The following is a 72,089-nucleotide window of genomic DNA, read 5'->3' on the forward strand; positions in this document are numbered from 1 at the left end:
TTTATGCTCGCACATCCACTCGGCACGCCGGGAGGCACCCTCGAGACACTCGCTTGTCCTCGTAACAGACTGATTAGTAAGTACCTCATTTTGAGGACATGCCGTTAACATGGTCTCGTTGTTTTTTAACCCCCTAACTGGCTTCTCAATTCAATTCAATTTTTCAATTCAAAGACAGCTTTATTCGATTTTTGAAGATAAAAATCATAAAAGCACATATAAATAAAAATTTTAAAACATATTCCATACATTTAATACATTATGCATGTGGTTAAAATTTATATAATTGATAAGAGCCTACTGTGAGGTGTTTCCAGAGAATGGTATATATAAAAATAGTTGATAAAAAGTGTACAGTCCATCGACGCTCTACATTTTTCTACGTACTTCAGAAACTTGGCTACTGCTGCCACGGTGACTTCATCTTGTAACATGGATAGGTCTGCATTGCCTAAGGCCCCACATTTTTAGCAGCGGAACCAGATGTCTCTTTCTTCCCCATTCATAATATTTACAAAATAAAATGCAATGGATATTTGATTGGTTTGAAATGTCGTCACACGGGCAGTTAATCAATTTGGCAGACCAGTCATTTACAGTAGGAAATGTTATCAGTCTGAAGAAACAGTCAGTCCTCATCCTTGTTAATAATAATCTCGTATAGGCGGAGTGTAGTGGTGATAGGTATGATTGTATGCCAACTTCGCACAACAAGAGGCGATGGTGGGAAATACTTAGCTTATTTCCCTCTAGATAAGTTCGCCTATCTTCCAGCAAACCTAGGCAACATTCTTTAAGCGCCTTTTTCGTAATTAAAGAACAAGAAGTAGGATTTTCAAACAGTTCTGAATGGCCTATAGAATTTAGGAATTTACTAACATAAGAGAGCCACAGTATGTTTCTTGTGGCAGCTAGATCCATACAGTCTCTAATAACATCCTTGCTAAAATCTGTTTCACTGGAGGTCCATATCTTGTGCCAGAGCATTATTGGACTTATCTTAATTACGTCAGTGATATGGACCCGGGCAAGTTCATTGTGGCAGATGGTAGTTGAGATAGATCTAGGCACTGCTAATAAGTATCTCAAAAAAGCGTTCTCACTAATTTGGATCTCTCGACAATCTGCCTGGCTTCTCATTTTTCTACAGATATTTCCTTTTCTTATACCAGCTGAAGATTTAACGCAAAACCTTTACCGTATGTTGTATTCTTTTAAAATGCCTTGGCACTTACATCCACATCAATATAAGGCAGGTAGATGGGGAAAGGTAAGGATTCAAAACAGGAAAGGAACCTGCCCAGAGGTTTTGAGTGGTTGGCCTATAATAGGTCCGAAGGATTATATATCACTCTGAACCCTACGCGGATATCTCATAAATGCATCACAACATATATTTTATCAAAAAGGTTTATTATAAATTATTGTAGTTCATTTTTTTCATTTTAATTTAGTATTTCTTAGATACAGACAAACATGTTCAACAATAACAAATATATATATACAATAAAACGTTGAGTAGGACAGTTCATACTATCTTGAACAAGTATCGCTTCTGACACCAGCACCTATGCCAAACTGGATTACAATCCCACAAATGAATTCAAAGCGTTACTGTTAAACATTGTACAGAAAGCACTCGATGAAGGTTACATCACGGACAGAGTCAAAAGATACTTGATACAGGAGAACCCTAGGTCACCATCATTATACATGCTACCAAAAATTCATAAAAACCTACTGTGGACTGGGGGTTGGTGCGGACCGGAATAACAGGCGTGGAGGCCGTATATACTTGGCTATGGTAGCTCTTTTTATTGCTCTGAGTGACAAACGGTTTTAAGTACAGAGTGCAAGGTGTGAAGCTGTAGCCTGTTCCAAGGTGTCCGTCGGCCGATGGATCTTCCGGATGTCTTCAGGTCTTCCAGGGAGGCGTCGGAGTAACCTCGGAGGGAAACAGAGAAGCAGGGGTTTAGTCCTTTCCAGCTCGGACTTCTGAAGTACCAATACCAGCACCAGGGTCGTGAGGGGACAGAGTTGACCGTGAGGATGGGAATGGACGGGAAGGTTTAGACAGAAGGGAAGAGATGTGGGAAGGGGTAGAAGAGGCGTGCTCTCGTGAGGGGCCGGGTTGTAAGGACTATGGTACAAGTTATAGGTGCAGTGACTCTACTAAATCTATATACAGTGCAAGGGTGATCTATCAGTGCGTTCTACTGCTATACAAGTATTTACAATTATTTACAAGGGGACACGGAGACGGTAACAAGGTACTCAGGTGCCCCGCCGTAACTCTCCAGCAAGTTACGACCGCTCTCCAGCCACCTCCAGAGGACTCCACCACTCCTCGGTCCAGACGTCCTCCACCTCTTCGATCTACTCGCCCCGTCTACTCTCCTTCACTGGTTCACTACGCGCTGTCTCCTGCCACGAGTCGGCTATCTGGAACGCTCTCCTCTTTTCGTCGCCGGCTTTTCTACTTCTCGGCCCGTGGTAGGGGGCGGGACTTCCGGGTTCCCGGCAGGCTGCTTCCGGTTCGGCACTTCCGGGTTCTTGGAGCTCTGGATTCTCCGCCTCCGGGTAGGGTCTTTGTCCAGTCACCTGGTCGGGTTCCTGTAGGGGGAAAAAGAGAGAAGGATTCCTGGTCGTCAGAGACGCAGGAGGGTTAGTGGTCATGGTATCCCCACTCGGGTGCCGCCCGGTTGAGGTGAGTGGCATTCCTCTCCCACACCTACAAAAGCCTCCATTCAGACCTATCGTCTCCACGAAAGGTAGCATTCATGAACCCATTGGTAAATTCATCGATAAACATTTACAACTTCTAGTTGTCAACATTCAATCATACATCCGAGACACCACTGATTTCATGATCAAAATCAATGCCAATCAAACAAATCCAGAAGAACTATGGCTCTGTACAGTTGACGTGAAATCGCTGTACACTTCAATTCCCCATAATTTAGGCATAGAAGCCATTGAGCATGCTTTACTTGATTCCAACATAGCACCCAAACTACAAATCCTGTTGATGGAACTACTCATGTTCACACTCTATCAGAGTTATTTCAAATGGAATGAAAACATGGGCAATTGTGCAGCTCCAGTTTATGCCAACCTGTTTATGCACCACTTTCAACAACAACATATTCTGAACACCATTTAGGAACCACCTCTCCTTCAGGAAGCAACTCAAGACCTGGGTGTTCGAGCAGTAGTGGACCCCCCACCCCCCCCCAAAAGCGCCTTGAGACCCTGGGTGAGTAGCGCGCTATACAAATTTCTTGATTGATTGATTGATTGAACAAACTTACGTGGCTAGAACATGGAAAGATTTTTCTTCGGTACATAGACGACATTTTTATACTGTGGTCAGGAACAGCTAACACACTCATGCAATTTTTACAACAACTCAACGACATTGATCACTGCATACAATTTACATGGGAATACAATCAGCGTTCTATCAACTTCCTGGATGTCAGAGTTTTGTTAGAGCATAGAAAATGTTCTACCACCTTATACCGCAAAGAGACAGACCGTAACAGCATTTTAGACTATACGAGTTTCCACAGACCAGGCCTTAAGAATAACTTACCATTTTCTCAACTCTTGAGAGTGAAACGGATTGTTTCAGAACCCTCAGAATGTTCCAAACAAATCAATGACATGTGTACCAGATTTAAAGACTGCGGATATTCTACTGATATTTTGGAAACTGCCAAGAATAGGTGTGATGCCTCCAACAGACAGGATCTGCTGTAAATGAAACGGAAACAAGACATGAACCGCATGGTAGTGGTTTCTAAATATTCAACCACCAGCAATAGATATCGCAACATCATCTTAAAACACTGGCCACTGCTTAGCAGGGAAACTGATTTTAGAGGTCTCTTTGAAAATAAACCCATTTTCTCATATACCAGAGGACCAAATCTTAAGGATCTTCTGACGCGATCCGCTGGAGACTCACAAACAACCAGATATAAAGGCTTGGTACCATGCCATAATTGCAGCAATTGTCATAACTCTATACCAGGCAACAGCATCCATCACCCCATGAAAGGCACTCCTATCAAAATGAGAGTTAATGCCACTTATAACACCTCGAACGTCATATACTTACTCAAATGCCCCAGTGACTTATGTTATGTCGGCCACACAGAATGTAAAATACGCACCCGCATCTCGGAGGACAAAAGTGACATCTGAACCAAGAATGCTAAATCTACTGTGGCAACACATTTCATGGAGAAAAGACTTAATGTTTCGCAACTTCAATTTCTAGCACTTGAAACAATATTACAGGTTGAAGGTATCAACAACAAGAACAGACTCCTTCAGAGAGAGAACTATTGGATACGTTACCTATGCACGATGCAGCCTAACGGGCTCAGCGTCAGAATGGAGTTTTTGTGCTATTTGTAATGGATCACCCTTCTGTATATCTTGAATATGGTCTACTCATATTTTTTCTGTATCATTAATATTTGCTGTTTTATATGTTTTCCATTTTCGGTATTTTTATGTGTAATTCAACATTGCTATTTCAGTCACACAGTGTTACCTGCCTTTTTTAGGGTTTTTTGCCGCATTGCATTGTTTTTTGACCCACCATACATATTCATTTAAACTGGGCACATTTGCACCGAATATTTTGTGTCTCTTGACCTATTTAAAATATGCGCACTCCTCTCCAAGATGGCGGTTCACTTTTCCCGATATAGTCCTCTTTTTATGTTCACTCTCACCCAGAGGCGTGTCAATCCCTGAGCGCCCGATCTAACTTTATTAGTCTGCGGTTTTGCACTCGCCAATTCTATGTCAGGAAGCGGAGGCGAGGATTTTGCTAGTCCTTTCTCCATTTTATTGGACAGCAAGTTAAAAGTAAGAAAAAACATTAAAACCATGGACTACCCAAACCAACATGGCAGCGGTAGTCCTGGTAACACATCAACCAATCAGAGTCCATCAATAAGCATATAGGGAATCCCAGCCGTTAGTCCTTCCTCTTTCTCCATTGCTGCCTCGGCAAGATAAGTCACGTTTTACTTCAGCTTGATCTTTGTCGTGGCAGTTTTGAATTTGAGTGTAGACAGCTTTGTTTTGATGTATTTTGACTTGCCTTTGACTTGCCTTTGACTTCGCCTTTGTTGTAGGCTGTGTTATTGTGTATTTGACGCATTAGGCTTTTAGCCCGAGCGTTTCTCCTACGCGCGTGCGCGGTCCTGGTGTCGGCTTCTGACGCCGACCGGCTGTTCTCCTCAGCGCTCTTCGCGCTTGAGTGGAAACGCGCTGAGGCTTTGCGCTTCGATTATTTTTGCCTCTTCCCTCACACTGACGCTGTGTTTTGACGGCAAGAATTATTTCTCTGACTGGTTTTGAATATTGCCATTTATTTTCAGTCAGTAAATTTGTATTTCAGGCTTTGTATAAGTGTTAGCCTGTGTGGTACCTGTGTGAGGGGCTTCCCCTTATATATAGTTGGGGTGTTTGTTTATGGGTACCAGTTTTTCTGCTAAAATGCAGTCCAGTCCTTCTAATGTTGAGGTGGTGACTCCTAATGATCAGCCACAACTGCCCCTTTCGCGCCCTCCTGCAGAGGTGGACAGGCTTCTCTCTTCTGCGATAGCACAGGCTCTGGCACCTCTGCAGGACAGTGTAAATAAGCTGTCAGCCCATGTTTTCAAGACTGATTCGGGTGTTTTTGGGGACAGCGGGGCAGGGCCCAGTGGTATTCCTTGTGTTCCATCATGTACGGCCAGGAAGCGTGATGCGGGGCACCTGGAGGGCTTCAACAAATTGTCTGAAGTCTTTCGTAAGAGTGCGCGCACGCTAAGAAGCGCACCCTACCGGGGGGATGACTCACCCGGAGAGACTGGTGGTTTTGCCACCCAGGACCTTGACCCGGAGGAAGGGTTTCCCAATGAGGGAGATGATGAAGAGGACGATTATGTAGATGAGGATGAGGATGCTTCCTCAAAGGATTTTTCAGATGTGAGCAGGTCTTGGCGCCCAAAGCCTAGTGCGCCTAGTTATTCGGAGGGTGATCTTGTGCCTCCTAATATGTTTGACCCATCTACTATTTTTAGACCCAGGTCATCAGAGTGGTTTCCTGAGCAGTCTACTGCTGATTATGTCGCTGCTAAGCTGCGACAACCTTTACCTCAGGATATACGTTTACGCCTGCGTTCTGAGTGCCCACGCCCTTCTCTTCCCTTTAGGGTGGCATGCACCCCTGAAATTGATCCAAAGTTGTGCACCTTTTTTGCCAAGTATATCAAGGACCCTAAGAAGGGTATAGGTAGGTCTTGGAAAGCCTGTCAGGATAAACTTTTGGATATCGTTGGTCCTCTGACGAAAATAATTGAATTGGCCCAACGTTCTAAAGAGTCAGGCATGCCTCTTTCGGTAGATGACATTGCTGGTTGGTCGCAAAGGGCTAAGTGCCTTCTTGGCAATGCCAATTGTGCGCTTTCAGCGGAGCGTCGACGATCCTTGTTACTAAAAATTGACCCAAAACTGGGAGAGTTGTTGTCATCAGAGGCGGGCCCGATTGCGCAGGGTGCTTTGTTTGGGGACCCCTTTGTGAAGGAGTTTGGGTAGTTCGTTGCTACTTTTTCTGCCCTAGACAAAGCTCAGGCTTCTATGAAGAAGTTTTTTCCCAAAAAGGTTTTTGGCGGGGCCGGCAGAGGCAGGGGTCACTCTTCCGGCCGTCAATTCCAGCAAGGCCCCAATAGAGGTCAATCCAGAAGAAACAACAGCAGGAATGATGGGCGTCAGGGTACCTTTTACCCTTCCAGAGGAGGCAGAGGCCAAGGCAGGGGACGTGGTGGCAACCAGTCCAACTCCAGAGGATTTAATGGTAAGATTTTGCATCATTTCTCTGGTTTGAATGGGGGGAAGGTTAGCGTTGTTTCCCCAGGCCTGGTCGTCGATAACATCAGATTCCTGGGTTCTGGAGACCGTTCAGGGGTTTCACATCGAGTTTTACGGTTCCCCCGTTCAACTCTCTCGTCCTCGCCCTCTAGTTTTTTCAGTCACAGAACAAGAGCTTATAGACTAGGAGGTTCGGGCTATGTTACAAAAAGGCGCCATCATTCCCTCTGTGCTCCACCCAAACGGTTTCCTCAGCAACATCTTCCTAGTGGAAAAGAAGGGCAAGGGGTTCAGACCGGTGATCAACCTCCGCTCCTTCAACGAATGGCTGATTTACAGACATTTCAAGATGGAGGGCATCCATCTTTTGAGAGACCTTCTGTTGCAAAACGATTGGTTGGTTCGCTTGGATCTGAAGGATGCTTATCTTTCGGTTCCAATCTATCCTCCTCATTGTCAGTTCCTCCAGTTTCTGTGGAAGGATCAGATTTATGAATTTCGTTCGCTCCCCTTTGGTCTTTCCTCAGCACCTTGGTGCTTTACCAAGCTCCTGCGCCCGGTGGTAGAACATCTCCGTACCCTGGGGATTCGTCTAATAATTTACAAGGACCTCCTTCTTCACCATCTTCAGGTTACAATTTCCCTTCTTCAGTCACTGGGCTTCATCATCAATGCCCAGAAGTCGGATTTAAATCCTCGTCAGGAAATGACTTTCCTTGGATTTCTGATCATAACTACGGATGCAACGCTTCATCTTCCTTCTCAAAAGATTTCCAAGATCAAGAAGGAGATTCGCAAAGTTCTCCGTCGGGATCGAATTTCCCTCCGTCAACTGGCCAGGATTGTGGGCTTACTGTCTTCATCGATCCAGGTCATTTTTCCAGGCCCTCTTCATTACAGGGCTCTTCAGAGAGTAAAAGCGTTTCACCTTCGCAAGGGTCTCACTTACTCCGAGCTGATTTCCTTAAATTTGGAAGCCCGGTCAGAACTTCTTTGGTGGTTGGATCACATGGATGCGTGGAATGGGAAGGCGATTTTCGGTTCCCGTCCGGATCTTGTGATCGAGTCAGATGCCAGTCGCCAGGGTTGGGGTGCCTGGTGCGGCTCCCTCTCGGTGGGCGGCAGGTGGACGGAGGAAGAACTTCACCTCCACATCAATTGCTTGGAGCTCCTCGCGGGTTCTTTCGCAATCTGCTCTTTCACCACGACCAAGGTCTCGTGTTGTGTTCTTCTCCGGGTGGACAACATGACTGCGGTCAGGTATATCAATCGTTTGGGCGGCACTCATTCCAAGGTCCTAGCGGATCTTGCGAAGGACTTCTGGAATTATTGCCTTCTTCGTCTGATTTCAGTAACGGCGGAGTATCTCCCAGGCAATCTGAACATAGTGGCGGATTGGCAGTCCAGGAATTTTCGGGATGCCAGCGATTGGAGGCTGGATCCTTCGGTATTCAAGAGAATTTCGGACCTTTGGGGTCTTCCAGTGATGGACTTATTTGCGTCCAGGTGGAACGCCCACTTTCTCCGCTTCTACAGCTGGAAACCGGACCCGGGTGCGGAAGCAGTGGATGCCTTCCTACAGGACTGGTCCCAGTTTCCAGCTTATGCGTTTCCTCCTTTCCTTTTCATTCAGAGGGTAGCGGCTCAGGTCCGCAGACAGAGAGCATCTCTGATCCTGATCACACCAATCTGGAAAGCTCAATGCTGGTTTCCTTCTCTTCTAGAGCTGTCCTGGGACAAACCTCTTCGGTTACCGTCGTTCGATCACATTCTGATGGATCCTTTGGGTCACCCGCATCCTCTGGTTCTCCAGGGCCATCTACATCTCATGGCCTGGAGGATTTCAGGGGACGTTGGTCTTGTGACTCACTTTTGAAAGACGCTGAGCTCCTCATTAGAGGAGCCTGGGCCCCTAACACCACTAAACGTTATAGATCAGCATGGAACAGATGGGTTTGTTGGTGTGTGGCAAAACACCTGGATCCCATGGGCTCCTCTGTCACTGACGTGATTAACTTCCTCGCTGATCTTTTCAAAAAGAAATTGGCATACAGCACCATTAACTCTTTCAGGTCGGCAATTTCTGCTGGTCATGCTCTTGTTGATGGCTCTCCGGTGGGTGAGTATCCTTGGGTTTGTAAACTCCTCAAGGGCATTCGCCTTTCGCGTCCCCCAGAACCCTGTTATTCTGGGTTATGGGATGTTAATGTGGTTTTGAATTTTCTTAAGTCCTGACAGGATAATCAGTACCGTTCGCGCAAGGAACTTTCTGCCAAATTGGCGATTCTTCTCTGCCTGATTTCTTGTAAGCGTGCTTCGGATGTTCATGCTCTGGATATCTCGGCCAGGGTTTTTACCCTGGAAGGGGTTACGTTTACTGTTTCAAGAAGAACTAAATGTAATACCAGGTCAGTAACTTACCCAGCTTTCCCAGATTCACCAAAGCTCTGTGTTGTTCGTTGCCTCAAAACTAATGAGGATGTTACTCTTGAGTTCCGCCCTCCGGGCGAGAGACAACTGCTTATTGCGGTTAAAAAAACTTTCAAAGCGGTTTCCTCTCCCACCATTGCCAGATGGGTCAGGTGGATTATGTCCGAAGCTGGAATTAATATCACTGACTTTGGGGCTCATTCCACTAGAGGTGCAATGGCTTCCAAGGCTGTACAGGTTGGGGGACGCCTGGAAGATATCATGAATGCAGCGGATTGGTCTTCGGATTCAACTTTTAAAAAGTTCTACTTTAAACCAATCCATGAGGCTGCATCGTTGGTGGTGAGTAAGCTTTGAACGAGCAAAATCATCGCCTCCGCTTCCTGACATAGAATGAGAAATTTCCTAGTTATCACAAAGGAAAGTTTCAATTCTATTAAGGACGCGGAGGCGAGGATTTTTCCACCCAGGCTTTATCGAGCCTTCCCTCCCAAGACTGGATTCTGATGATTTTACTTCGTCTAAGGGAAGTACCTTTTTATCCTATGTCTTCATGTACACATTGATTTACTGTGTAATTATGTTTTCTTCTTTCTGCAATTTGTTTATTTACTCCATTGCAATGTTCTTGACTTCGTTCTACATTGTTCTGGACAAGATATTATTATTGTTTCTCTTCCCTAGGCTCCGATCAGAAAGCGGACTAGTGGATGGATGACTTCTTTCCTGCGGCAGCACCCAAGAAAGAGGAAGGACTAACGGCTGGGATTCCCTATATGCTTATTGATGGACTCTGATTGGTTGATGTGTTACCAGGACTACCGCTGCCATGTTGGTTTGGGTAGTCCATGGTTTTAATCTTTTTTCTTACTTTTAACTTGCTGTCCAATAAAATGGAGAAAGGACTAGCAAAATCCTCGCCTCCGCGTCCTTAATAGAATTGAAACTTTCCTTTGTGATAACTAGGAAATTTCTCATTATGCTCGCACATCCACTCGGCACGCGGGATGCACCCTCGAGACAATCGCTTGTCCACGTAACAGACTTATTAGTAAGTACCTCATTTTGAGGACACGCCGTTAACACGGTCTTGTTGTTTTTTAACCCCCTAACCTGCTTCTCGTTTTTCTACAGATGCTTCCTTTTCTTTTACCAGCCGAAGATTTAATGCAACACCTTTACCGTATGTTGTATTCTTTTAAAATGCCTTGACACTTATCCCACACGCGGTCACACACAAGCTCCCACGTTAATTTTTTTAACTTTGAGTCGTCAGCACCTTCCTGCATTTTATGCACAGTCATCACTATTGTTTCACCTCGCATTTACTAATAGCGTCTAACACGCCACGTTTTCCGGCTTTAGCATGTTCTCACCGTGATTTTCTCGATTTATGTCGCACTTTTAGCCACGATGCACACATTTATGGATGCCTGTCACCAGCAACCTACCATAGCATGCAATTTGATATTTTTTCTCAACATCGGTGTCACCTTTGAGGTCTCAAAGGGTCTTCTATATCACATCACCCTCCACTCCAGAGTTCATGCACGGTTATGATGATTACGGATTACTTTGTTAATGTGTTGCTTTGAGACCAAACAAGGTACTCCTTACTAAGACCCAGTATCATTCTTATTTTTTGCTCACAAAAAGGGTACAACTAATATTTTTTAATTCACCTTCACTTGCACTCATTCACATACACCAAGTCCAATTCACAAACAACCTGCTCCGCTGTAAATCAGGCGTCGAAGCACACTGGAGGGACATTCGGTTCCTCCAGTGGGAACCCCGTGATGAAGCATGTCACCACTAGGGTGAGTGAGGGTTCTTTTTAACAATTCATTTTTTTATTTGTGGTGTATGTGTTTTCACGTTTTTCCTTTTGTCTGGTTCCAATATTGTTTTATCACTAGGAGGTGGAAGAATTTCTTGTCCTATGGGTTGTCTGACTCTATTTATATGTCTAAGGCTCCAATAAGTCACTCCTTAGTTGTTTTTTGTGGGGTTTTTTTGTGTGTACCCCTTACTAAGACCCAGTATCATTCTTATTTTTTGCTCACAGAATGTCCCCCTGATGAAGGGCAGAAGTCATGCCCGAAATGCATTGGGACTAATTAAGAAAGGATGTATATATTACTTTGAAGCATCAAAATATATTTTGACCACTATGTACTTTATAACAGCCATGACTGCTTGAATAGAAGGGACTCTTACATTGACGGTTGATCATTAAAACAATCGACAAACAGACTTTGTTGTATGAAAACTTTTATTTTTTCACAACATCATTAAACCATTTTCTTGGTACTTCACGCTGTGTGCAGGGATTCAACTACTGCCAGGTGTTCACATATCCCCCATAGAGCACCCATTGGCTCCTGCCAGGTTCTCAAATATCACCTGCAGAGCACCATTGGCCCCAGGCAGGTGAACCCTTAGATTCTGCACATAACCCCCGCAGAGCACCCATTGGCTCCTGCCAGGTGCAACTCCCACCCCCATTTACTTCTGCACAGATGCCCGCGCAGAGACCCCATTGGCCCCTGGCAGGTGCCCCCCTATTCACTTTTGCACATTTACCCCTGCGGAGCACCCATTGTCTCCTGTCAGGTGTCCCAACCTTCGCTTCTGCACATATGCCCCCGCAGAGCACCCATTGGCTCATGCCAGGTGTCCCCACCTTTGCTTCTGCACATATGCCCCCGCAGAGCACCCATTGGCTCCTGCCAGATACTCACATATCCTCCGCAGAGCACCCATTGGCTCCTTCCAGGTGCAACTCCCCTCCCCCCATTCACCTCTGTACATATGCCTTTGACACGGTTGATCATGCAATATTGATCAACTGTGTCAACAATGCCGGCATCCAGGGCGTACCTCTCGACTGGGTTAGATCCTTCTTGGACAAGCGATCCCAGGCCGTACACTTGTCTACCTTCTCTGCTTTCTACTCTTCCCTCTCCTGCGGAGTCCCTCAGGTCTCTGCCCTATCCCCTTTGTTATTTAATTTGTACATGCAGCCCCTAATAGTCTCCCTCCACAAATCCTCTGCCACAATCTTTAACTATGCGGACGATTTGCAGTTAATATTCCCCATTGATACTTCCCTATCCTCCCGTACCAGCTTCCAAACCACCATGCTACACATATCGGAATGGATGTATCGCAGCCAGCTCAAATTAAATCCCACCAAGACTGAGCTTGCGCTGGTGGGCGGGTCTGCCAACCCATGGAATGACAGCTTCTGGCCCCCATCACTAGGGCTTCCTTCTGGCCCCCTGTCAGTTCTGTGAAGAGTCTTGGCATAGTCATCTCTGATGATCTATCCATGAGGCCTCAGATTAGTGCTGTGACATCATCCTGCTTCTTCCATCTGTGCAGGATACGTAAAATCAGCAGATTCCTCACCAGAGACGCACTTATCCTTGTTACCATGGCTCTTGTTATGTTTAGAATTGACTTTGCCAACACTCTATACGTAGGAATTCCCGCTTACCATCTCCAAAGGCTGCAGCTGGTGCAAAATCCGGCAGATCGCCTAGTATTCCATCAGCCCAAACATCAGCACGTCTCCCCGCTGTTGCATTGGCTCCCGGTGGCTAAACGTTGCACCTTCAAACTTGGCTGTACGATATTCAAAGCACTCTCCGACCTAGCGCCTGCCTTCATCTTCTCTAGTTTGAAGCGATACATACCCACGAGAGACCTACGCTCCATCTCACACAAACTTTTACTTACCCCGAAAATCAAACGTAAAAAACATAGTGGTCTCTGTTTTTCTTTTCTGGCCCCCAAATTCTGGAATTCCCTCCCGCCCTCTTTCCGACACTGTCCTACCTACGATTGCTTCCGTAGGACGCTGAAGACATTCCTCTTCCAGTCAGCATTCCAGTAACTCCTGCCCTTGCCCTCCGCATTAGTTATGAGCTCCATGAAACCGTCCGGTGACCGAGCGCGGTATAAATAATTTTAACATAACATAACATAACATGCCCCCGTAGAGCACCATTGGCCCCTGGCAGGTGCCACCCTTCGCTTCTGCACATAAACCCCCATGGAGCACCCATTGGCTCCTGCTAGGTGCTCACATATCCCCCATGGAGCATCCATTGGCTCCTGCCGTACTCACATATCCCCCATAGGGCACCTATTGGCTCCTGCCATGCTCACATATCCCCCATAGAGCACCCATTGTCTCCTGCCCGGTGCTCACATATCCCCCATAGAGCACCCATTGGCTCCTGCCATGCTCACATATCCCCCATAGAGCACCCATTGGCTCCTGCTAGGTGCTCACATATCCCCCATAGAGCACCCATTGGCTCCTGCCATGCTCACATATCCCCCATAGAGCACCCATTGTCTCCTGCCCGGTGCTCACATATCCCCCATAGAGCACCCATTGGCTCCTGCCAGGTGCTCACATATCCCCCATAGAGCACCCATTGGCTCCTGCCATGCTCACATATCCCCTATAGAGCACCCATTGGCTCCTGCTAGGTGCTCACATATCCCCCATAGAGCACCCATTGGCTCCTGCCAGGTGCTCAAATATCACCTGCATAGCACCATTGGCCCCCGGCAGGTGCCCCCTCGCTTCTGCACATAAGCCCCCGCAGAGCACCCTTTTGCTCCTGCCAGATACTCCCATATCCTCCACAGAGCACCCATTGGCTCCTTCCAGGTGCTCATATATCCCCCATAGAGCACCCATTGGCTCCTTCCAGGTGCAACTCCCCTCCCCCCATTCACTTCTGCACATATACCCCCATAGAGCACCATTGGCCCCCGGCAGGTCCCACCCTTCACTTCTGCACATAAACCCCCATTGAATCCTGCCTGGTGCTCACATGTCCCCCAAAGAGCATCCATTGGCTCCTGCCAGGTGCTCACGTATCCCCCTTAGAGCACCCATTGGCTCCTGCCAAGTGCTCACATATCCCCCTTAGAGCATCCATTGGCTCCTGCCATACTCACATATCCCCCATAGAGCACCCATTGGCTCCAGCCAGGTGCTCACATATCCCCCATAGAGCACCCATTGGCTCCTACCAGGTGCTCACATATCCCCCATAGGGCACCTATTGGCTCCTGACAGTTGCTCACATATCCCCATAGAGCACCCATTGGCTCCTGCCAGGTGCTCACATATCCCCCATAGAGCACCCATTGCCTCCCGCCAGGTGCTCACATATCCCCCCTAGAGCACCCATTGGCTCCTGCCAGGTGCTCGCATATCCCCATAGAGCACCCATTGGCTCCTGCCAGGTGCAACTCCCCTCCCCCCATTCACTTCTGCACATATAGCCCGGTAGAGCACCATTGGCCCCTGACAGGTACCACCCGTCGCTTCTGCACATAAACCCCCATAGAGCACCCATTGGCTCCTGCCAAGTGCTCACATGTCCCCCAAAGAGCACCCATTGGCTCCTGCCAAGTGCTCACATATCCCCCTTAGAGCATCCATTGGCTCCTGCCATACTCACATATCCCCCATAGAGCACCCATTGGCTCCAGCCAGGTGCTCACATATCCCCCATAGAGCACCCATTGGCTCCTACCAGGTGCTCACATATCCCCCATAGGGCACCTATTGGCTCCTGACAGTTGCTCACATATCCCCATAGAGCACCCATTGGCTCCTGCCAGGTGCTCTCATATCCCCCATAGAGCACCCATTGCCTCCCGCCAGGTGCACATATCCCCCCTAGAGCACCCATTGGCTCCTGCCAGGTGCTCGCATATCCCCATAGAGCACCCATTGGCTCCTGCCAGGTGCAACTCCCCTCCCCCCATTCACTTCTGCACATATAGCCCGGTAGAGCACCATTGGCCCCTGACAGGTACCACCCGTCGCTTCTGCACATAAACCCCCATAGAGCACCCATTGGCTCCTGCCAAGTGCTCACATGTCCCCCAAAGAGCACCCATTGGCTTCTGCCAGGTGCTCACATATCCCCCTTAGAGCACCCATTGGCTCCTGCCAGGTGCTCACATATCCCCCATAGAGCATCCATTGGCTCCTGCCCTACTCACATATCCCCCATAGAGTACCCATTGACTCCTGCCAGGTGCTCACATATCCCCATAGAGCACCTATTGGCTCCTGACAGGTGCTCACATATCCCCATAGAGCACCCATTGTCTCCCACCAGGTGCTCACATATCCCCCCTAGAGCACCCATTGGCTCCTGCCAGGTGCTCACATATCCCCATAGAGCACCCATTGTCTCCCGCCAGGTGCTCACATATCCCCCCTAGAGCACCCATTGGCTCCTGCCAGTTGCTCACATATCCCCATAGAGCATCCATTGGCTCCTGCAGGTGCTCACATATCCCCCATAGAGCACCCATTGTCTCCCGCCAGGTGCTCACATATCCCCATAGAGCACCCATTGGCTCCTTCCAGGTGCTCACATATCCCCCATAGAGCACCCATTGGCTCCTGCCAGGTGCTCAAATATCACCTGCAGAGCACCATTGGCCCCCGGCAGGTGCCCCCCTCGCTTTTACACATAAGCCCTTGCAGAACACCCATTGGCTCCTGCCAGATACTCATATATCCTTTGCAGAGCACCCATTGGCTCCTTCCAGGTGCTAACATATCCCCCATACAGCACCCATTGGCTCCTTCCAGGTGCAACGCCCCTCCCCCCATTCACTTCTGCACATATAGCCCCGTAGAGCACCATTGGCCCCTGGCAGGTACCACCCTTCGCTTCTGCACATAAACCCCCATAGAGCACCCATTGGCTCCTGCTAGGTGCTCACATATCCCCATTGGCTCCTGCCAGGTGCTCACATATCCCCCATAGAGCACCCATTGGCTCCTGCCAGATACTCACATATCCTCCGCAGAGCACCCATTGGCTCATTCCAGATGCTCACATATCCCCCATAGAGCACCCATTGGCTTCTTCCAGGTGCAACTCCCCTCCCCCCATTCACCTCTGCACATATGCCCCCGTAGAGCACCATTGGCCACTGGCAGGTGCCACCCTTTGCTTCTGCACATAAACCCGCATAGAGCACACACTGGCTCCTGCTAAGCGCTCACATATCCCCCATAGAGAAACCATTGGCTCCTGCCAGGTTCTCACATATCCCCCATAGAGCACCCATTGGCTCCTGCCAGGTTCTCACATATCCCCCATAGAGCACCCATTGGCTCCTGCTGTGCTCGCATATTCCCCATAGAGCACCCATTTGCTCCTGCCAGGTGCTCATATATCTCCCATAGAGCACCCATTGGCTCCTGCCAGGTGCTCACATATCCCCCATAGAGCGCCCATTGGCTCATGCCAGGTGCTCACATATCCACTATAGAACACCCATTGGCTCCTGCCAGGTGCTCCGTTATTCGCCATAGAGCACCCATCGGCTCCTGCCAGGTGCTCACATATCCCCCATAGAGCACGCATTGGCTCCCGCCAGGTGCTCACATATCCCCCAAAGAGCACCCATTGGCTCCTGCCAGGTGCTAACATATCCCCCATGGAGCACCCATTGGCTCCTGCCAGGAGCTCACATATCCCCCATAGAGCACCCATTGTCTCCCGCCAGGTGCTCACATATCCCCCCTAGAGCACCCATTGGCTCCTGCCAGGTGCTTACATATCCCCTTAGAGCACCCATTGTCTCCCGCCAGGTGCTCACATATCCCTCCTAGAGCACCCATTGGCTCCTGCCAGTTGCTCACATATCCCCATAGAGCACCCATTGTCTCTCGCCAGGTGCTCACATATCCCCCTAGAGCACCCATTGTCTCCCGCCAGGTGCTCACATATCCCCCCTAGAGCACCCATTGGCTCCTGCCAGTTGCTCACATATCCCGATAGAGCACCCATTGGCTCCTGCCAGGTGCTCACATATCCCCCATAGAGCACCCATTGTCTCCCGCCAGGTGCTCACATATCCCCATAGAGCACCCATTGGCTCCTTCCAGGTGCTCACATATCCCCCATAGTGCACCCATTGGCTCCTGCCAGGTGCTCAAATATCACCTGCAGAGCACCATTGGCCCCCGGCAGGTGCCCCCCTCGCTTTTACACATAAGCCCTTGCAGAGCACCCATTGGCTCCTGCCAGATACTCATATATCCCCCATAGAGCACCCATTGTCTCCCGCCAGGTGCTAACATATCCCCCATAGAGCACCCATTGGCTCCTGCCAGGTTCTCACATATCCCCCATAGAGCACCCATTGGCTCCTGCTGTGCTCGCATATTCCCCATAGAGCACCCATTTGCTCCTGCCGGGTGCTCATATATCCCCCATAGAGCACCCATTGGCTCCTGCCAGGTGCTCACATATCCCCCATAGAGCGCCCATTGGCTCATGCCAGGTGCTCACATATCCACTATAGAGCACCCATCGGCTCCTGCCAGGTGCTCACATATCCCCCATAGAGCACGCATTGGCTCCCGCCAGGTGCTCACATATCCCCCATAGAGCACCCATTGGCTCCTGCCAGGTGCTAACATATCCCCCTTAGAGCACCCATTGGCTCCTGCCAGGTGCTAACATATCCCCCATAGAGCACCCATTGGCTCCTGCCAGTTGCTCACATATCCCCATAGAGCACCCATTGGCTCCTGCCAGGTGCTCACATATCCCCCATAGAGCACCCATTGTCTCCCGCCAGTGGCTCACATATCCCCCCTAGAGCACCCATTGGCTCCTGCCAGGTGCTCACATATCCCCCATAGAGCACCCATTGGCTCCTTCCAGGTGCTCACGTATCCCCAATAGAGAACCCATTGGCTCCTGCCAGGTGCTTACATATCCCCCATAGAGCACCCATTTGCTCCTGCTGTGCTCACATATCCCCCATAGAGCACCCATTGGCTCCTGCCAGGTCCTCACATATCCCCCATAGAGCACCCATTGGCTCCTGCCAGATACTCACATATCCCCCATAGAGCACCCATTGGCTCCTGCCAGATACTCACATATCCTCCGCAGAGCACCCATTGGCTCCTTCCAGATGCTCACATATCCCCCATAGAGCACCCATTGGATTCTTCCAGGTGCAACTCCCCTCCCCCCATTCACCTCTGCACATATGCCCCCGTAGAGCACCATTGGACACTGGCAGGTGCCACCCTTTGCTTCTGCACATAAACCCGCATAGAGCACACACTGGCTCATGCCAAGCGCTCACATATCCCCCATAGAGAAACCATTGGCTCCTGCCAGGTTCTCACATATCCCCCATAGAGCACCCATTGGCTCCTGCCAGGTTCTCAAATATCCCCCATAGAGCACCCATTGGCTCCTGCTGTGCTCGCATATTCCCCATAGAGCACCCATTTGCTCCTTCCAGGTGCTCATATATCTCCCATAGAGCACCCATTGGCTCCTGCCAGGTGCTCACATATCCCCCATAGAGCGCCCATTGGCTCATGCCAGGTGCTCACATATCCACTATAGAACACCCATTGGCTCCTGCCAGGTGCTCCGTTATCCGCCATAGAGCACCCATCGGCTCCTGCCAGGTGCTCACATATCCCCCATAGAGCACGCATTGGCTCCCGCCAGGTGCTCACATATCCTCCATAGAGCACCCATTGGCTCCTGCCAGGTGCTAACATATCCCCCATGGAGCACCCATTGGCTCCTGCCAGGTGCTCACATATCCCCCATAGAGCACCCATTGTCTCCCGCCAGGTGCTCACATATCCCCCCTAGAGCACCCATTGGCTCCTGCCAGGTGCTTACATATCCCCATAGAGCACCCATTGTCTCCCGCCAGGTGCTCACATATCCCCCCTAGAGCACCCATTGGCTCCTGCCAGTTGCTCACATATCCCCATAGAGCACCCATTGTCTCCCGCCAGGTGCTCACATATCCCCCCTAGAGCACCCATTGTCTCCCGCCAGGTGCTCAGATATCCCCCCTAGAGCACCCATTGGCTCCTGCCAGTTGCTCACATATCCCCATTGAGCACCCATTGGCTCCTGCCAGGTGCTCACATATCCCCCATAGAGCACCCATTGTCTCCCGCCAGGTGCTCACATATCCCCATAGAGCACCCATTGGCTCCTTCCAGGTGCTCACATATCCCCCATAGTGCACCCATTGGCTCCTGCCAGGTGCTCAAATATCACCTGCAGAGCACCATTGGCCCCCGGCAGGTGCCCCCCTCTCTTTTACACATAAGCCCTTGCAGAGCACCCATTGGCCTCTGCCAGATACTCATATATTCCCCATAGAGCACCCATTGTCTCCCGCCAGGTGCTAACATATCCCCCATAGAGCACCCATTGGCTCCTGCCAGGTTCTCACATATCCCCCATAGAGCACCCATTGGCTCCTGCTGTACTCGCATATTCCCCATAGAGCACCCATTTGCTCCTGCCGGGTGCTCATATATCCCCCATAGAGCACCCATTGGCTCCTGCCAGGTGCTCACATATCCACTATAGAGCACCCATCGGCTCCTGCCAGGTGCTCAAATATCACCTGCAGAGCACCATTGGCCCCCGGCAGGTGCCCCCCTCGCTTTTACACATAAGCCCTTGCAGAGCACCCATTGGCTACTGCCAGATACTGATATATCCTCCGCAGAGCACCTATTGGCTCCTTCCAGGTGCTAACATATCCCCCTTAGTGCACCCATTGGCTCCTGCCAGGTACTCAAATATCACCTGCATAGCACCTTTGGCCCCCGGCAGGTGCCCCCCTCGCTTCTGCACATAAGCCCCCGCAGAACACCCATTGGCTCCTGCCAGATACTCACATATCCTACGCAGAGCACCCATTGGCTCCTTCCAGGTGCTCATATATTCCCCATAGAGCACCCATTGGCTCCTTCCAGGTGCAACTCCCCTCTCTCATTCACTTCTGCACATATACCCCCGTAGAGCACCATTGGCCCCTGGCAGGTGCCACCCTTCGCTTCTGCACATAAACCCCCATAGAGCACCCAATGGCTCCTGCCAGGTGCTCACATATCCCCCATAGAGCACCCATTTGCTCCTGCTGTGCTCACATATCCCCCATAGAGCACCCATTGGCTCCTGCCAGGTTCTCACATATCCCCCATAGAGCACCCATTGGCTCCTGCCAGGTGCTAACATATCCCCCCTAGAGCACCCATTTGCTCCTGCTGTGCTCACATATCCCCCATAGAGCACCCATTGTCTCCCGCCAGGTGCTCACATATCCCCCCTACAGCACCCATTGGCTCCTGCCAGGTGCTCACATATCCCCATAGAGCACCCATTGTCTCCCGCCAGGTGCTCACATATCCCCCCTAGAGCACCCATTGGCTCCTGCCAGGTGCTCACATATCCCCCATAGAGCACCCATTGTCTCCCGCCAGTTGCTCACATATCCCCCCTAGAGCACCCATTGGCTCCTGCCAGGTGCTCACATATCCCCCATAGAGCACCCATTGGCTCCTTCCAGGTGCTCACATATCCCCCATAGAGCACCCATTGGCTCCTACCAGGTGCTCGCATATCCCCCATAGAGCACCCATTTGCTCCTGCTGTGCTCACATATCCCCCATGGAGCACCCATTGGCTCCTGCCAGGTTCTCACATATCCCCCATAGAGCACCCATTGGCTCCTGCCAGGTGCTAACATATCCCCCCTAGAGCACCCATTTGCTCCTGCTGTGCTCACATATCCCCCATAGAGCACCCATTGTCTCCCGCCAGGTGCTCACATATCCCCCCTAGAGCACCCATTGGCTCCTGCCAGGTGCTCACATATCCCCGTAGAGCACCCATTGTCTCCCGCCAGGTGCTCACATATCCCCCCTAGAGCACCCATTGGCTCCTGCCAGGTGCTCACATATCCCCCATAAAGCACCCATTGTCTCCCGCCAGGTGCTAACATATCCCCCCTAGAGCACCCATTGGCTCCTGCCAGGTGCTAACATATCCCCCCTAGAGCACCCATTGGCTCCCGCCAGGTGCTAACTTATCCCCCCTAGAGCACCTATTGGCTCCCGCCAGGTGCTCACATATCCCCATAGAGCACCCATTGGCTCCTTCCAGGTGCTCACATATCCCCCATAGAGCACCCATTGGCTCCTGCCAGGTGCTCAAATATCACCTGCAGAGCACCATTGGCCCCCGGCAGGTGCCCCCCTCGCTTTTACACATAAGCCCTTGCAGAGCACCCATTGGCTCCTGCCAGTTTCTCATATATCCTCCGCAGAGCACCCATTGGCTCCTTCCAGGTGCTAACATATCCCCCATAGTGCACCCATTGGCTCCTGCCAGGTACTCAAATATCACCTGCATAGCACCTTTGGCCCCCGGCAGGTGCCCCCCTCGCTTCTGCACATAAGCCCCCACAGAACACCCATTGGCTCCTGCCAGATACTCACATATCCTACGCAGAGCACCCATTGGCTCCTTCCAGGTGCAACTCCCCTCTCTCATTCACTTCTGCACATATACCCCCGTAGAGCACCATTGGCCCCTGGCAGGTGCCACCCTTCGCTTCTGCACATAAACCCCCATGGAGCACCCAATGGCTCCTGCCAGGTGCTCACATATCCCCCATAGAGCACCCATTTGCTCCTGCCAAATGCTCACATATCCCCCATAGAGCATCCATTGGCTCCTGCCGTACTCACATATCCCCCTTAGAGCATCCATTGGCTCCTGCCGTAGTCACATATCCGCCTTAGATCATCCATTGGCTCCTGCCATACTCACATATCCCCCATAGAGCACCCATTGGCTCCTGCAAGGTTCTCACATATTCCCCATAGAGCACCCATTGGCTCCTGCCAGGTCCTGAAAAATCATCTGCAGAGCACCATTGGCCCCCGGCAGGTGCCCCTTCGCTTCTGCCCATAAGCCCCCTCAGAGCACCCATTGGCTCCTGCCAGATACTCACATATCCTCTGCAGAGCACCCGTTGGCTCCTTCAAGGTGCTCACATATCCCCCATAGAGCACCTATTGGCTCCTGCCAGGTGCTCAAATATCACCTGCAGAGCACCATTGGCCCCCGGCAGGTGCCCCCCTCGCTTCTGCACATAAGCACCCGCAGAGCAACCATTGGCTCCTGCCAGATACTCACATATCCTCCGCGGAGCACCCATTGGCTCCTTCCAAATGCTCACATATCCCCCATAGAGCACCTATTGGCTCCTTCCAGGTGCATTTCCCCTCCTCCCATTCACCTCTGCACATATACCCCCGTGGACCACCATTGGCCCCTGGCAGGTGCCACCCTTCGCTTCTGCACATAAACCCCCATAGAGCACCTATTGGCTCCTGCCAGGTGCTTACATATCCCCCATAGAGCACCCATTGGCTACTGCTAGGTGCTCACATATCCCCCATAGAGCACCTATTGGCTCCTGCCAGGTGTTCACATATCCCCCATAGAGCACCCATTGGCTCCTGCCAGGTGCTCACATATCCCCCATAGAGCACCTATTGGCTCCTGCCAGGTGCTTACATATCCCCCATAGAGCACCCATTGGCTCCTGCCAGGTGCTCACATATCCCCCATAGAGCACCCATTGTCTCCCGCCAGGTGCTAACATATCCCCCATAGAGCACCCATTGGCTCCTGCCAGGTGCTCACATATCCCCTATAGAGCACCTATTGGCTCCTGCCAGTTGCTCACAATTCCCCTATTGAGCACCCATTGGCTACTGCTGTGCTTCCTTATCCCCCATAGCGCTCCCATTGGCTCCTGCCAGGTGCTCACATATCCCCATAGAGCTCCCATTGGCTCCCGCCAGGTGCTCACAATTCCCCCATAGAGCACCCATTGGCTCCTGCCAGGTGCTCACATATCCCCATAGCGCTCCCAATGGCTCCTGCCAGGTGCTCACATATCCCCATAGAGCTCCCATTGGCTCCTGCCAGGTGCTCACAATTCCCCCATAGAGCTCCCATTGGCTCCTGCCAGGTGCTCACATATCCCCATAGAGCTCCCATTGGCTCCTGCCAGGTGCTGGCATATCCCCATAGAACACCCATTGGCTCCTGCCAGGTGTTCAAATATCACCTGTAGAGCACCATTGGCCCTCGGCACTCGGCAGGTGCCCCCCTCGCTTCTGCACATAAGCCCCCGCAGAGCACCTATTGGCTCCTGCGAGATACTCACATATCCTCCGCAGAGCACCCATTGGCTCCTGCGAGATACTCACATATCCTCCGCAGAGCACCCATTGGCTCCTTCCAGGTGCTCACATATCCCCCATAGAGCACCTATTGGCTCCTGCCAGGTGCTCAAATATCACCTGCATAGCACCTTTGGCCCCCGGCAGGTGCCCCCCTCGCTTCTGCACATAAGCCCCCGCAGAGCACCTATTGGCTCCTGGGAGATACTCACATATCCTCCGCAGAGCACCCATTGGCTCCTGCGAGATACTCACATATCCTCCGCAGAGCACCCATTGGCTCCTTCCAGGTGCTCACATATCCCCCATAGAGCACCTATTGGCTCCTGCCAGGTGCTCAAATATCACCTGCATAGCACCTTTGGCCCCCGGCAGGTGCCCCCCTCGCTTCTGCACATAAGCCCCCGCAGAGCACCTATTGGCTCCTGGGAGATACTCACATATCCTCCGCAGAGCACCCATTGGCTCCTGCGAGATACTCACATATCCTCCGCAGAGCACCCATTGGCTCCTTCCAGGTGCTCACATATCCCCCATAGAGCACCTATTGGCTCCTGCCAGGTGCTCAAATATCACCTGCATAGCACCTTTGGCCCCCGGCAGGTGGCCCCCTCGCTTCTGCACATAAGCCCCCGCAGAGCACCTATTGGCTCCTGGGAGATACTCACATATCCTCCGCAGAGCACCCATTGGCTTCTTCCAGGTGCAACTCCCCTCCTCCTATTCACCTCTGCACATATGCCCCGGTAGAGCACCATTGGCTCCTGCCAGGTGCTCATATATCACCCATAGAGCACCCATTGGCCCACGGCCGGTGCCCCCCTCGCTTCTGCACATAAGCCCCCGCAGAGCACCCATTAGCCCCCGGTAGGGACCCCCTTCGCTGTTCAGTTGCAGCTTCAGCGCCATTGGCTTCTGCTCAGTGGCCCCGGAGAGCCCATGTGCTCTTTCCAGTCGTCTCGCTCTTCGCTCCATCATACGGGCCTACGACCCCTATCTCCGTGCCCAATTGCCCCTGGTTCCTGCCCTGCCGTCCGTCACCTAGGCCTCTGGGCCCTGCCTCGTTGCCCAGTTCCTGCTGGCTCCTGCCCTGCCGTCCTTCCCCCGGGCCTCTGGGCGCTATTTTGTTGTCCAGTTGCCCAGTTGCCGCTGGCTGCTGTTCTGCAGTCCACCCCGGGCCTCTAGGCGCTGTCTCGTTGTCGAGTTGCCCAGTTGCCACTGGCTGCTGTTCTGCAGTCCACCCCGGGCCTCTGGGCGCTGTCTCGTTGTCCAGTTTACCAGTTGCCACTGGCTGCTGCTCTGCAGTCCACCCCGGGCCTCTAGGCGCTGTCTCGTTCTCCAGTTGCCACTGGCTGCTGCTCTGCAGTCCATCACTCGGGCCTCTGGGCGCTGTCTCATTGTCCAGTTTACCAGTTGCCACTGGCTGCTGCTCTGCAGTCCAACCCCGGGCCTCTAGGCGCTGTCTCATTGTCCAGTTGTCCAGTTGCCACTGGCTGCTGTTCTGCAGTCCACCCCGGGCCTCTAGGCGCTGTCTCGTTGCCCAGTTGCCACTGGCTGCTGCTCTGCAGTCCATCACTTGGGCCTCTAGGCGCTGTCTCATTGTCCAGTTTACCAGTTGCCACTGGCTGCTGCTCTGCAGTCCACCCCGGGCCTCTAGGCGCTGTCTCGTTGCCACAGCTCCCATCTCCAGGCCGCTCTCGTTTCTCTAATTGCTCGTGTAATCTCCGCCCTCCAGGCCTTTGTTTCCTGCCCGCGCACCGAGCTTCCTAAAGCGCCCTTTGTGCCCGGCTCCGTGTCCAGGCGCTGATTAAACACATCTGAATCCAGGGGCGGCCCCCGCGCCTCGGAGCCTTTCACCCCAACAAAGCGCCTTTCATCCCGGAACACAAAGGGGGGTTCAAGGAGCGAGACCCTCCCCCGAGGTCCCCTCCATATGGACAACATGCAGGGGGCGGCTGACTCCGGAGCCCAGGCGACGGGTCGGCCTCCCCCCGGCCAGGCTGCTGGGCTGGGGGCTGGGACGGGGCCCTCGGCCTCTGGGACGGGGCCCTCGGCCTCTGGGGACTGGGACGGGGCCCTCGACCTGTGGGACGGGGCCCTCGACCTCTGGGACGGGGCCCTCGGCCTCTGGGAGCTGGGATGGGGCCCTCGGCCTCTGGGGGCTGGGACGGGACCTCGGCCTTTGGGACGGGGCCCTCGGCCTCTGGGGGGCTGAAACGGGGCCCTCGGCCTCTCAGACGGGGTCCTCGGTCTCTGGGGCGAGGCTCTCAGCCTCTGGGGGATGGGATGGTGCCCTCGCCTCTGGGGGCTGGGACGGGGCCCTCGGCCTCTGGGACGGGGCCCGCGGCATCTGGGGGCTGGGATGGGGCCCTCGGCCTCGGGGGTCTGGGGCCCTCGGCCTCTGGGACGGGCACTCGGCCTCTGGGGGCTGGGACGGGGCTCTCGGTCTCTGGGGGCTGGGACGGGGCCCCCGCCTCTGGCGGCTGGGACGAGGGCCTCTGGGGGCTGGGACGGGGCCCTCGGCCTCTGGGACGGGGCCCTCTGCATCTGGGACGGGGCCCTCGACCTCTGGGACGGGCCCTCGGCCTCTGGGGGCTGGGACGGGGCCCTCGGTCTCTTGGGGCTGGGACGGGACCCTCGGCCTCTGGGGGCTGGGACGGGACCCTCGGCCTCTGGGACGGGGCCCTCGGCCTCTGGGAGGGGCCCTCAGCCTCTGGGGGCTGGGATGGGGGCCCTCGACCTCTGGGACGGGCCCTCGGCCTCTGGGGGCTGGGACGGGCCCCTCGGTCTCTTGGGGCTGGGACGGGACCCTCGGCCTCTGGGACGGGGCCCTCGACCTCTGGGACGAGGCCCTCGGCCTCTGGGGGCTGGGACGGGACCTCGGCCTCTCTGACGGGGACCTCGGCCTCACGGACGAGGCCCTCGGCCTCTGGGGGCTGGGACGGGGCCCTCGGCCTCTGGGACGGGACCCTCGGCCTCTGGGACGGGGCCCTCGGCCTCTGGGGGCTGAGACGGGCCCTCGGCCTCTGGGGGCTGGGACGGGGCCCTCGGCCTCTGGGACGGGGCCCTCGGCCTCTGGGGGCTGAGACTGGGCCCTCGGCCTCTGGGACGGGACCCTCGGCCTCTGGGACGGGGCCCTCGGCCTCTGGGGGCTGAGACTGGGCCCTCGGCCTCGGGGGGCTGGGACGGGACCTTGGCCTCTCGGACGGGGCCCTCGGCCTCTGGGGGCTGGGACGGGGCCCTCGGCCTCTCAGACGGGGCCCTCGGCCTCTGGGACGGGGCCCTCGGCCTCTGGGGTCTAGGACAGGGCCCTCGACCTCTGGGACGGGGCCCTCGGCCTCTGGGGGCTGGGACTGGGCCCGCGGCCTCTCAGACGGGGCCCTTGGCCTCTGGGGGCTGGGATTGGGCCTCGGCCTCTGGGGGCTGGGACGGGACCTTGGCCTCTCAGACGGAGCCCTCGGTCTCTGGGGGCTGGGACGGGGCCCTCGGGCACTGCCCTCCGACCAGGGAGCTCGTGCGGACGACTCAAGGGCCCCTTCAGACAACCAGCTCTGGAGGCCTGGCCACGCCCCCTACAAGCCCTGGCATCCGGTAAGAAGCAAGGCAAGTCCTGGCATCTGGGCACGAATCGTGCCCTCTTCTGAGCAGAGTAGTGCCCGGGAGGGCCACAGCATCCTGGTCTGAGCCTTGCCCACTGGTCCAAGACATGCCATCTGGGTACAAGCCATACCACCCTCAGGGCGGAACTTCAGTACCACCGCTATTGGACAATGGCACCCAGTGCCATCTGGGTAAAAGCTGTGCCATCCGGGGTGGAGACAATCCATGCCATCCAGGTCTGAGCCATGCCATCAAAGTACAAGTCATGCCACCCTCAGAGGGCTCTTCAGTACCACCTTGACTGGAAAATAGCGCCCAGTGCGCGCAGTGCATTCCTGGTCCGAGCCATGCCATCGGGATAAAAGCCATACCACCCGTAGGGGGCAGCTTCATTGCCACCTCTACTGGAGAGGGGCAGCCAGTAAGCGCAGTGCCATCCGAGAAGACGCTGCGCTATTCGGGTACGAGTCATGCCTCAGAGCACAAATCATGCCACCCACAGAGGAGCTTCAGTGCCACCTCCACTGGAGAGAAGCACCCAGTATGAGCCGTGCCATGCTGTGCTGAGCCGTGCCATCTGGGTACGCGTGCAATACCACCCGCAGGGGGCGCTTCAGTGCCACCTCCACTGGAGAGAAGCACCCAGTATGAACCGTGCCATGCTGTGCTGAGCCGCGCCATCTGGGTACGAGTGCCATGCCACCCTCAGGGGGCGCTTCAGTGCCACCTCCCCTATCTGCCATTCGAACACCGCAGAACAGTAGTCCGGGCAATGGTTGTTGGTCGGCTCGACTACGGTCACGCCCTGTTGGCTGAAGGAGAGGTGAGTACCTTAACTAAACTGCAGGTGATACAGAATACACCGCAAGGATGGTTCCACCCAGGAGCTCCATCCCTGCCTTACTTAGACAACTGCGCTGCTTCCGGTGAAAAGAAGAGAGTTTTTTACGGCCTGCTGTCTTTCTTTTAAAGCACTTAAGGGTTGGGCACCCCGCTACCTGCAAAACAAACTTTTCAAACAGATATCCGATTCGATTGCATTGGCCCTCTTGAAGGTCCCTCGTATCCGGTTAAGTCGCACAGGTGGCAGAGCTTTCTCTTACCTCGCGCACAAACACTGGAATTTGCTCCCAGGGGCCCCGCGTAAATCCACTTCCCATCCGTCTTTCAGGAAACAATTAAGAACGTTCCTGTTCTAAATCCGGTCTCTTCTGAATAACTCCTATCCGGAACCTATCGTGGTATCCCTCAGGTAAGCGCTGAGAGGCCCCCCGTGAGTCATGCGCTATACAAGAACTCAAAACAAACAAAAACACACCTACAACAAGTGAGGACTATTGGCTTAGTCAATGGTTGTTAGTTGCATAAGATAAAAAAGCAGCAACTATGGCTTGTGTTAATATTGAATAATCTTCCACTTCAAGCCCTGGTGACACCACGGCGATGTCGCTGCTCCTGAGTTTCATAAAGAGAAGGAATTCCAGAGTGACCATGACTGCTTTAAAGGATTTCCCTTCCCCTTCAACGCTCCCCTGGCATGACGTCATGCGTAACTTCTCCACTAGTGAGAAGTGGGCAGTGTGAGCAGCGCACATGGATGTGTCATTGTCACTGTGGTCCGCCTGTGCCAGGGCACAAAACAGAGCCCGATAGAGAACCGTTTCGAGGCCTCCTTTAAAACACTCAGCACCGGCTGGATCCGGCCCAAATAAAGCCCTGCTGGCAGGCCCGGTTCTAGCGGGTGGGCCGGGTGGGCCCGGCCCACCCAAACATGAGCCTGGCCCACCCAAACAGGATCCTTGGCCCTCGCACTGAGGGCCTGAAGGCAGGCGTCTTTGGGATCTAAGTGCTTCAACCCTCCCCCGTCGCGTGTGTCAGCCCGGGCCGAGGTGCGCGCACACACAGAGGGGCAGATTTATGAAGGGCTTGTGCCACGTTTACGCCGTCGCGTGACGCAACGGCGTGGAAATGTGGCGCATCCCTGCGCCCTATTTACAACGTGACGCATCTAGGAGATGCGTCACGTTGTACAGCACTGCGCCACGAGGAGGCGTTCCTGCGCAGGGGGGGGCCTTCCTGCGCAGGAACGCCTCTTGAAAGTGGCTGAGTGAAATCTATGAGATTTCACTCAGTCACTTTCAGGGCAATGCTGCGTCAAAACCCTGCGCCTGCTTGAAGCAGGCGTAAGGCTTGAGGCAGCATTGAAAGAATAGGCCCCCCCAAAGCATTGCTGGAGCTGCGTCGCGCTTGCGACACAACTCCAGCAATGCGCCACATTTCCGGCACAGATGCGTCACACATCTGTGCCGTTTTTGCCCCATGGTGCGCCGCATCATGAATGCGGCGCACCATGGGTGGCGTAGCTGTGGCGCACTGTGGCGCATGTTAACTGGCGCATCCTCGGGATGCGCCAGTTAACATAAATCTGCTCCAGACAGTTTTAGAGATGATCGCCTCAACGCCCGAGTACTTCACAAGTCTTTACAAGACCATGTAAATGTTAACGAGGCTTTATTTATTTTCTCACCCCGTCATCTCTGCATGGCGAAAGGCGACAAACCCTTTCTTTGACAAGGGTAACCTTTGGTAACCTTTGCTTACTGTCCTGCTGCGTTGATATTTATTTTTATATGCAGCGCAGGAGAAAATACGTTTTTTTATTACTATTCGCCTTTCCTGACCCCTGCAGTGGCTTATCACAAAAGACTGTGACACAAACTTTGACTAATGGAGCAGGTAAGAGAATATGTTACTATATATTTTTCTTTTTAAAATCTGCACAGGCCCAGCATGACACACACGTGTGTGCTTCATTTAAACAGTTTTTATCATTATCATGGCCGATGCAGGACAACAATAAGAATACAAAATGCCCAGATAACGCTGGTGATTAATAATCCTGCTGGAGAGCAATCATTTGTCTGTTAGTAGCTTTCAGATGCAGATGAACTGTATTTTATGTGGATAGCTCCAGGGCTTTGAGTGGGATGAAAAAACTGTTGGGGTCTCTCAAAGGGGCGTGGCCAATGTAATTGAGGACGTGGCTTAAAAACAGTACGTTAAAAATCTGTGTTTAACAGTGTGCGGCCCGACTTTTATTTTGCTGTTTCAGTTGTTGCATCCAGGTATTTGATACAACAAGTAACATCATACCTACAAGTCAGGACTATTGGGTTTATTAATGGTTGTTAGTTGCATAAGATAAATAACAGCAACTATGGCTTGTATATAATTGCAAAAGCTTCCACTTAAAGCACCAGTCACATCAAAACAATGTTGCTGCTCCAGAGGTTCGAAAAGAGAAGGGAAATCCAGAGAGAAAATGACTCTCTTTAAAGGATTTCCCTTCCCCCTACAACGCTCACCTGGCATGACATCATGCGGTAACATTCCACTTGTGAGTAGTGTGAGCAGGGTACACCGATGTGCCTGCTGTCTCGAAACGGGGCTCTATCGGGCTCTGTTTTGTGCCCTGGCACTTTTTTCCGGACTGCAGTTCGGGAAAAAACGGACTACCTGTGACCAGCACACAACACAGAGCCAGAAAGAGACCCATTTCGAGGCCCCTTTAAAAAAACTGCCAGTGCTCAGACCTAGTGAGACCCGGCCCGCTTAAAGCCCTGGATAGCTCAGTGGGTTACTGCCTTTGTCACAGAGATCCTTGTGTTACTTGCAGTTCAGAAGGTACAATCCTAACATAGGACAGACAGTGACCTATGAACTGTCATCAAAGAGCTGCATACAAACATGAATGGTATAGTTAGAACTTCACTTTTTTGGTTTTGTGATATAGATAGAACTTCCCCAGTCTTTCATTATTCTAATGTTGCTAAAATGAGTATGTTTGGGCAGATATACATTTTTATCAGTAAAGCTGACCCGCATGGAATACTCTTTAAATCCTAAGGTTGTGTTTCCCCAGACCAAACCCTCTTAAAGTATCCTGCCCACCAGTATGGATGACATGTGATTCATACACCTTGTAATCCTCATTGGCTTATGTGACATTCCCAATAGACTGATTTACACACTTGTATGATTCATTGTATCTGTATAATGTGTGCGTTGTGTAAATTACTGACACACACTACACAGATATGAGTAGCGCTATGCGACAAATGAAATGCATATGAGAGAGGGGCTAAGTAAAGATAAGGGGCATTGTTGGAGGGTGGCAGTGAGGGAATCCGAGGAGGAGGTAGTGTGAGGGGCTATGGAGCGATGAGGGGCACGGTTGGAGGGTGGCAGTGAGGGAATCCGAGGAAGATGTCATGGGGTGGAGGGGAGAGTTAGGGAGAGATGAAGGGCACTGGTGGAGAGTGGCAGTGAGGGAATCCGAGGAGGAGGTCAATAGGGGGAGGGGCTATGGGCAGATGAGGGGCACTTGAGGTATGTGGCATGGCTTTGAGGGAATCCAAGTAGGAGGTCAATAGAGGGGGGCATTGGGAGATGAGGGGCACTGTTGGAAGGTGGGAGTAAAGGTATTTACGGAGAAAGAGGTTATTGGTGCAGCGCCAAAAAAGACTCACATCAGCGCTGAAGCCGGCCTTTCTGGTTTTGTTCATTTAATTAGCAGTCGGGTCATAAGGGCTACTGTGGAAAATACTTTAAAGTGCGTGCTAATTATATTCACTGCTATATTCAATGTTTTAAGTTTGAAGGTGATTTTCCTAATATTTTTACCGGGAAAAATGAAAGTGGAGCCCGATGGTGCCTGATATGGGGCTGGGGCCCAAGGTCAGCTGTGAGATAAGGTGCACTGGAGAGGAGCAGTGGATATTCAAGCCTGTAAGGGAGTGAGTGCGTTGCAGAGTCCGTGGTCAGGTGGAGGTAGTAATGAAGAGGGATTCTCCCTGAAGACTTGCACAGAGGGAGCCCTAGAAGTGTCACTTGCCTGATACTCCCACCTCAGAAACCTCCTCTTCCCATCAAAGGACCATTACATGGAAAAACACTTTTTGAGAGTGATAATATTTAGAAAGAGATTTGGGAAAGAGTGTGTTTTACTGGGCCTTGTAAGACGAAGAAGAGATAAAGGAGCACCCTGAAGCAGGCCTGCCTAGACATTTATGCAAAAAATTGAGCTCGCAGTGGCCCACCCAAATGCACCCTTGGCCCACCCAAATAAAAATTCCTGGAACCGGGCCTGCCTGCTGGTATGAAAGATTCTGGTGAAAATGGTTCGAGCATGAATATTCTGGTGTAAGGGCCTCCGGTGTAAATGACCCAACCGGAAGTGATCGCTGTGAGTGACTGGTGTCAAACACTCCTGTCGGTTAGTGACCCTCGCTTGCAGCGTCCGGGGTGTTAATGCCCGCTCACGCCAGAGCGCGGAGGGCATTAACCGTGTCCAGAGGGTGCCACGGAGAGTGCGTTTCATGAAACACGATCGGCCCCGGCAAAGCTGCATACATTAATATCGAAGCCATTGAAGATGGGGGGGGGGGGTTGTGGGGGGCGGTGTTTCCTCTTTTTATGTATGTATTCATTTCATTTTATGCATTGTTTATATATCGCGGACTTTACCCGAAGGTGTCACAGCGCTATACAATAGAGACAGTTGCGTTACATGAGAGAACTGTTACAACATAGAACGTTACAAAAATAAACAGGAGACCAGAAGAGGTAGGTTAAACCATAGATATATATGTATTATATTAATGGAGAATCTAGAAATACTGCACAGTAGTGACGTCACAGGGCAGAAAAGACAACGCGTTCCATCCGGGAAGAAACCTTTTTATTCAAATAAATAGAACATTTTATATAAAAAAATAAATGTATATAAAACATATTTACAATCATTTTTGCTTTGAATGTACATATATACATTCCGCGCTGTCCTTTCGTGGGTGTCCCACTTGGGTCGGAGGGTGCAGCCATTTCTCAGTCGGTCACAGTTTTAGTGCACAGACTGTCACAATGGGGGAGGGGCTGGGGTGTGAGGAGCGTGAGGGTATTGAGGGTGTGAGGGGCGTGAGGGGTGTGAGGACCATCAGAGGCTGGGAGACGTAGACTCCCAAGCCTGAAGGGTCAGTGTGCTCCTGCAAGACAGGGGGTGCACAGCCCCCCAACTTTACCTATAGTTAGTTGTTTGGAAGGACGTGTACCAACCCGAAGCCTGGAGGAAGGCGAGGGAGGGCCGTGTACCCCCAGACCTGCAGTGGAGGGTTTGCTGCTGAGGGGGGGGGGAGTTGTTGGGGGGGGGGTTGTACTCCAGACGTGAAGAGCAGGGTGTTAGAATGAGAGGTGTCCTGTACCCCCAGATCTGAATGGGAGGGTGATGGTGGGAGGCGATGGAAGGGTCCTGTACCCCCAGACCAGAAGGGGGGGTTGCTGGGAGGGGGGAGACCCTTTACCCCCAGAACTAAAGGTTAGGGTGCTGCTGGGAGGGGAGGGTGCCTTGTACCCCCATACCAGAAGGGTGGGGTGTTGCTAGGAGGATATGAGATTGGCCCTATACACCCAGACATGAAGGGGAGGGGGTTGCTGGGAGGGGGGAGACCCTTTACCCCCATAACTAAAGGCTAGGGTGCTGCTGGAAGGGGAAGGGGGCTTGTACCCCCAGACCTGAAGGGGAGGGTGTTGCTGGAAGGGGGGAGATCCTTTACCCCAGACCTAAGGTGTAGGGTGCTGCAGGGAGGGGAAGGGGGCTTGTACCCCAGACCTGAGGGTTAGGGTGTTGCTAGGAGTCGGTTTTGCTTGGCAGTTCGGGCTGGACTGTTCCCATGAGGCACAGGGCCAGACTGATTTGCATATGGCCATGTCTGAACTGGGGTGGCAGAGTGGGCTAAAGAACGGTGATGGATTAAACCCAGATCAGTTGACTGGGGGTGAGTGCTTGATTTGCTCAAACGCTCCGTCCATATCGAGGAGTTGGTTTTGCATCTTCCAATTCTTAAAAAGAGGGTGCCTCTTGGACAGTTGTCCTGGTCTGGGGGACAGGTAGCTGACACTATAGTGAGGTTAGCTGGGTTTGATTCCTTCAGTCATTTCTGCGCATGCTCCTTCTGAGCCCTGTCGTGACCCTCTGCATGTCTTGGTGATACTCGGTGCCACCCCCCCCCCCCCTCATGGGAGCCTCTGGTGGCAGAAACCAGTACTGCAGTGGGTTCTGGTGTGGGGCTCAGATCTTGATACCCAATAAACCTACCGCATGTTGTGATAGTATTGCTTCATCGTATTGTAATTTCTTCACGTTAACACTGTCTGGGCAAAGGTTTTACCTCATCAGAACCACTTTTAACATCCAAATACCGTAAGAATCACTGAAAGATGACCAGTGCGTGCCACTGCGCTGCAACCTGTCCTCGCGACTCTGGTAACTTTGATCCCTTGAGCCAGAAACAAAGGTTGTTGTTAAAATCTGCAGATTATGGGGCAGAGAATGGATTATGTGGCAGATGATGGGTTATGTTGTAGAGGATGGATTATCTTGCAGAGGATGGATTATGTGGCAGAGGATGGATTATCTGGTAGTCGATGGACTTTGTGTCAGAGGATGGATTATGTGGCAGAGGATAGATTATGTGGCAGAGGATGGATCATGTGGCAGAGGATAGATTATGTGGCAGAGGATGGGTTATGTTGTAGAGGTTGGAATATGCTGCAGGTGATGGATTGTGTGGCAGAGGATGGTTAATGTGGCAGAGGATGGATTATCTGGTAGAGGATGGATTATGTGGCAGAGGATGGATTATCTGGTAGAGGATGGATTATGTGGCAGAGAATGGATTTGTGGCAGGTGATGGATTATGTGGCAGAGGATGGATTATGTGGCAGGGGATGGATTGTGTGGCAGATGATGGATTATATGGCAGATGAAGGATTATCTGGTAGAGCATGGATTATGTGGCAGGTGATGGATTGTGTGGCAGAGCAGAAAGGATTATGTGGCAGGGGATGGATTGTGGGTGGCAGAGGATGGATTATTTGGCACCCATTATTTCTGGCTCTAAATGTGTGCAAAGGTCTGATCCCGTTGCCCAGCACTCACAGTTTGTGGTTCTAGTCACAGTGACAGGGTCTTCTTCTGGTGCCAGAACCAATTTTTTAATGTTATTGTGCCAGGATATGTTCCTGGTCCCAGCCCCCTTTTTTCTGGTTCTGGTTCTTGTTCGAGGCTCTGCTCCTGGTCCGAGCACTCACTCTTTGAGATTCTTGTTCGAGGCTCTGCTCCTGGTCCGAGCACTCACTCTTTGAGATTCTTGTTCGAGGCTCTGCTCCTGGTGCCGAGCACTCACTCTTGTGCGAGGCTTGCTACTTGAAGCCCAGCGCCCATCGTTGGCTGCTCTTGTTCGAGGCTCTGCCCCAGGTCTCAGCACCCATCATTGGCTGCTCTTGTTCGAGGCTCTGCCCCTGGTCTCAGCACCCATCATTGGCTGCTCTTGTTCGAGGCTCTGCTCCAGGTCTCAGCACCCATCATTGGCTGCTCTTGTTCGAGGCTCTGCCCCTGGTCTCAGCACCCATCATTGGCTGCTCTTGTTCGAGGCTCTGCTCCTGGTCTCAGCACCCATCATTGTCTGCTCTTGTTCGAGGCTCTGCTCCAAGTCTCAGCACCCATCATTGGCTGCTCTTGTTCGAGGCTCTGCCCCTGGTCTCAGCACCCATCATTGGCTGCTCTTGTTCGAGGCTCTGCCCCTGGTCTCAGCACCCATCATTGGCTGCTCTTGTTCGAGGCTCTGCCCCTGGTCTCAGCACCCATCATTGGCTGCTCTTGTTCGAGGCTCTGCTCCAGGTCTCAGCACCCATCATTGGCTGCTCTTGTTCGAGGCTCTGCCCCTGGTCTCAGCACCCATCATTGGCTGCTCTTGTTCGAGGCTCTTCTTTGGGACCCAGCGCTCATCGTTGTCTGCTCTTGTTCGATCGAGGCTCTTCTTTGGGACCCAGCGCTCATCATTGGCTGCTCTTGTTCGAGGCTCTGCTCCTGGTCTCAGCACCCATCATTGGCTGCTCTTGTTCGAGGCTCTCCTCCTGACGCCCATCGCCTGAGCTTCTTGAAAGAGTCTTCTAGGCGCTTGTGAAGGCCACGATGCCAGCGTCACACAAGTCCCCTCTCAGCCTTGGGCTGGTCACCGCCCTAGCCCCCTCTCTCTGCGGCTCTAGGGGGCGCCAGTCACCAGTTCCAGGGCAGGAGGGCGCTGCTAGCATGGGCCAGGGCCTGGTGAGGGCAGCTGAAGAGCCCCAGGGCAGCAGCGTGTGGCACGGGTGGGTAGAAGTGCAGCTTGTCCCGCGCCTGGCCCGGGTCAGCGGTGCTGAAGCCCTGGTGGTACGGCTTGCCGTCCCGGACCAGCACCGGCACCAGGACCCTCCGGAGCGGCGGCGGGGGGGCCCTGAGCTCGCCCTTGGCCCGCTTCATCTTGTATCGATGGTTCTGGAACCAGATCTTGACCTGGGTGGGCGTCAGGTGCAGGAGCTGGGCCAGGTGGTCGCGCTCCGGGGCCGACAGGTACCGCTGCTGGCGGAAGCGCCTCTCCAGCTCCAGGGTCTGCGCCTTGGAGAACAGCACCCGCCGCTTCTTCTTCTGGGACCGGGCGCAGGCGGGGTGGGCTGGGGCCAGGTCCTGCGTCGAGTCCGGGAGAACCATCTCTGGACCGCTCTCATCCGAAGCTAGAGACGGGAGAGAGAGAGAAGGGGTTAATGTGGGGAGTGGAGAGGGGTCTGCTCACCTGTAGAGAAAGAACAGAGGTGTTCACCTGTCACAGACAAAAGCTAGCTGTTCACCTGTACACAGGCAGAAGCCAGCTGTTCACCAGTCACAGAGAGAATCCAACTGTACACCTGTCACAGATAGAAGCCAGCTGTTCACCAGTCACCGAGAGAAACTAACTGTTCGCCTGTACACAGATAGAAGCCAGCTGTTCACCTGTACACAGGCAGAATCCAACTGTTCGCCTGTACACAGATAGAAGCCAGCTGTTCACCTGTACACAGGCAGAAGCCAGCTGTACACCTGTCACAGATAGAAGCCAGCTGTTCGCCTGTACACAGATAGAAGCCAGCTGTTCACCTACAGATAGAAGCCAGCTGTTCGCCTGTACACAGATAGAAGCCAGCTGTTCACCTGCTCACCTGCAGATAGAAGCCAGCTGTTCACCTGTCACAGATAGAAGCTAGCTGTTCACGTGCACAGAGAAAGAACCCAGCTATTCACTTGCACACAAGCATCCAAGGCAATTCACCACCTGAAGACAGACACAGCTGTTTACGCGCACACAGACAGACACAGCTATTTACCCACCTGAAGATAGACACAGCTATTTACGCGCACACAGACAGACACAGCTATTCACCACCTACAGATAGACACAGCTATTTACGCGCACACAAACAGACACAGCTATTCACCCACCTGAAGACAGACACAGCTATTTACGCGCACACAGATAGACACAGCTATTTACGCGCACACAGACAGACACAGCTATTCACCCACCTGAAGACAGACACAGCTATTTACGCGCACACAGACAGACACAGCTATTCACCACCTACAGATAGACACAGCTATTTACGGGCACACAGACAGACACAGCTATTCACCCACCTGAAGACAGACACAGCTATTTACGCGCACACAGACAGACACAGCTATTCACCACCTACAGATAGACACAGCTATTTACGGGCACACAGACAGACACCGCTATTCACTCACCTGAAGACAGACACAGCTATTTGCGCGCACACAGACAGACACAGCTATTCACCACCTACAGATAGACACAGCTATTTACGGGCACACAGACAGACACAGCTATTCACTCACCTGAAGACAGACACAGCTATTTGCGCGCACACAGACAGACACAGCTATTCACCACCTACAGATAGACACAGCTATTTACGGGCACACAGACAGACACAGCTATTCACTCACCTGAAGACAGACACAGCTATTTACGCACACACAGACAGACACAGCTATTCACCACCTACAGATAGACACCGCTATTTACGGACACACAGACAGACACAGCTATTCACCCACCTGAAGACAGACATAGCTTTTTACGCGCACACAGACACAGCTATTAATGTTAACCCGCACACAGACAGACACAGCTATACACCCGCCTATAGATAGACACAGATATTCACCCACACCCAGCTATGTACGAGCACACAGACAGACACAGCTATGTAACAGTAGACAGACACGGGTATGTTCTGGCACACCAACCGGCACCACTATTTACCCGCACACAGACAGTCACAGCTATTTACCCGCACACATACACAGATATTTGCGCTCACACAGACAAACACAGGTATTTACGCGCCCAAAAGACACCGGTATTTACGCGTATTTACGCGCGCACATGTATGTACGTGCACAGATATTTATGCCCACACAGACACAGGTGTGTGCTGCTGTACTTACACAGGTAGTGCTGCTGCTGCTCGGCCTCCAGCCAGGGGTGGTAGGGTGGGCCCCGGGGGTATCCCTCTGATGGGGGGACCCTCCTGGGGCTGCCCCCCTCCTGCTCCTGTAAATTCAACAGTCTCCTGACGGTGAATCCGAGCGCGCTGCCGGAGGACATTGTGAGCCCGTGAAGGTTGGGGGGGGGGGGCGGAGGGGGGGGGTCTCTCCCAGGCGACCCCCGGGAGCGTCTCCAGGTGCTTCTGGTGCAGGCCTGGGGCTCGAGTTTGAAGCGCCCCCAAGGTTACTCACTTTTGTGGTGAAACGCCACCAAATCAAGGGTTGACAGACCCCGGGAAGGGGCTTGGAGGTGCCCCCACAATCAGATGTCCTCAGCAGGGTCCAGGGGGTGCTATGGGGGAGCACAGGCTGCCTCCGGGCAGGGAGTCGGGGTGCCCTTGAGGCGGGGCAGAAGAGGACGCGACTTCTCCTTTTACGAAAGACCTCCAAGCTGGAAGTGGAAACCGGGGTTCACGGCCGGCCTCTGCGGAGTACAGGGGGCCCCAGAGCACAGGAGGCAGCGGAGGGAGGCAGAGGAGGCCGAGAGGAGAGGCAGTGGAGGCCGAGAAGAGAGGCCAGTGGAGGCAGAGGGCCGGAGGATGCGCCCTGGGCGACCGTCTTAGCGCCTAGTGTCGTTTACAAGGAGCGCCTCCTGTTTATATAAACACGGGGCTGCAGACGCACACAAACACTCACGCACACAGTGACACCCCCAAACACAGCCCCCTTTCAGAGCCGGCCTGTCAATAGGAGGCCGAGTACCTGAATACAGGGGCTCTAAGGGCCGCTAATGGGACATGCGGCCGCCCACCAGCAGGAAGCGCCTCCTCCCAGCCCGCATTGTGTCTGATGAGTCCCGCGTGGCCAGGACAACGGGGGTTGTCAGCAGTGAATACCATCTTGGGTGGTATGTGCAGCCCCCAGCCCCCTCCGCCTCGTCCAGTGACAGCCCAAGGCTCGCAGCCAGGCGCACAGGGGCCCTTTCTGCAGCTCTGAGATGCGCATTTCTCTCTCCCGCAGAGGGCCGGCTCCTCTGTTTGCACTTGGGCCGCTTGGAGGGTAGTTTGGGGGGGCACGGGGGGGGGGGGGGCTCTTTGTAGGCTCTGCCCCCATCAAGGTACAACTGAGACTGAGCTGGGCTGAAAGTTAACCCCCAATGTTTCCCCAAACACTTTCCATGTTCTTTATCATTCGCTTGGAGTTTTCAATGGCGCTGACCGTGCTTAAGGCGTCGCAGCGCTTTACAATATGATTCAGTCGGGTAGAAGGCATGTTTGAGTCGAGTACACCCGGCAGACGGAGCTCGCGGTGGGTCATGAACAGCTGCCTGGCCCGGAGCAGAGCGAGCCCTCGTTCACCCCCAGAGCTGTCTAAAGCGCCTACATTTAAGTGGGAATGTCTCCGGGTTGTGCACGCACTGCACACAGCACAGCTCGGCGCCGTCAGCACGACTGCCCCTGTCATTTCATAAGGCTTTATTCGGAGCATAAATACAATGTCCATAAAAGCACATACATTTACATGACATAAAGTCATAAACAATCATCAATAAAAACCATGGTAGGAAATGCAGTACAGAATACATGGTTAAAAACAGTTAAAAAATCATACTAGTCCTTGCCTTAATAGCATGAAGAAGGAAAGTAGAGGTAAAAAAACAAACGTCAGGGTGGGGCATGTTCAAAAGCAACTTCATGGTATCATGTACATTTCTAACGCCAAACTTGATGAAAATGGGTTTTAAAAAGGCTGTACGAAACTTACCGTAAAGTTTACACAGCAATAGAAAGTGCATAGTGCTTTGTGCTGAAGTATTGTCACATGGGCACAGACCAGTCGGATGTTTTTTGTTGCAGGGGAAGGCCACCAGGTGGTGCACGATCCCGAACCTTACAGCCTGATTCATCATTCATATTTGCGCTTGCAAAGGGCCAGATTCTGAGAATCTGGCCCTTTGCGAGTGCAATTTTTGCATTTGGGATTCATCATCCCAAATGCAAAATTCGCTATTTAGAAACTCGCAAATTTGCGAGGAATAGCATTTAAGGAATCTCTATTAGAGATTCCTTAAATGCTATTCTTGAAACATTTTAAAAATGCGAATTCGCAAATTTCGGCCGCTATTTACCGCAAGGTCAAACCTCGTGGTAAATAGCGAAAACTTAGAAAAATGCTTTTAAAAGCATTTTTCTAAGTTGCATGTTACACACACACTTGTCCTTTGGACATGTGTGTGCGCAACACCTGTTGAAATGTGCATTTAAGGGGTGCTACAGGGTGGCCTTTGGACACCCCTGGCACCCTTCAAATCGCTATCTTATTTGCGATTAGCAAATTGCTAATCACAAATAAGGAATACTCCCCATTCATTCCTATGGGCCTTTTGGCCCATAGGAATGAATGGGGAGTTATTCCTTATTTGCGATTAGCAATTTGCTAATCGCAAATAAGGAATCTGTAGGAATCGCATTTAATTTTGCGATTCCTACATGAATCCCGTTTTGCGAGTCTGTAATAGCGATTCCTTATGAATCGCTATTTCAGACTCGCAAAATGGGTCTTTCATGAATCTGGCCGTTAGTCTCGTTAAGACAAACTGGTGGGAAGCTCTGGTGACATGGCTCAAATACGGTTGGTAGCCCACATTCTCGCAATATCTTCCATAGAGCCCACAGGTGGGGAGATTGCCACAGTCCCTCCCCCGCCTCTCTGTCTTATAGCTCATGAAGGCAGTCTTCATCTCGGATTTGGACAGACTAGAAGCAACGTAGCTATCCTCTCTTATATCAAGACCATAAATCTCTGAAAAACTATTGATGACAAATTTAATCCAAGGAATCTTTATATGGTTATCGGTAGAGAGACAATCTCTTATGATGGCTCTATTTAGGGAAGTCTCCTCCTTCAACCAGATAGCACGCCACAACATTAATGGTCTTAAGGCAATCAGATCTGAAAGAGGTTGGATCCCAAGCTCTCTGTGCACCAGGTCCGTAGAGGCTGATTTGGGCAAACACAGGAGACTCTTTAAAAAGAGATTTTCCTCCACTTGTAGGGTCCCTGCCGTGACGTGTCCCCAAACCCCAGCACCATAGAGGGCAATGGAAAGGCATCTCAATTGATAGATTTTTAGCATGTCTTTAATCCGTTTGTCCCTTAATTTGGTAGCAAACTTGAACACCCCATGGGCGCATTTCGTCATCTTGGCCCGAACATTGGTAAGCTCACTAGTCCAGCTACAGTTCTTAGAAAATGTGGTGCCAAGATAGCTAAAGGTATCCACCGTTTGCACCTTGCACGCACTGCACACAGCACAGCTCGGAGCCGTGAGCACGAGTGCTCCTGTATAGGGGGTTTATTGTGAGAGGGAACGGCGGCAGGTCCATGTACTTCAATACCGCCTCCCACGAGCAGCTCCCAGCTCAACCACCCGCCAACACCCCAGAGCCCAAACCATTCCCACCCAGGTCTGCACTAGGATCACAGACCAGCCCCGGGAGGGGAGGGGGAGGGAGGGACTGACGGGAACACTGCTGCTGCACTTTTGTTAAAAGGGATTAACTTTGCAGCACTGCAGAACCGGCCTTCGGTAACAAAAACGGCCCCCACTGCTACAAAACTGGCCCCCAACCTTCCGGCCCACCGGGGAAATACCCAGTGCCCACTATGGCCAATACGGCCCTGTTCCCACAGCACTGGGCCCCAGACCACAGCCCCCACACCAGAGATTCCAGCAGTTCTGCTGGACAGCACCGGCCTCTCTTCAATCCATTGGTGCTTTACGAAACTTCTACATTCAGCAGCGGCAGTACCTCTCCCATATCACACCTGAGGACTCCCCTTCCATATCACACCTGGAGGACCCCCCATATCAGCCCTAGAGGACCCCCCTCCTTATCACACCAGAGGTATCCCCTCCCATGTCACACCTGGAGGACCTCCTTCTATATCACACCTGAGGACCCTTCCCATATCACACCTAAGGACCCCCTCCATTTTCACAACTGAGGACCCCCTCCCATATCAGCGCTAGAGGACCCCTTCCATATCACACCTGAGCACCCCCTCCCATATCACACCTGGAGGACCCCCCTTCTATATCACACCTAAGGATCCCCTCCCATATCACACCTGGAGGACCCCCCTTCTATATCACACCTAAGGACCCCCTCCGATATCACACCTGAGGGCCCCTCCCATGTCACTCCTAAGGACCCCCTCCTATATCGCACCTGGAGGACCCCTTCCATATCACACCTGGAGGCCCACCTCCCATATCACACCTGGGGACTCCCTCCCATATCACACCCGGAGGCCCACCTCCCATATCACACCTGGGGACTCCCTCCCATATCACACCTGAGGACGCCCCTCCATATCACACCTGGAGGACCCCCCTTATATAGCACACCTGGAGGACACCCTCTCCAAATCATACCTGGAGGACCCCTCCCATATTACACCTGAGGACCCCCTCATATATCACACCTGGGGACCCCTCCCATATCACACCTGAGGACTGTAGGAGAGTAGGATCTGCTTCCTATGATTACCCCCACGTTTTGCTGTGTTTCACTGGTTTATTGGTATAAGTATAGGGACCCTGTCACTAAGACGTTACATTACCCTGGACGAAACTCTGAAACAGAAATCTTAGACCTTCGACATTCCAAATCGACTAGAAGACGGAAGAAATCTCCCTTGGGGTCAAGGAGTGACTCCCCTGTTCAAACAGGCACCAAAGAAGCATCTGGCCAGTCGGCATTTTCAAGTCTCCTGATGGATCCCGAACAATCTGTGACACAGAACATGGACTTCCAGACATCTCTGAGGCTGACACGAGTCCCCAGCAAACCTGAGACCTGTAGCTATCACAAGAGAGACGTGAGACCGGAACTCCTGGACATCCTTCATATTTGTTGCTGCACCTACTTCCTGAGCTTTCCCGAAGTTGTGCATAGGGCTACTTGTAGTCCAAGCCCTGAGCACCTGGTTGTCGTCGACGCCTCCTGGACCTTGTGGCTGAAGAGTCAAGCTTCACCTACATCACTAGAAAGAACCCAACATTGGCTGGCATCCTCTTGTCGCCATCCTGGTCACTGGCAAGTGGCCCAGACTCTGTCCCCTGTGCGTGATACGTGATTGCCCGCGGTTTCTTGGCATTTAAAAGCGGAACCTAAGCCCTGCATTTACTCTCTATCCATCGGAAGAGGCACGTGCCCTGATGGTTCATGTTTTCTGATTCTAAGCAGGTAACTTTGTGAGATTAGGTATACGAGTTTTGGGAAAGAGAAGTTAGATTCAAATTTGTGAATCACGCCAATTCTATATGTTCTTTTGTGTGTATACAGACTGCGGGCGGCTCTGCTCTTTTAACTCGTAGAAATTATGAAGTAACCCGGATGCTCAAGTTCATGTGACCGTGCATTTAGAAGATATCTACCGTATTTTAAGGTACTATTCCCCCTAAATTAAATCTGAGTATTTTGTGGTACACACAATATATATTTTATATATATATATATATATATATATATATATATATATATATATATATATATATATATTTATATATATATATATATATATATATATATATATATATATATATATATATATATATATATATATATATATATATATATATAAATTCACTGAAAAAACCATAGGTTTCACACCAGTTATAGTTAGCTGGAAATTTTACTGATATAAAACCATTGAAATTCCCACGTTATAGTTAGTCGGACTCACTATAACTTGCGCGTGCAATGCACTGCTGATGACATCACATATTACATCACTCATGACATGGTCAGTGACATCACTCATGACATCACTGATGACACCATCCAGTGAATATGTGTCTTTCTGAAAAATAAATATTAGTGAGTTATGTTTAAATATTTAAATACATATATTAGTGTTTCACTTTGTGTATAAGTGGCTACATGTGTTGATAAGTAGCTACATGCGTATGTATATGGGTTATTTGATATTTTTAGTAGTATCAGTATGAGTGTCTATATGGTTTGGTGGAGGTATTACTTAGCACATAGATGCATGAGTGACTGACTCTTTGTTTGTATGTGTTTTGAAGACAGCATATGTACAGGACTGTATGGGTGGATGAGTGTCTATATGTGTTTGTTAGTGAGTGAATGACTGTCTCACTAGTGTCTTTATCAGTAACTACATATGTTTTAATCTAGTATATATGAATATTGATGTATATAAGTGAGTATATGTGAGAGTAAGAGATTGTAAGATTTCCTGTTTAAATAAGTATGTGTTTCTATAAGTGATTGTTTAAGAGAATAAATATGTGTAATTTTCAGTAGAAGTAAGGTGGAAGTGTGTGTATAACTCTATATTCAAATAAATGGTTGTTCAATAGTTTATTTGCACGTGTGAATATGTGTGTGAGTAACTTTTGGATGAATGTCGGTGTGTAACAGGATGTATAGGTGTATCTCTTCATATGATGAGTGTGTATATGTATGAGTGACTATATAGAACTGTTGGTGAATGAGTGGATGTGTATATAGATAGTGGAAGTACAGAATTGCTTGTTGTAACTGATATAGGTATGTCCATTTTTTAAAAATTTCAGTTTCTATTTTTGAATATGTGTCTCAAGGGTTACTTTACACTGAGAGGAGGTCTGTGACTGTGTCACAAGGATGGTGTCATCAGTGATGTCATGAGTGATGTCACTGACCATGTCATGAGTGATGTAATATGTGATGTCATCAGCAGTGCATTGCACGCGCAAGTTATAGTGAGTCCGACTAACTATAACGTGGGAATTTCAATGGTTTTATATCAGTAAAATTTCCAGCTAACTATAACTGGTGTGAAACCTATGGTTTTTTCAGTGAATTTAATAGGTTTTTTAAATGCTAATTCCTAACTATAACTGGTGTGAAACCTATGGTTTTTTCAGTGAATTTCAATGGTTTTTTTAATGCTAATTCCTAACTATAAGTTTCACTTTATAAATAAGACTGTTAGCACTCTAGTTGTTCTTTTTAACACTCTGGTACATTTTCTCATTGGGCTACAGTTGGGCTACATCTAGTTGAATTTTGGGCTACATTTTCAATTTTTGATCTCTGGTGGCCATCTTTGGGCTACATTGGGCTACTTTGGGCTACATTTGGGCTACATTTTGGCTCTAACATATATTAAGCCCAATGTAGCACAATACATATTTTTCTAAAGTTAATGTTTTTTACAAACCACTTCAGAATAGAGCTACCTGTCCCTACAATTTTCCCAATTTTTTTTTAAAAAATTATTTTGGGGAGCGCTCCCGGAGCGCGCCCCGGGGAGCGCCCCGAAAAGCGTATTTTTACAAAGCGCCCCGGGGCGCGCTTCGGGGAGCGTCCCGTAAGCGCCAATATCGCAAACGAAAACATAATCGTGACGTATCGCGTAGCCGCGACCGCGTGATACGCACGGCGTAAGCGCACCCGGAAGTACTCGAGCGAATACGATCGCACAACGTAAACTTCCGACGCGCTTACGCTGCGCGACCCGGGGCGCGCCCCCGGGCGCGCCCCGGGCGCGTAGCGTAAGCGCGTCGGGTCATGTGAGCAGAAAATAACACTTTTCATTGGTTCATAACAGTTTTGGTTTCATAATGATGAAGCCCCTGGTCTTGTGACCTGAAAATAACACTTCTCATTGGTTCAGGACAGTTTTTTTTTCTAAATGATGAAAGACCCCACCTTTTTTCCTTATTCTGACTTTGTCCTTTGACTGAGGAAGACCTGTTTGTTGCTCTGTCTACTTTTTTGCTCTTTGAGTAATATTTTGTACTTTAAAATGGCTTCATTAGTAGCATCAGCTGGTGCATCTGCCCCACCACCACCACCACAACAACCAAGAGGACCAGCTCCAAATTATATTGGTGGTCAAGAACAGGAGGAGGAAGAGGAAGAGGAAGAGGAGGAGGGGAGAAGAAGATGGCTGCCAGAAGAAAATACACCTTATAAACCCAAACCACACTTTATTTGGCAGTTTTTTTCAATTCCAGAGGGGAAAAAAAAGGTGAATGCGCCCAAAGTCACTTGCCTCATCTGCAATGATGAACTTTCTCGGGGCAACCCAAATAAGAAATATTCTTTTGGTAACTATACCATGATTCGGCACATGACAAGAAAGCATCCAAACAACTACTCTCGTGCAGAGTTCCGGGAACTGGCCAGTAACCTCCCCCATTCATCAAGGACCCCCTCCCAAAGAAACCAACCCACTTCCTCGCAACCAGAAACATCTGAGGTGATGCCTTGCATTCAGCCGAGGTTTGCTGATTTTAAAATTACTTGCAAAGCTTGTGGCAAACTTATCTCCTATGGGGAACAAAGTGTGAAACTCATCGTCCTTGCAGGTGATAATCACAAGTGCCCCAAAAAGAAGTAATTTTTGGGGTTTTTTGTTTTTTTGCTCCAGTTGAGCCAGTTTCAATTCCCTTTTTTTGTTTCTCCCCCAAAAAAATACAAAAAAATATATAAAACTGTTTTGAAAAGCCAAAAAAAGTACAAAAAGTTCAAAAAACACAAAAAAAATATAAAACAACAAAAAGAAGAAAAAAAAAAGTTCTTTTTAGAACTACCTCCAATTTCTAAATCAAAACTTCATTTTTTAAACACTCTGTCACCTTTTTTCATCATAGTGCGCTCCCAGGGCCGCTCCCCGGTGCGCGCACCGTGCGCTTCCCCCGCGCAAAACGAAAAAAAAAAAATAATTTAAATGCCCCGCGGGGCCCTTTTATAGCCCCCACATCAAACCTAGGGGGTCAAAGGGGTCTATCCCTGACGCCTTATGGTCAGTTCCCACTTTGTTTTAGCCACCTCTTATGTCTCGATTTTACCGAGACACAAGATGGCGACCGCTCTGGACTGTTTCGAATGTTTACAGACACCCGAGAGCCAATCAGCTTTCCATGCGCACCTCGCGTCACGCGCCCGGAGCGCTCCCTGGTGCGCGCACCGGAGCGCGGCTATAGATATATATATTTTTTGGAACCTAAATTACTCAAAATCCACTGGAGCACATATCTTGAGACATAGCAAAGGCACATCGGGCTACCAGTCCCTACAATTTTGCCAAGTTTGGTGGAAATCCATTCAGCCGTTCGGGCTAAAAGTGAAATCGACCGCCCTATGGAAATTAACATGGGGAAAACGCGTTTTGGGACCCCCCTTTTATCTCGGCCCCCGCTTGACGAATCCCCCCCAAACTTTCAGGGAAGGACCGGAACGCCGCGAGGCCATTTTGAGGAACTTTTCAGGCAGATTCGTCAACCGGCTCCAAAGTTATTCCAAATAGAATTTTCAGATTTAACATTGAAAAAAATCCTAACTATAACTGCCTACTGGCGACCGCCAGTAGGTAATATATATATATATATATATATATATATATATATATACACTACCCTTACGTGCAAGGGATACCAATATTGGCCATAGATTGAGCATGCCGCAGGCAGCATCGCATAGTATGAGGGCTTTTGTCACTTAGGACGGGACTATTATAGACCTCTAAACATTTATGCAAGATAGTCAGAACTCGCTACTTTCTTGTTCCAGATAATTCCTGGCGCTCACTGATGCTGATACGATTTTTGACCTACGACTATATGGTAGAAACTAAGCAGTGGAGTAATGAACAAGAACGAAGGTGTGTTGTAAGATAAGATTTTATTGGCTTTGAATGCCTCTTATATTTTTACAGTGCTTGACATTAGAATTGTGTTTTCCTGTCCTTTTTCATATATAGGACTTTACACAGTAATCGTTTCAAGAAACGGAGTTGATACATTGGAGGTCTTTTGAATCCCAGATGGAGGTAATTGGTGATTATTTTCAAGCAGAAATGTTATGTGCAGGATACCCTACAAAGAGTGCGATGTCATCTGGTTGTTTAAATGATCGCTTGATACATGGTGTTTGCCTCCATCAGGTGATGACAGTACATGAGACACTAAATGATATGAACGGCGTATTTGATTTAAGTCATACTATGAAACTAGAGCGCCTGTGGCAATGGTTTTCTCGTATTTAATGACGACACAAATTCAACGGTTTTACAACAAAGGGAGTTTGGCCCATGCGGACAGAAGTGGGGTAAGGGCCCAAATGCTTTATGAAAAAGAGGAACCCACACTTCAACAAGTTTCACACCATTTAAATTTGGGATGAAAGAAGATAAACAAAGCTTAATATGTTTATCTGGGCGATTAGTTGCGCCGTTTTATTTATCAATTTTATCAAAAAATATAGAAGTCACTTCAGTCTAGAGAAATCTCAATATCTTGAACGTACTCACCATGAGCGTACAACAAGAAACTTAAATCAAACAGTGCATCGTAACACAACAATTTAACGCAACATACAAAACAAATTGTAGAGACATACAACTAATAAACAATATAATGTACAAAAAACATGTGATGTTGTTTCACAAAAAAGGGGGAAATTATAACCATATTTTTTCATGCCATTATTGAAAAATTATTAAGTTTGACCAACAAGGAGCCTATTAGTGGGTCTCCAAAAGAACAAAACGACCTCTCGGTAGAAATGTTAGCAGGCTTGTAGTTCCTAGCAATCTAAACTGTTTATCAGAACTGTGGACTTGATCCTGTCCGCCTACGCGTTTCGAGTTTGTGAGGTTTCTTCTCAAACTCTCTTCAGGGCCAAATGAATTCCTTTCCCCGTTTGTTACACCTATTAATAAAGACACAATAAATTTTTGGGACACTCGTTACCAATTGCTCCCCTCAACCTGCTCTCGTTTTCTCTTATATACCACTTTAAAATGACACATACCTCTGGGGAATTGAGGTGATTCTGTTCATCCAACCCACTTGTAAGGATTTGTAGGGTCTGTGCGTTTTTCTAAAAAAACCGGGGGGATTTTTAGTTGCCGATCATATACATTGGTTTTGTAATTTACATGGACGGTAAAAAAGCCAAATTTCTCATACTTGGATGTATTGTGCAAGGAGAATCAATATTCTGCTGCAATTTTCAGATTATAAGTTGTTCACTTTCCACATAGTTAACTGCAAGTAAAGCAGGCATATTACTCGCTTGTTAAAATGTGGATTCCAATAAGCTCCCAAATATTGTGTTCTTTTGGCAGGTAATCACTTACTATGTTATATTCTGCTCATCAAAGTTCCAGGTTGACTTAGTTCTAAGAAGAGACCGGGTTTGTGCCGGTAGCCCTTCTGGAGCGCCCGCCGGTGCCGTGGTTCTGTTTGGAAAAAGCACGGGCGGCGATTAGAAATCACTCGGGAGAACCATCGTCAGTTACAGGGGCACGATGCGCGCGCTAAGTGTTTTTAAATGAGCCGCGCTCTGAAACTATCTGGGTTAGTTTTACAAACAAGAATATGAAAGCCGGCATGCTCTTTCAAGTTATTCTATGTTGACATTGCGCTACCGCAAACCGCCGGTTAGCTTAATGTTGAACGGTTGTCGTACCTTGCAGCTTTGCAGCGTTCTTCACTTCCTCATTCCTTCACACAAAGTGAATGCGGTTTCGGTTCCCTCAGTGTCTCGAAGAGGTGAACTCCTCCTTAATGAGCCAATCGGAAGTGGGATGTTTTGCATTCTCATACTAATGCATTATGGGGCCTGGAGTCCATTCAAATGTGGAGCCAAATTACAATCTAGAAACTTCACTCATAGAGTTCAGACCGGTATTGATAGTATTAAACCGGAGTATCAAATAGGCCTCTTTTCGTGGTAGCGCTTTCTCCACATCAGGTGATCTGTGCTGTGGGTCTATACCGGCCAGGACCGTCCATGTAAAGTCTGTTTCATTATGGTTTGCAGACACAAAATGTTCAACCATTGGGGCGTTTTGCACTTTTTTCTTTAGCCTAGGGCGATGTTGGGTTATTCTGACATTAACTTGCTGGCATGTTTTGCCTATGTACAATCTGTCGCAGGCGCACAGAATCCCATAAATCACATTTTTACTTTTACAGTTTGTGTGTAAACTGTGTCTCCATTTTATGCCGTTATGACAAAATTCGTCTCCCTCTACAACATTTGTGCAGGCCACACACGTCCCACATTTATGGTGGCCTGTGATGGGTTTGAGGTTCCATTTGGAAATTAGATCACTTTTAGGTTTTGGTAAAAAGCTATCCGCTCTAATGATTTGTTGACCAATGCTTGGGTTTTTCTTCATCGCGAAAATTGGTTTTTGCAAGGGGAAGTCTAATCCCTCCAACAAATGCCAATTTCGCAGGATGATCTGTCTAAATGTATTCGTGTGAGCTCCATAGGTAGTGACACACACGAGATTGTCCAACTCTTTTTTGGTTTTTATTTTGAGCAATTCCTCTCGGGGGGTATAGCGTGCTCTTTTCTTAGAGTGCTTAAGGAGTTTTTTGGGGTAACCCCTTTTGCTCAGCTCATCACAAAAGGTCTCAGCATGTACATTAAATTCATCAAGGTCTGAACAGTTGCGCCTAATCCTAAGTAGTTGACCATAGGGTAGGTTCTGTTTCAAACCTTGTGGATGGAAACTCTTGTAATGTAAGATTGTGTTTTTATCTGTGGCATTTTTAAACAAAGTGGTGGTGAACTTGCCCCCTTCGGTGCCAACAGCCACATCAAGGAATGTCATTCGCTGGTTACTGCAATCAATAGAAAATTTAATGTCTGGGTGTCTCAGATTTAGCCATTCATGGAAGGCCATGAGCTCAGTCTGGCTCCCCTGCCACAGGAGCCAGACGTCGTCAATATACCTTAACCATTGGATGATGTTGGCACCATAAGGGTTATCCTTATGGATGAATTTTTCTTCGTACTGTGACATGTACAGTACCGCCATCTCCGGAGCGTAGGGACAACCCATGGCTGTGCCCTTGATTTGTACAAAGAACTCATTTTCAAATTTAAAGTAATTGCTTTTTAGTGTTATTTGGGCCAAGGCCAGAATAAAAGCAGTTGGAACTCTGTGTGGTCTTTCGTGCTGATCTAGATAAATTTCCATCACCTCAAGAGCCTCATCTTGGGGAATTTGTGTATACAGTGAGGTAACGTCTAACGTTACCATCAGCTGTGTGTCAGAATCAAATGTCATTTCTTGAAGTTTATTGATAAAATCAATAGTGTCCCTTAGGTACGATTTGACCCCATTCAAAAAGGGTTTCAAGAAAAAATCAATATATTTCGAAGCTGGTTCAAGGGCTGAATCACAGCCGGAGACAATTGGTCTCCCCGGCGATGTCGTGCTGTTTTTGTGGATCTTCGGTAGGAAGTAGAGAACAGGTGTTCTCGGTGACTTCTTGTTTAAGAATTCGAAATCTTTTGGACCCAAGTAGCCATTCTCTAATGCATCCTTGGTAATACCCAAGATTTTATTCTGAATTTCTACCACAGGGTCATTCTTGACCGCTCGGTACCATTCCAAGTTGTCTACATGTGTCCTTCCTTCCAGCAAATACATTGGGCGTGGGCATACTACCACCGCACCACCCTTGTCAGCCTGTTTAATAATAATAAAAGGGTCCGATTTCAACTCTTTTATGGCTTTGAGTTGCCCCTTACTTATATTATGGTTGACGAATGGTTTGCTTTTCTCTAATTTTGTGAGTGCTGACAACACTGCTTGCTCAAAGGCGTATACCTGTTTGGGAATATTAGTGGTAGGCAAAAAGTTAGATTTCACTCTGAGGCCAGTAGTCTCACCGCTTGTGGGAGCTTCAACACCGGCAAAATATGTTTTTAATCTGATTTTCCTACAAAAGTCCAATGCCTCTAGCTTCAGTTTTGTGAAATCAGTTCGTCGATTTGGGACGAATTTGAGACCCAAATTGAGGATCATACTTTCGTCTTTAGTGAGGGGCCTGTCAGAAAGGTTCACTATTGTTGATATATCTAGTTGTTGTAGTATCTGTTCCTCGTCCGCATTTCCCAGCGAGGTTTGAAGCGGGCGTTTTGTTGCCCGCCCTTTTTTAGGAGAAAAGCAAACCATTCGTCAACCATAATATAAGTAAGGGGCAACTCAAAGCCATAAAAGAGTTGAAATCAGACCCTTCTATTATTATTAAACAGGCTGACAAGGGTGGTGCGGTGGTAGTATGGCCACGCCCAATGTATTTGCTGGAAGGAAGGACACATGTAGACAACTTGGAATGGTACCGAGCGGTCAAGAATGACCCTGTGGTAGAAATTCAGAATAAAATCTTGGGTATTACCAAGGATGCATTAGAGAATGGCTACTTAGGTCCAAAAGAATTCGAATTCTTAAACAAGAAGTCACAGAGAACACCTGTTCTCTACTTCCTACCGAAGATCCACAAAAACAGCACGACACCGCCGGGGAGACCAATTGTCTCCGGCTGTGATTCAGCCCTTGAACCAGCTTCGAAATATATTGATTTTTTCTTGAAACCCTTTTTGAATGGGGTCAAATCGTACCTAAGGGACACTATTGATTTTATCAATAAACTTCAAGAAATGACATTTGATTCTGACACACAGCTGTGTGAAATCTGACGAAACTGATGTACATAGACAGCACTCATTTCCCTTCCTTTCCCACTCCTCTCCCTGTGGGCACCATGGATACTGTAAGTTATTGACCGTATCACCCTGCCAGTAAGAACCCGTACCCCTATGCATATGTGCAGCCATTCTAGGCACCATGGCCTTTTTACCCATTGGAATCCCTAGCTTCCCTCCTGCACGTATCTTGCACCCCCCTCTCTCATGTATAGACCATGAAACCCTTTCCCTTTGCGCGATCCTGATGTGAAAAGGTAACCCTCCTGCTTGACCCAGGCCTTCCCCATTCCCCTCTCGAAGAAGCATCCTTCGCCTCAGCTGACATAGCCCCCCCCCCCCCAGTTGTATCTGACTGCCCCTGTTCTCTCATGTACAGGTCATAAGATCTCTCTCTCTCTCTCTCTCTCTCTCTCTGCGCGACTCTGGCCCTGCACGCACCCTGACCCCCTCCTTCTCCTCATATGAGCGAGTCATAAACCCTCTTCTTCCGCAAAGCCCTGTCCTTGAGAGTCACGGCCGCGCCTGACCAGCACCTCCTTCCCTTCCCTGAATGCCCCTCTATTGACAAGCCCTCCCTCCACGCTCGATTGTCCACGCAGGCATGAATACCACTCCTTTGATGACCCCTTCCCCCGAGTTCGGCTGACCACACATGTCCGAGGCCATCGCCTAAGCCAGGAGATACCATTTACTGCCCTTATTGTATGCCTAGCCACCCCACCCCCTGGGCTATGATCAGGCGCACACATCCTACGAAACACTCAGCTGCATGATTGCCCTCCCCTCTTATCAGCAGGTCAAGGGTCCCCATTGTGAACGTATGTGGAATAGGATCATCACGAGGATTATAGGGATGTCTTCCTTTTGCGACATACTGACCTGATTGTACCATCAAATGTTTTGCAAAGTATAAAAGCAAGAGTCTCAAGCTCACTTGTCAGAGCACCTCCCGAAAGACACTGTGTTTCGTGTCCGAAATGACTGGCTCTCCTCATGAGAAATAAACTCTGTTCTTGATTCCTGCTCCCAGCGCCCGTCTCTTTATTTTGGTAACTATTCAGAATGGGAACTAAGAGGCGGTTTGCGCCAGCAGCCTGGGCATCGATAGAATTATGGGCTCACTTTCCACAATTGGCGTCCCAACGCGGGGTCCATCAGTGACATAGGGTTCGGTAAGAGAGATCCAGACGAAGAAGTGAACGTCTAAAATGATCGCAGTATACCTGCCTTGAGAGGGCCCTAGCCCGGCTGCCGATCGACAGAACTTCACCAATTCTGAACGGACCTCTCTTGAGTGACCTATTGTCCTGACTGGAATCCCACAGGAATGCTACATGGAGTAAGAGAACGATCGGGCGCTGGAGGAGGGAGTCGAAGAACTGTCCGTATGGTCCGGTCCGGGTAAGATTAAGTAGGGTGTTTTTACGCCTGATTGGTAGGGTGGTTCTATCCACCTGATTGATTGATTGTTTGTATTGAAAGTCGGTATTTGTATACTGATATTGTTGGTATTGGTTCATTTAGCTTTGAAGGCTACTTGACATATTGGTTCTCTTTTGAGAACAAGACATTCTCTGTTTGCAAACAGCGGCGAATAGGAACGTCGTCCCTCTTTGCAGATAGAGAAGGGTAGGTAATGCAGACTTTTTGTCCCCCGTTGTAATTCGTCATGCCTACTTTTCTCCCCACTGAATTGTTTGAAGTCGATTAATAATCGATTGTTGTTCTTTGAGATCTTCCCTGTCCACAAACAGAGACGAATAGGAATATTCTGTTCCCTTTATGGATAGCGAAGGGCAGGTAATGCAGACATTTGTCCCCGTTGTAATCCGTCATGCCTGTTTTTCTCCCCATTGGTTGGTTGGTTGCCTGGACATTGTTGTCTCAGGAATTGTTTCGTTTGAGGTATTTTCTATTTGCAAACAACGTGAAATAGAAACACTCTGTCTAGTCTTTGCAAGTAGAAAAGGGTAGGTTATGCCCCTTTGTGAATTCGTCAGTCCTACCCACTCCCCACTGGTTGGTTATTGTGGGGTAGCTCGCATGGTCCGCCCAGGAGACTACCCTTATGGAGGACATATGCTCTCTACTCATGGGCCATTTAGTAGAAAATAGACCGACTGGTCCGTCCAGGAGGCTACCCTAGTAAGTGGAAGTACATCGCTCGGTCTGTCCAGGATGATACCCTAATGAAGGAATATATGTTCCCCTTTTGATCGATAATCTCGTTCCACCCCGGACCATTTATTGGAGGGGACTCGTCTGGTCCGTCCAGATGTACCCCCCCTAGTGAAAAGGACGCATAAAAAAAATATGAAGTGATCACCGTTCCCTACTAACAGAAAGCTTTAGCTCGAAACACGCTAAGGAAGAGAAAGAAAAATAAAAAGAAATCAGGCTAAGTCAGTAACCCCCTGATGAGCTTTTGACTTCACCAAAAATAAGAAACATTAGAAATAGTTCGTAATAAGAAATGTAAGATGGCGAAAAGATTTGATAGCAGAACATAGCCACGTGGTAGCTAGGCTTCACTGCCTGTTCCTGCTCCCAACATGTCTGCCTCATTGCCCGCCCCGCCCAAATAACGGTCACATGAAATAGAAACAACTCAATAGGTACCTACCCCCATTCCGGAAGCTCCCGAAGTGCAACAGGTCCGCGGTTACGCCCATCCGGAAGGCGAGGCCTGGAGGCACGAGGGACTCGCCTGGCCACGGTCAGGAGGAGATGATGTTGGGCAGGCGGTCCAAAGGATGACAAGGACCTCTCCATCTTCTCTCTTCTGCCGTCCTGCAGGCCGCGGGGAGAGAGGGGACTGTCTTGCCTCGGCCACCGACCACCCCTCTCTCTCACCCGATCCGACTTTTTGTCGAAGGCCGAAGCCAAGGCGAGGACGGCGGCAAATCAAGTAGTCCCGCCACATGCCAAATTCGCCGCCTGCCGCCGCCTGCATAGGTACAGGCAGTCCCGCCACATTCCTAGCTCCCTGGAGAGTTGAAGGTAGTCCCGCCACATGTCAACAAGGGAGGGGGGGGCTGTCTTGCCTCAGCCGCCGACCACCCCCCCCCCCATCATCAATGACTGGCACGGCCAATGTCGAAAACGATGGAGCCGAAGAACGGCGCGGGGTCGCTGGAAGGGGGAGGCGGCGCGAACGACCCTCCCCCACCTCCCTCCAGGTGGAGGCTTCCAGCGACACCCCAACACTCTTTGCTTAAAGAGGGTCAACATCAAAAAGCGGTCTTCTGCCCAGGACGGGCACTCGCTCCATATCGCCTCTCCTCGACCTTGAAGATTCTATAAGAGCCGGGGGGCCCCCGACCCTCTGCATGGGTGCCCCCGCCCCCTTCGCTGGGAACCACGACATCGGTGCTACTCCTGCCGGCACCAGACTCGGATCGGAAATGGCTAAAATGCCGCCACGGCACAGGCTTGTTCAGTTCCGGAGGAACACCAGAATGACCCGGTAGGAAAATTGTTGCCGCCCTTCCCATTCTTTGACTCGTGGTCCATATTTGTTAGACTGTTAACCACATTGCACGAGACTTTCTGAACTGCCAATGGAAAGTTCTGGGCCAACCATGCGAGACTAGAGATACTCTGACTGTGCTGGAACTTGCCTGACCCCACCCAAAATGGCGCCGACACAAAATGAGACGTTTTTAATGAACTTTGTTGCACCCTGATTGCGCAAGCTTTTTACCCCGAGATATATATAACGTTTGGATAATGAAAGTAGATATGAAGGATATTGAGTATGTGCTTGGACAATGAATTGACTTAAGGGTGGGTACCGATTATGAGTTGAAAAATGAATTGGTGTAATTTAAGGTAATGAATGAACATTGGATAATGTATTTATGAATTTGTTAAAAATGAATTACTGACATGCATCATGCTTGCTCTGTAGGGGAGTTTAATACGATTTTATTGCACTGCCGCACTTTATGCAATGAACTGCCACCAGCTTTGTTCTCCTTATGTACAGTTCCAATCTGCTCCGTGGCTAGTCCACCGGGTTGTAGGCCTGTATTTATGTGTCAACACTTTTTATTAAAAGTATTTTGAAAACGAAAGCATAGTTGTAGCGGTTGCATTAATGAGTTTTGAATGTATTACTACTGTGAACAACGAGAAAGTATGATGAAGGTTAAAGGTTAAAAAAAGGACCCGATATTCAGCAGCCACGCTATGTGTCGCAGGCAGCCGGAAAAGTGCTTTGAAAGCCCTAAAACGACACCACAGAAATGCCACCTGATCGCCACCCTTGTACCCGATCGAAAGGGGTTACGACCAAGTAACTCATGTAGATACACAGATCATCAATGATTATCTGTCTGACCTTCCTGGTCCATTAGGGCTTAAACGCCGTGATGGTAGGGAAATGCGCTACGTGGAAATAGGTCGAGTATGTGGTAGGTAAAAACATTTCCGGATTACTGCATGCTGATGAGGTTTGAATATTGGCCCCCCCTACCCCTTCTTTCTCCTCCCTTCTGCAGGTCACGTCGGGACACTGGCTGATGTATAGATGGACGACGACCGAACCGCCGATGAAAGGGGGAAGAAAGGAATATGAGCATGGTCCTTATGATAAATAAAAGTTTTTTAAAGACATAGACTAAACATGACTGTTCCTCCTTAGAACATAGCAACTGGGAGGATGGACTGACATAGAGACTGGACAGGTACTGAGTGACGGGAAAAAGAAAAAAAATTGACTAGAAACGACGCGTTAAATAATATAACTGGACGTTTTTACTAGGTAGGGAGAGGACAAAGAAAAATATACGGGTAAGGGTTGCCACGGCACCACCCGCCTAGGGAGTTAGAAATGTTGCCGATGTTCAAAATGCACTGCCCCCCCTTTCTCACACTCTTACAGATATAGCCAAGCTGTCCGACTGTTTTCCCGATCAATATTTGCCGTTGCCTCAGCCTGGAGAACTTCCCACCACAGGAGGGAACAGAAAAATGGTTTAAGATCCAACCATGGGTAACTAGCGCAACCAGGTTAATTTCTGATCGACCAACCGAGGTGTGAGTATTGGTGATTGGGAACGCTCGCAGGCATGACAAGCGAGAAGGGAAAGGGGGGAAGGGCAGAAAGAGCTAAGCACGTAGATAAATAGGATAGTAACGATATGTAGAAAATATAAAAACAGATCTTGTAGACTAACAATTGTTTCCTGTCTTGTCGTGAATGTCTTGTACATGCGTAATATATGTGCCGTCTTCCCTGTCTGAGTTTGTGTGTGTGTAACGTACGAATTTATGTCTCCCCTCTGTCTGTATCTCCGGGTCGCCTGACCTTTGCCGTTCCGTGTTGTGAGCGCACTAAATGACCTATTTTCGTACACGTCTCTCTCTCTTCACTCCTTTTTATCTCTCTTTCTTTCTCTCTCTCTCTCTCTCTTCACTCCTTTTTATCTCTCTCTCTTTCTCTCTCTCTCTCTCTCCCTCTCCTTACATGTCATACGTGTACCGAATGGCTCGTTTAGATTGCGGACGACTCTCACTCTCTATGAGAGTCTCCCTATTTTCCCTCCCTCTTTTTGGTAGAATTGTGCCCCACCGGCACCAGTCTGATTTGATACATATTTGAACGCGAAGGTGTTCAGCGAAATTGACCGAAACTAAAATGACTGTATTTTCGCCATGTTACTGCCTCTCCTTTCTGCAAAATGAATGAACTTGAATTGGCTGAGAAGGAAAGGACAGGTAAGACGACTAAAGTCCCCCAAATCAGGCCATTTATAGGGGAACTGTATGTCAATGGCATCCTATGTCTGTTCTTCAAAGACGAACGCCAACGTCTAGATTGACACCCAATACCCAGATTGCCCCACCCCTTTGCACCCAAGCGCAAGCGCCCGAAGCATCCCCGCCCCATTTTTGATAGAACCACTTCTGCTGTCCCGGGTATAAGCGTAATGACCATGGGTAGCTGTTGACCCTTGAGGAAATCTTGTTTTGCCCGACTCTCGACGATAGCACCCCCACCCTGTCTGAAAATATGATTGCTCCTGAAGGGAAATGCTGTGTAATATTGAATATGATGTAACGCACAGTTGATGGAAAATGTCGTTTATCCTCATGTGAGTTATAAATAGGACAATGAATAAACCTGCCATAGACTCAGTAGGAATGCTGACACATGCACTGCTTGGTAATAGACCTCTGACTGTGACCGATGAGCATAAAATCTCAAATGCGGAGAATTGAGGGAGGAATTCATATGCGTAGATGTCTTCTTCTGCCATTTCTCTAAAACGTTGTCTTGTACCTATTCAAAGATTCACGATCACCGGAGGAGATGGGTCAGATGTGACGTTCAGCCTGACTGCGGACCTTGGGACACGTATGACATCGACCAGAGGTGGAGCTGCAGAGCAACAAGGCACGGGACAAGACCGCAATTTCAACGTGGAAAATGAAAAATGACGGGCCGCCTCGAAGCCCTCCGACTGCTAACCCACGTGTGCCTGGAGTCCCCGTCTGCCTTCTTTGGGCCCGATTGATGGGCCTGCCTGCTAGTTATCCTTTGCTCCCTTGGTCCCTTTTTGTGTGTCCCAGGAACTCTGACCCAACTCCGCTCACTCTTTTCCCTATCGACTATTTGAACCACATCCACCCACCTTCCCACGTGACTTTCTGCCAAAAGAAAGAGCTGCAATTATATGGGAAGAGGGTGTTGCCACAGAACTATAGGTGCCGAGCATAAGGCGCCGCCAAACGGACTGTTTAGGGAACAGGACTGTGGTCTAACAGCAGAGGACTGACCGCACCCTGCAACGCGTAAGGATCGAACCGAGCTGGACCTATAGCTCCACCGCCGGTGCTCAACAGTGCCAACGAAAGTACCCGGATTGGAGCCTACCAGTGATGGCTCGCTGATAAAAGACACTGTGACGAAGAGATCTTGTGTATTGAACTGAATTCCGCTCTCAACTATTTGGTCAAAACTGTTCATTGGTCACATTTTTTAAGTCAGAAAGATTTATGCTATGTAGTGCATTTAATTGCCCGGAACACAACGAAAAAGTAATTTCCTATGTACTGCGTTCTTCCCATCACCTTGACTGTCTATGATTGTACGCCACATGTTAGTATCGACAAAGTGCTAATTCGTCAACGATGCTTGTCTACCTGTAATGCCATCAGCTGCAAAAATGATTGCTGCTATGTAAAAAGGGGCGACTGTGAAATCTGACGAAACTGATGTACATAGACAGCACTCATTTCCCTTCCTTTCCCACTCCTCTCCCTGTGGGCACCATGGATACTGTAAGTTATTGACCGTATCACCCTGCCAGTAAGAACCCGTACCCCTATGCATATGTGCAGCCATTCTAGGCACCATGGCCTTTTTACCCATTGGAATCCCTAGCTTCCCTCCTGCGCGTATCTTGCACCCCCCTCTCTCATGTATAGACCATGAAACCCTTTCCCTTTGCGCGATCCTGATGTGAAAAGGTAACCCTCCTGCTTGACCCAGGCCTTCCCCATTCCCCTCTCGAAGAAGCATCCTTCGCCTCAGCTGACATAGCCCCCCCCCCCCCCAGTTGTATCTGACTGCCCCTGTTCTCTCATGTACAGGTCATAAGATCTCTCTCTCTCTCTCTCTCTCTCTCTCTGCGCGACTCTGGCCCTGCACGCACCCTGACCCCCTCCTTCTCCTCATATGAGCGAGTCATAAACCCTCTTCTTCCGCAAAGCCCTGTCCTTGAGAGTCACGGCCGCGCCTGACCAGCACCTCCTTCCCTTCCCTGAATGCCCCTCTATTGACAAGCCCTCCCTCCACGCTCGATTGTCCACGCAGGCATGAATACCACTCCTTTGATGACCCCTTCCCCCGAGTTCGGCTGACCACACATGTCCGAGGCCATCGCCTAAGCCAGGAGATACCATTTACTGCCCTTATTGTATGCCTAGCCACCCCACCCCCTGGGCTATGATCAGGCGCACACATCCTACGAAACACTCAGCTGCATGATTGCCCTCCCCTCTTATCAGCAGGTCAAGGGTCCCCATTGTGAACGTATGTGGAATAGGATCATCACGAGGATTATAGGGATGTCTTCCTTTTGCGACATACTGACCTGATTGTACCATCAAATGTTTTGCAAAGTATAAAAGCAAGAGTCTCAAGCTCACTTGTCAGAGCACCTCCCGAAAGACACTGTGTTTCGTGTCCGAAATGACTGGCTCTCCTCATGAGAAATAAACTCTGTTCCTGATTCCTGCTCCCAGCGCCCGTCTCTTTATTTTGGTAACTATTCAGAATGGGAACTAAGAGGCGGTTTGCGCCAGCAGCCTGGGCATCGATAGAATTATGGGCTCACTTTCCACAGCTGATGGTAACGTTAGACGTTACCTCACTGTATACACAAATTCCCCAAGATGAGGCTCTTGAGGTGATGGAAATTTATCTAGATCAGCGCGAAAGACCACACAGAGTTCCAACTGCTTTTATTCTGGCCTTGGCCCAAATCACACTAAAAAGCAATTACTTTAAATTTGAAAATGAGTTCTTTGTACAAATCAAGGGCACAGCCATGGGTTGTCCCTACGCTCCGGAGATGGCGGTACTGTACATGTCACAGTACGAAGAAAAATTCATCCATAAGGATAACCCTTATGGTGCCAACATCATCCAATGGTTAAGGTATATTGACGACGTCTGGCTCCTGTGGCAGGGGAGCCAGACTGAGCTCATGGCCTTCCATGAATGGCTAAATCTGAGACACCCTGACATTAAATTTTCTATTGATTGCAGTAACCAGCGAATGACATTCCTTGATGTGGCTGTTGGCACCGAAGGGGGCAAGTTCACCACCACTTTGTTTAAAAAGGCCACAGATAAAAACACAATCTTACATTACAAGAGTTTCCATACACAAGGTTTGAAACAGAACCTACCCTATGGTCAACTACTTAGGATTAGGTGCAACTGTTCAGACCTTGATGAATTTAATGTACATGCTGAGACCTTTTGTGATGAGCTGAGCAAAAGGGGTTACCCCAAAAAAACTCCTTAAGCACTCTAAGAAAAGAGCACGCTATACCCCCCGAGAGGAATTGCTCAAAATAAAAACCAAAAAAGAGTTGGACAATCTCGTGTGTGTCACTACCTATGGAGCTCACACGAATACATTTAGACAGATCATCCTGCGAAATTGGCATTTGTTGGAGGGATTAGACTTCCCCTTGCAAAAACCAATTTTCGCGATGAAGAAAAACCCAAGCATTGGTCAACAAATCATTAGAGCGGATAGCTTTTTACCAAAACCTAAAAGTGATCTAATTTCCAAATGGAACCTCAAACCCATCACAGGCCACCATAAATGTGGGACGTGTGTGGCCTGCACAAATGTTGTAGAGGGAGACGAATTTTGTCATAACGTCATAAAATGGAGACACAGTTTACACACAAACTGTAAAAGTAAAAATGTGATTTATGGGATTCTGTGCGCCTGCGACAGATTGTACATAGGCAAAACATGCCAGCAAGTTAATGTCAGAATAACCCAACATCGCTCTAGGCTAAAGAAAAAAGTGCAAAACGCCCCAATGGTTGAACATTTTGTGTCTGCAAACCATAATGAAACAGACTTTACATGGACAGTCCTGGCCGGTATAGACCCACAGCACAGATCACCTGAAGTGGAGAAAGCGCTACCACGAAAAGAGGCCTATTTGATACTCCGGTTTAATACTATCAATACCGGTCTGAACTCTATGAGTGAAGTTTCTAGATTGTAATTTGGCTCCACATTTGAATGGACTCCAGGCACCATAATGCATTAGTATGAGAATGCAAAACATCCCACTTCCGATTGGCTCATTAAGGAGGAGTTCACCTCTTCGAGACACTGAGGGAACCGAAACCGCATTCACTTTGTGTGAAGGAATGAGGAAGTGAAGAACGCTGCAAAGCTGCAAGGTACGACAACCGTTCAACATTAAGCTAACCGGCGGTTTGCGGTAGCGCAATGTCAACATAGAATAACTTGAAAGAGCATGCCGGCTTTCATATTCTTGTTTGTAAAACGAACCCAGATAGTTTCAGAGCGCGGCTCGTTTAAAAACACTTAGCGCGCGCATCGTGCCCCTGTAACTGACGATGGTTCTCCCGAGTGATTTCTAATCGCCGCCCGTGCTTTTTCCAAACAGAACCACGGCACCGGCGGGCGCTCCAGAAGGGCTACCGGCACAAACCCGGTCTCTTCTTAGAACTAAGTCAACCTGGAACTTTGATGAGCAGAATATAACATAGTAAGTGATTACCTGCCAAAAGAACACAATATTTGGGAGATTATTGGAATCCACATTTTAACAAGCGAGTAATATGCCTGCTTTACTTGCAGTTAACTATGTGGAAAGTGAACAACTTATAATCTGAAAATTGCAGCAGAATATTGATTCTCCTTGCACAATACATCCAGGTATGAGAAATTTGGCTTTTTTACCGTCCATGTAAATTACAAAACCAATGTATATGATCGGCAACTAAAAATCCCCCCGGTTTTTTTAGAAAAACGCACAGACCCTACAAATCCTTACAAGTGGGTTGGATGAACAGAATCACCTCAATTCCCCAGAGGTATGTGTCATTTTAAAGTGGTATATAAGAGAAAGCGAGAGCAGGTTGAGGGGAGCAATTGGTAACGAGTGTCCCAAAAATGTTTTGTGTCTTTATTAATAGGTGTAACAAACGGGGAAAGGAATTCATTTGGCCCTGAAGAGAGTTTGAGAAGAAACCTCACAAACTCGAAACGCGTAGGCGGACAGGATCAAGTCCACAGTTCTGATAAACAGTTTAGATTGCTAGGAACTACAAGCCTGCTAACATTTCTACCGAGAGGTCGTTTTGTTCTTTTGGAGACCCACTAATAGGCTCCTTGTTGGTCAAACGTAATAATTTTTCAATAATGGCATGAAAAAATATGGTTATAATTTCCCCCTTTTTTGTGAAACAACATCACATGTTTTTTGTACATTATATTGTTTATTAGTTGTATGTCTCTACAATTTGTTTTGTATGTTGCGTTAAATTGTTGTGTTACGATGCACTGTTTGATTTAAGTTTCTTGTTGTACGCTCATGGTGAGTACGTTCAAGATATTGAGATTTCTCTAGACTGAAGTGACTTCTATATTTTTTGATAAAATTGATAAATAAAACGGCGCAACTAATCGCCCAGATAAACATATTAAGCTTTGTTTATCTTCTTTCATCCCAAATTTAAATGGTGTGAAACTTGTTGAAGTGTGGGTTCCTCTTTTTCATAAAACAAATTCAACGGTGGCACGTGTATTAGCGTCCTGTTCTTAGTATTGAGTGTAGTAGGTTTTATTCCATGAATCAATAATACTTGTGATACAGATTTTCTCCTATGTGGATAATATGTCTGTTGACCGTATTGTGGTCTAATATTTCTCAACACTCCAAGATAGCTATCATAGGTTATTCAACCTTATATCAATTATGATGATTTTAAGAAGTAAGAGTGTGTGTTCCATTTATGACTAGTTAATAAATAACAGGGATTTGAGCATTGAGTATTTGTAAAAGTTATTTTTATTTGTATATGGTTAAAAATATGTAATATTTGTATTTATATTGATTTTGTATTGCAGATATACTATGTGTTTGTGGGAACAAAATACTTTTTCCTGAAGAAGGTGCTGGTTTCTTAATAAATTGCCCACCGAAACGCGTTGATGCATTTATAGGAGGAAATTACGCTAAGTTGGGGGAGGCAACAACTCTGACCACAATTGATTTATGTACAGAGCTGATTACTGTTTTGACTATTGTATTTTCCTTTCCTCAATAGGAATCAATTTTCCTTATTGTGTTTCCCATTTGTGTGTTTTTAAATTTAAATGCTGTATATTCAATATATGTGTATATATTTTTATTTGATTTAGATTGTATTAATGACATGAATGTGTTATGTTTTTAATATTTACTGGAATAAATTGTATACTTTTTTATGAGCTTACTTTTACAATTCCTCTTTGTTCATCCCTGTATGCTGTATATTTTTGTGATTAATGCTAGCATGTGTGGTGTTTAAATTTGCCCAAAGGGGAAATTTTTCCTTGACATTTGTCTTCATTGGTACCCTACTCCTTTGGGTTATTGGGTCCCTCTCTTTTATTAGAGATATAGTAGGGTTAACCCTGGGATCTGAGATGGGCTCTGGCCTAGTCAGAGTGCCAACTCAAGCTATTTTAGTCTATGATGGAGGCATGGATATGTCCTCCTCTGTGAGTCCCAGTAACCAGGGCAAACACAGACAAACACCTTTGATCAATCAGAAAAAGGCTGAGGCCTACAGGGACACAGGGGCAAGTGTCACAATGGTGACACCAGACTTTGTGAACCCCGGACAAGTCATACTTGGTGAGACTTACCAAGTGATCAATGCTAGCAATGTCAGGACCACTCATGCCCTGGTAGTTGTTAATTTCTCCTGGGGAGGGCTAACTGGCCTTAAGAAAATTGTGATAAGTGCAGACCTCCCTGTTGAATGCTTGCTTGGAAATGACCTAGAGACTTCAGCCTGGTCTGAAGTGGAGTTTAGGACACATGCAGAAATGTTAGGAATCTCAGCACATGTCCTTGCAGTGACTAGGTCACATGTCAAAAAGTCTAACACTGGACAGGCCCTGGATTCTGGAATAATGGACCAGGTGCCTTCCAAGAAAAGGAGCAGTAGGGTTAAGGCGGTGCCTTCCCCCCTGACTCAGAGTGATGATCAGTCTTTTGAGGAAGATTATTGTGAGCCTGAAGAAGGAACTGTCCCAGAGGAGCTTGAGCCTGATCAGGTTGAGTTCTTAGGGACAGGGGGGCCCTTCCAGGGCAGATCTGAGTCAGGTGCAGTTGAGCTGCCCTTCTCTTGAACCCCTCAGACAGTAAGCTGCTACTGAGGCTGCTGAGAATGCTAGTGGCACCCATAAGATTTATTGGGGTGATGAACTCCTGTATTCAGAGAGTAGAGACCCCAATCCTGGTGCAGCCAGGAGGTTGGTCATACCTTTGGCATTCAGAGGCTTCCCATTAACACTAGCCCATGATATTCCTCTAGCAGGACATCTTGGCCAGAACAAGACTTGGGACAGGCTTGCCCTCATTTTCACTGGCCCCACATGTCTGAAGACACAAAGGAGTTTTGTCGCTCCTTTGTAACCTGTCAAGCCAGTGGTAAGGCAGGTGGCACTACAAAGGCCCCCCTGGATACTACTATCTGTGGTGGGGGTTCCCTTTGAAAGAGTGGGGATTGATATTGTTGGACCAATGGATATTCAGACAGCATCTGGGCACAGGTTTATCGTAGTGGTAGTGGATCATGCCACAAGGTATCCAGAGGCTATTCCCCTTAGGACCACCACAGCACCTGTTGTGGCAAGAGCCCTCTTGGGAGTGTTCTCAAGAGTGGGGTTTCCTAAGGAGGTAGTATCAGACAGAGATACACACTTTATGTCTAGCTACTTGACTGCAACGTGGAAGGAACGTGGAGTGAACTATAAATTCACCACACCCTATCACCCACAGTGCAATGGTTTAGTTGAAAGGTTCAACAAAACCTTAAAGGGTATGATTAAGGGTCTCACAGAAAAGCTCAGGCGGAGATGAGATATCCTACTATACTGCCTTTTGTTTGCATACAGGGAGGTTCCTCAGAAGGGGGTTGGCTATAGCCCATTTGAACTTCTTTTTGGACACCCTGTCAGAGGACCACTTTGTCTGGTGAAGGAGGGATGGGAGTTACCTCTCAAACCCCCTAAACAGGATATTGTGGACTATGTACTTGGTCTCCGCTCCAGGATGGCTGAGTATATGAAAAAGGCAACTAAAAACCTTGAGGCTAGCCAGGAATTACAGAAAGCCTGGCATGACCAAAAGGCTGTACTGACTGTTTACCAGTCAGGACAGAAAGTGTGGGTGTTGGAGCCTGTGGCCCCAGCAGCTCTCCAAGACAAGTGGGGTGGACCCCACACTATTGTTGAACAGAAGGGAGAGGTTACCTATTTGGTAGATCTTGGAACTCCCAGAAGCCCCCATAGGGTGCTTCATGTCAACAGACTGAAACCATATGTTGACAGGGCAGACAGAGGCTTTCTCATGGCTACTGATGAAGGACAGGAGGAAGAGAGTGGCCCTCTCCCAGACCTGCTCTCTCAGACCCTGATGATGGATCAGTTGATGGAGTAGCCTTGGCGGGCAGCCTCCCTGATCAGCACCAAACTGATTGCAGACAAGTTCTCCAACAGTTCAGACATATGTTTTCTCTGACTTAAAGTCAGACTACCTGGTGCACTCATGAAGTGGACACTGGCGACAGTCTGCCTGTAAAAAATAAGATTTACAGGCAACCTGATCATGTCAGGGACTGTATCAGGACAGAAGTCCAGAAAATGTTGGATCGGGGAGTGATTGAACCTTCAGAAAGCCCTTGGGCTAGTCCAGTGGTCTTGGTACCCAAACCTCACACCCAGGGTGGTAAGAGAGAGATGATGTTTTGTGTAGACTACAGAGGTCTCAATACAGGCACTAGGACGGATGCCCATCCAATCCCAAGAGCAGATGAACTTGTAGATATGTTGGCCTCTGGCAAGTTTCTGGGCAGATCACACTAGCGGATGATGCAAAGCCAAAAACAGCATTTTCAACCCCTAGTGGACATTATCAATTTGTGGTGATGCCCTTTGGTCTGAAAAATGCACCTGACACATTTCAAAGGTTGGTCAACAAAGTCTTAACAGGCCTGGATGACTACTGTGCAGCTTATCTAGATGATCTTGCTGTCTTTAGCTCCACCTGGGAAGATCACCTGATCCACCTGAAAAATGTTTTGGAGGCCCTGCAAAAGGCAGGCCTAACTATCAAGGCTACTAAGTGCCAGATAGAGCAGAGTCAGGTTGTGTACCCGGGCCACCTTGTAGGTGGAGGCCAAGTTCAACCATTGCACAGCAAAATCCAGACCATAATGGACTGGGTTGCTCCAACCACCCAGACTCCGGTCAGAGCTTTCTTGGGCCTGACTGGGTACTATAGGAGATTTGTCAAGGGGTATGGTTCCATAGTGACACCCCTGAATGACTTCACTTCTAAAAGAATGCCTAAGAAAGTTCAGGGGACAGTAAGCTGTCAACAGGCATTCGTTGATGACCTGAAGCAGGCCATGTGCACCGCTCCAATTCTGCAAAGTCCTAACTACTCCAAAGAATTCATTGTCCAAACAGATGTATCTGAGTTGGGGTAGGGGCAGTGCTATCACAATTGAATGATGGTCAGGATCAGCCAGTAGCTTTTATAAGCAGAAGGCTGACCCCTAGAGAGAAACGTTGGTCAGCTATTGAGAGGGAGGCCTTTGCTGTGGTTTGGGCTCTAAAGAAGCTGAGGCCATACTTGTTTGGCGCTCACTTCAAAGTTCAGACAGACCATAAGCCCTTCTTATGGCTACAACAGATGAAGGGTGAAAACCCCAAACTTTGAGGTGGTCCATTTCCCTACAGGGGATGGACTATACAGTGGAACATAGACCTGGGAGTAACCATGCCAATGCAGATGGACTCTACAGATATTTCCACTTAGAACATGAAGACTCAAATGGTCAAGGTTAGTTTAATGTCCCTGCGTTGGGGGATGGGGTGTAGGAGAGTAGGATCTGCTTCCTATGGTTACCCCCACTTTTTTGCTGTGTTTCAATGGTATATCAACTTTAGTCTGACTGTGGCTCTTCTAATCAGGGCCAGAGCCTAGCTGTTCTCTCTCTAAATTGATTTCATGTACATTAGGTACACACCAGATTGGTTACTGGGTTACCCTTGTGAGTCCCTTGTATATGGTACCTTAGGTACCAAGGGCATAGGTACACCAGAGGCCTACCAGGGGCTGAACCATGCATTATGCCACCCCTGGGAAGCTTTCCAAAATGGCACCACAGGTCTGCACTTGCAGCCTAGGTAAGGTGGTGTAAGCACCCCTTACTTAGATATAGTATCCCTATATCTACCTACATATATAGACACATATAAACCTATAAGTCACTCCTATGGCAGGCCTTGACAATCCTGAAGGCAGAGTGCTTGGTTTCATGTGAGAGGGTACCCTAGCATGAGCTGAGCCCCTCTACAGCTTTCGGAATCCCTTCCTTATAGCTGCTCTATGATACAGCTATACCATATACTCTTAAGTGCATTATAACCTCGCGGTAAATGCTAATTTTGAAATGGCTGCATCAAAACATGTTATGTTTGGTGTCAAACACTTTGGAATGCAACCCCCCCCCGCCAGTTCTGGCAGTGGGGGTGGAATTCCACCCTTAAAGAGGGAGAAGACGTGTACACACTTACTTAACCAGTAAATGTTTAAAAGAGCCTCAGCATAACAAAATGGATGCTGCTGCCACAGACACGAGTCTGACCTCCTGCTGCTGGACAAAACTCCATCAGGAGAGGCCTGGACAATAGGTTTCTTGTCCAGGGAGATGCCAGCATCTCCCCAGACAGGCTTTAGTGCATTGGCGCAGGGTAGGTTGCATTCAGTGAATGCTTTTCAGACAGTGCCTGGGGCACACAAGGTGTCCCAATGCATTTCCCAGTTCAAAATGGTTGCTGGGGCACTCAGCCCCAGCTCTGGCGTGAAACTGGACAAAGGGGAAGGGGTGTAACCACCCCCTCCCCAGGTCCTCCCATAGGTGGGACCCTAGAGTTAGTCCAACCCCTAAACTTGATATAAGTATAGGGACCCATTCACTAGGATTTTAGATTACCCTAGATGAAACTCTGAAACAGAAATCTTGGACCTTCGACATTCCAAATCGACTGGAAGACGGAAGAAATCTCCCTTAGGGTCAAGGACTGACTCCCCTGTTCAAACAGGCACCAAAGAAGCATCTTGCCGGTCTGCATTTTCAAGGCTCCCGATGGATTCCGAAGAATCTGCAACACAGGACTTGGACTTCCAGACATCTCCGAGGCTGACACGAGTCCCCAGCAAAGCTGAGACCTGTAGCTATCACAAGAGACATAAGATCGGAACTCCTAGACATCCTGCATATCTGCTGCTGCGCGTACTTCCCGAGCTTTCCCGAAGTTGTGCATTGGGATACTTGTAGTCCAATCCCTGAGCACCTTTTGCATCGAAGGTTGTTGGCCTATACTCCACGAGTGTTCCGTGAACCCGCTTTCAGCATTCCTGTTCGAGGCTCCTACGCGATCCCTAGTCCATCGACTGGTGGGTCCCCACGAAGGTAAATGCTTTGTTTCCTTGGCTTCCCTGGTTTCTCCAGAAGTGCCCTGACTCCCCTCCAAAGGGTGAGCCCCTCAGACCTTGCTGGTCTGCAAAAAAGCCACTCTTTCCATGTTGCATGGGTTGCTGTTGCCATGGCCTGTTGGGTCTAATCTGGATACCGACAATGCAGCACTTGACATCCTTTGTGGGACAGCTCGAATCCCGCTCTTGGTTGTCGTTGACGCCTCCTGGACCTCGTGGCTGAAGAGTCAAGCTTCACCTACATCACTTGAAAGCACCCGATATCGGCTGGCATCTTCTTGTCGCCATCCTGGTCACTGGCAAGTGACCCAGACTCTGTCCCCTCTGTTTTCCGATTCATCAGATCTCTGATCCACCCTTGGATCCATCCGGACACTTTTCTCCTGGTCGCCTGCAGCACTTCTTTGCAGCTCTCCATTGGAATCGACGACAAAACCCGATACGAAAAGACACTAATGTACTTGGCTTCCCTGGGTGAGGTAACACGAGTACTTTGGTGCTCCCGTGGGTCTTGACTCTTGAAGTGTCCAGTACTGAAAGGGTTTTACCGTAGTCCACTCCTAAGTGTTCTTAAACTTTAAAACTGTAACTTTAACTTTCTCCAGAGAAGTCAATGGTGATTTGGGGCTGTGTTTAGACACTGCAAGCGTCCCCCATGGGTCTCCTGCGTCCCTAACTTGGGTAGTTCCTGGTTGCTCCAGCGGTTTTACAGGCCTTAGGCCTTGTCTCTATGCTCTGAGCAGTACTTATACCCCTTTCTTAGTATATGGTTTGTGAGGCCCCTATGGCAAAACGTATACTGTGCTAATTTACAGTGTGCTATTTATGTTCTTGTATTGTACTTTTGCCTCCAGCCTCATAGAGAGACTAGAGGGGTGTGTTTAGAATAAATACATATATTTTACATGTATACCTGGTGTGGTGCTCTTTTCATTTGGTCATTCAAGAGATTTTGGACTGGTAAAACCAGTTGCTTTACATTCCTTCAACACTTAGCCTGAAGGCTGCTCGCCACAGCTACCACTAGGATAGCTTTCTATAAAGGTTGTCGAAACCTAACATCAATAAGTGTTGTTTGGACTGGTGCAAGGTACCCACTGGAATAGTGGACATCATATGCCAGGCCAACTTCTCACAAGGACCCCCTCCCATATCACACCTGGAGGACCCCCTCCCATATCACACCTGAGGACCCCTCCCATATCACACCTGAGGACCCCCTCCCATATCAGACCTGGAGGATCCCCCTCCCATATCATACCTGGAAGACCCCTCCCATATCACACCTGGGGCCTTATTACACATGACTGCACCAGCGCTAGTTGTCGATGTGCGCCAGAGTATGCGCCCGATCGCATTACAGAGGATCGGTTAATAATGCGCCATGATGTTGGTGCAGACTGTGAGCTCTGTGTTTATGTGCGTATGTGTGTATGCACATATTTTATTAGTGCCAGACGCAAACGCACATAAACACAAACATGCTCTGGCGCACATCCACAACTAGCGCTTGCGCAGTCATGCGTAATATGGCCCCTGATGCCCCCCTCCCATATCACACCTGAGGACCCCCCTACATATCACACCTGGAGGACCCCTCCCATATCACACCTGGAGGACCCCCTCCCATATCACACCTGGAGTACCCCCTTCTATATCACACCTGGAGGACCCCTCCCATATAACACCTAAGGACCCCCTCCATTTTCACAACTAAGGACCCCCTCCCATGTCAGACCTAGAGGACCCCTTACATATCACACCTGAGAACACCCTCCCATATCACACCTGAAGGATCCACTCCCATATAACACCTGGA

At 49.4% G+C, this 72,089-nt stretch overlaps 1 protein-coding gene across 1 annotated transcript; it reads right to left on the reverse strand.

Annotated features, from left to right (window-relative positions):
• Positions 1-36,131: 36,131 nt before the first annotated feature.
• On the reverse strand, positions 36,132-38,559 carry NKX2-8 (NK2 homeobox 8). Its single transcript, XM_086948116.1, has 2 exons — positions 38,400-38,559; positions 36,132-36,625 (listed from the first exon to the last, which is right to left on the reverse strand). Exons 1-2 carry the CDS (start codon positions 38,557-38,559, stop codon positions 36,132-36,134), a joined length of 654 nt encoding a protein of 217 aa, XP_086804242.1.
• Between the last annotated feature and the right edge of the window lie 33,530 nt (positions 38,560-72,089).

Source organism: Lissotriton vulgaris, unplaced genomic scaffold, assembly GCF_964263255.1.
Source record: "Lissotriton vulgaris unplaced genomic scaffold, aLisVul1.2 SCAFFOLD_454, whole genome shotgun sequence".
Taxonomy (NCBI): Eukaryota; Metazoa; Chordata; class Amphibia; order Caudata; family Salamandridae; genus Lissotriton; species Lissotriton vulgaris.

What these genes read in the sequence shown, in the direction of transcription:
- NKX2-8 (XM_086948116.1), bottom strand. Translation starts at nt 38,559, where the DNA reads ATGTCCTCCGGCAGCGCGCTCGGATTCACCGTCAGGAGACTGTTGAAT. An exon ending in GCAGCAGCAGCACTACCTGT is followed by an intron (nt 36,626 to 38,399) that starts GTAAGTACAGCA and finishes TCCCGTCTCTAG; the next exon opens with CTTCGGATGAGAGCGGTCCA.